General features: G+C 47.0%; 1 protein-coding gene across 1 annotated transcript; it reads left to right on the plus strand.

Moving 5' to 3' along the window:
- The first annotated feature begins 3,932 nt into the window (after window positions 1-3,932).
- Window positions 3,933-36,162, plus strand: LOC140386661 (schlafen family member 13-like). The gene is made up of 5 exons (XM_072469192.1): window positions 3,933-4,336; window positions 14,166-15,250; window positions 15,969-16,097; window positions 28,450-29,224; window positions 30,872-36,162. The coding sequence occupies exons 1-5, from the start codon at window positions 4,167-4,169 to the stop codon at window positions 31,665-31,667; spliced, it is 2,955 nt and encodes a 984-aa protein (XP_072325293.1). The 5' UTR covers window positions 3,933-4,166; the 3' UTR covers window positions 31,668-36,162.
- The last annotated feature ends 35,927 nt before the right edge of the window (window positions 36,163-72,089 follow it).

The following is a 72,089-nucleotide window of genomic DNA, read 5'->3' on the forward strand; positions in this document are numbered from 1 at the left end:
TTGGCACATATTTCCGGTAAATTCCACCCATGCCAAGAAATCGCATTATTTCCCTTTGTGTCGAGGGTATTGGAAACTCCCCAATAACTTTTGTTTTCACATCCCGTGGGACCATTCGGCCCTGTCCAATTGTATGGCCAAGGAAAGTGACTTGGGCTTTTCCAAATTCACTTTTGGCTAGGTTTACCACCAAACCCGTCTCCTGAAGTCGATCGAATAATTCCATCAGATGCTTCAAATGTTCTTTCCATATCTGACTAAAAATTACCAGATCATCGATGTAGACCGCACAATTCAGTAATCCTGAAACAACTTTGTTAGTTAACTGTTGAAATGTGGCTGGAGCGTTTTTCATGCCAAATGGCATAACTTCGAATTGGTATAGATGCAGGAATTTCTAGATAGGTTGGAGTACCCGAGGTTAGGGGAGGGGGCAGGGCTACATTAGAAGGAGCAATAGTGGAGCAGGAGATAAAGGATTGGGAAGATGCAGTCGGGGAAGGTGGCAGGGCCGGATGGGTTTCCGGTGGAATATTATAAAAACTTCAAGGATAGGTTGGCACCCCTGATGGTGGGGATGTTTGAAGAGGCGATAGGGAAGGGGGTGTTGCCACAAACATTGGGGCAGGCATCGATCTCCCTGTTGCTAAAAAAAGATAAGGATCCGACAGAGTGTGGGTCGTATAGGCTCATATCACTTCTGAATGTGGACGCAAAAGTACTGGCGGGTAGGTTGGAGGAGTGCCTCTCAAAAGTGATAGGTGAAGATCAGACGGGGTTCGTGAGAGGGAGGCAGCTCTTTTCAAACATTAGATGGGTATTGAACGTCTTTATGGCACTGGCAGAGGGGAAGGAAACAGGTGGTTGTGGCATTGGATGCTGAGAAGGCGTTTGACCGGGTAGAATGTGGGTACTTGTTGGCATTTCTGGAGCGGTTTGGGATTGGACCAAGATTTGTGAACTGGGTAAAGCTACTATATAAGGAGCCGAGGGTGAGTGTCTGCACAAACAACATCAGCTCGAGATACTTTTCTCTCCACCGTGGGACTAGGCAGGGATGTCCTATGTCCCCTCTGCTGTTTGCACTCGCGATCGAGCCGTTGGCCATCGCATTAAGAAGTTCGGGGGTATGGAAAGGAATAGTGCGGGTGGGGGGGAGGGATAGAGCATAGGCTGTCCTTATATGCCGATGACTTGCTGTTATACGTGTCGGAACCGAGTGTGTCGAGAGGGGGAATATTGGAGCTGCTTGGGTTTTTCTCGGGGTACAAACTAAATTTAGACAAGAGTGAGTATGTTGTGGTATCTTGGCCGGGGGTGGGGGCAGGGGTGGGGGGGACTGCCATTCCATAGGGCAGGGACTCACTTTAGGTACCTGAGGGTGCAGGTTGCCTGGGAGTGGGGGGGGGGGGGGGGGGGGGCTCCGTAGGTACAACATTTCTAGTTTGGTGGGGAGAGTGAAAGCTGATCTGGCAAGGTGGGATGGTCTCCCTCTGTCACTGGCGGGTCGGGTACAGGCGGTTAAAATGAAAGTGTTGCCGCGATTTCTGATTATTTTTCAATGCCTGCCGATTTTCCTGCCAAAGGCTTTTTTCAGAGAGATTGAGGGAAGGATTACTTTGTTCATATGGGGAGGGAAGGTGGCCTGAGTTAGAAAGGTGCTGCTACAGAGGGGAAGGCAGGCAGGGGGTTTGGGTCTTCCGAACCTGATGTATTACTACTGGGCGGTGAATGTGGAGAAGGGTAAGAGAGGTTGATTCCCAGTGGGTCAGAATGGAGGAGAGTTTGTGCAGGGGGTCAGGATTGAAAGCACTAGCAACAGCACCGCTCCCGATAGCCCCAGGGAAATACTCAGGGAGTCCGGTAATAATAGCTTCATTGAGAATCTGGAGGCAGTTTCGCCAACACTTCGGGTTGGGGGCAGGGTCAAGGGAAATGCCGATTCGGGGGAACCACAGATTTGAGCCAGGGATGTGGGATGGAAATTTTCGGAAATGGGAGGAGAAGGGGATTAAGACACTAAAAGATTTGTTTCTTAGGGGTCGGTTTGCAGGATTTAAGCAGCTGGAAGCGAAGTAGGGGCTGGAGCAGGGGGAAATGTTTAGATACATGCAGGTTCGAGATTTTGCCAGAAAGGAGACACAGGGCTTCCCGTTGGAGTCGGCCTCCACATTGCTGGAGGAGGTGCTGATGACAGGGAGACTGGAGAAGGGTGTAGTGTCAGCGGTTTATGGGGTTATTTTGGAAGAGAAGGCACCACTGGAAGGGATGAAAGCAAAGTGGGAGGAAGAGTTGGGAGAGGATATGGAGGAGGGGTTCTGGTGTGAGGTGCTCCAGAGAGTGAATGCCTCCACCTCATGTGCGAGGTTCGGGCTGATACAGCTGAAGGTGGTATACAGAGCACACCTCACGAGGGCGAGGATGAGCCGATTCTTTGAAGGAGTAGAAGATGTGTGTGAACGTTGTGAGGGGGGGGGGGGGGGGGGGGGGGGGGGGGGGGCGCTAATCACGTTCATATGTTTTGGTCCTGTGCAAAGCTAGAGGATTACTGGAAGGAGGTTTTTAGGGTAATTTCTAAAGTGGTGCACGTGAAACTGGACCCGGGCCTCCGGGACGCCATATTCGGGGTGTCGGACCAGCCTGGGTTGGAAATGGGTGCGGAGGCAAATGTTGTAGCCTTCGCCTCGTTGATCGCCCGAAGGCGGATCCTGATGGGATGGAGAGCAACCTCTCCACACTGTGCCCTGGCGTGGTACCTGTTGGAATTCTTGACTCTTGAGAAGGTTAAGTTTGAACTGAGGGGAAGGATGGAGGGGTTCTACAATTCATGGGCATTATTCATTATGCACTTGGAGAACATCGAACATTAGTAGGGGCGAGGGGGGCTGTGTGTGTTAATGGCGACTATGGGTGATTCCTGATTCCTTTTTGTCATTTGTTTATGTGAACATGCGGGCTAATGTTTGGGGTTTGGTGGGAGGATGGGATCGTTGTTATTGATATGGGGATTGACATATTTGTTACTGAATATTGTTTATTGTTGGTGGGTGTAAATTTGGGAGAAAATGTGAACGAGGAGAATAAAAAATATTTTTTAAAAAACAGCTTTTAATCAGTCAATATAAAATAAAGGCTGCAACACGGCTTTCAGCTCAAAAGTCCCAGTCGGGATTACCGAAGTGCCAGACCCAGTCCAGGCCGGCGTTTAAGGGGCGGATTTACGAGCCCCAGCTGGGTGGGCTTCCGCCCACTAGGTGGGGGGGGGAGTGGGGGCGGCTTGTATTGCATGAGTCCCACAGGGAGATCAATTGAGGTGTCTCCATGGGTCTCGTGGGGCTTATTATACATTATCACCACTGAATCTCCCACATCTACATTCTGGAGGTTACCACTGACTAGAAACTGAAATGAACTGGACATGCTATATAAATACTGTGACGACAAGAGCAGGGTAGAGGCAGGAAATATTTCACTGCTTAACTCACTTCCTGACTCTCCAAAGCCTATAAGGCACAAGTCAGGTGCATGGTGGAATACTATCCAATTATCTGGATATGTCTGACCCAACAAAACTCACAAAGGTTTACACCATCGAAGACAAAGCAGCCTGCTTGATCGGCACCCGATCCACCACCGTGAACATTCACTCTACCACCAGCACATGGTGACTGCAGTGTGTAACTTCTAAAAGATGCACTGCAGCAACTTGCCAAGCCTCCTTTGAATGCTCCTTCCAAACCCCCTTCCTACCATCTAGGACAAGGGCAGCTTGGAACCAGCACCACCAGCAAGTTCCCCTCCAAGCTACACACTATCCTGACTTGCAAATATACCTCTGTTTCCTGACTTTAACTGGGTCAAAATCCTGAAATGCCCTCCTGAACTTGCTGCACTGTGAATGTACAGTACCTACACCGTATGAATTTCCATGGTTTAAAAAGGCAGTTCATCACCACCTTGGATGGACAAGAAATATTAGCCTTTCCAGAGACACTCACATTGCAAGGATGAATTAAAATAGAAACTGGGTATAACACACCCCATACTAAAGCTGTGTTCACATTTGGGCCAGCACATTCCATTTTTGCTGTGGTTGGAAAATCTGATCCTAATTTAACTTTAATTGTTTTTAACCTTGTGAATGTTGCATTTGGAATAAAAAAAACATGGCATGTCGCCTGATCCAACTGGAAAACTCGAGTGTAATCCTGAAGCCACGCCCACTAACATTTTCTTTTCGGAAGACTCTTTCTCACAGTCTTGGACAATTGGAATCAGTGCAATCACACACCATGGAGGAGATAGGAAATCAGACTGAAAGAAGTCAACAAGCACAGTAAGTCACTCTTTTATAATAGTTTTCTCAGTGATTAGTGTAAACTTATTTTTAAATCCACATCATCTCTCCTATCTAAATATTTTTTAAATATTTGCTCCTTCCAGATCAGTTTTAGTACAATGATTTTTGAATTATTTATGTATCTTTGCATATTCGGACAACATTCTGGCAAAGCCCATGGAACAGAAACTTCCACCCTTTCCAATACAGATTTCTGATTTTTCCCTATCACTTATGATCAGGTGGTTGTATCATTCTTCTTTTAAACTTTACTAAAGTGTTGTTATAAACATTACACAGGGGAAAGATAGATCAGATCAAACTGGGACAGAACAGAGAGGTTTTCTTAAACAAAAACCTGTGACTGTCGTTGCCAGCTAATTAAATATATAAAACTATGCGCACAACGTTATAATATGGGTTTGTATTCTGAAGCATTTTTAATCTGTTTGTCATTTATTAAAAACCCAGTCATTTAGATTTACTGATCTTATGAGTCATTTCCTCATTTTTAAGTTGGCGCCTTTTTATTTTCTTGGCAGAGGCAGCAAAACAGGAAGCAGGAATTAACTAAATGACATTGCCGATCAATCTGTTTAGACTGAATTTCAGCAACAGTATATCATAAATCAATTTCCCAATCCTTGTAACCTTTTTCAAGTAAAGAGAACTGGAGCTACCTTTTAGCTCATTCAGATTGTACAGAAGGAACACGGCCTAAAATCAGAGACAGTCCAGCTGAGATTTAAACCACAAATCACAGTACTAGAAATATTATTCTAATATGTAAAACATATTGCATTCCTTTTAATTTAATGTTTAAAACTCTGACAGAAACCAGTAATATTAAAGAAATTATAACTTGTTAATTTTTCAATAAATATCTCTTGGCCAGGTTTCAGGTCTTGACGACCCGAAATGAAAAGGGGACAATGGTCAGGCTGTGTTCAAGCGGAGAAGAGAATGTAACAAATGCCTTCTACACAATCTGTAGCTTGTAAATCAGAAGAGATTAGGTGCAGACTGGTGGGGTGGGGGGGGGGGGGGGGTGCAGACTGGTTAGGGGGGTGCAGACTGGTTAGGGGGGGTGCAGACTGGTTAGGGGGGTGCAGAGTGGTGGGAGGGGGGTGCAGACCGGTGGGGGGGGGGGGGGTGCAGACTGGTGGGGGGGCGGGTGTAGACTGGTGGGGGGGGGGGGGGGTGCAGACTGGTGGGGATCCCCTTTCAGGAAAATGTGCTGCCCCCCCCCCCACCAGCTTCTTGCCCAAAGCCAAAGATTTATTCATATTAGTACGGTTTATTAGCAGTAGTAAAGTTTCTTAGCAGTAGCAAGGTTATTAACAAATAGAGGAATGGCAGTGCTGCTCCACCCTCCCGAATGCACATCTTGTGCCATGTAGAATGCCATGACTCTCCTTGTGGATAACCATTTCTGCAGGGAGTATTCAGTTGCAGCAACTTGAGCTCCCTGTTTCAGAACTCTAGCAACAGCTGGGGTCATAGTGAAATATCCATGACGTTGAGAGCTTCATGAATATAGATGTGGTCGCCTTGCAGTTTAAGGGTACGCAGGGAGAGTGAATGGGTGACCACCAGATAATCAAAAAGAAACAGACAAATAGTGCATAAGTCCCCTTAATGCATCCTACTCTCCAACCAGTATTCCATTCTGGATACTGATAAAAACAATAGCCCATCTGAGCAGTTCAGCCAGAGTCCAATCCTTGGCAGTATGGCTTTGATAGGGGAATAGACAGGCATTTCTGTGGCCGCAGACATGAATCTAGGATGATGTGTTGCTTCCCTGGTGCCAGAGTCGAGGATGTCACTGGATGGCTACAAAGCTCCCTGAGAGGGAGTTGGGATGGGGTGAAGGGGTTGGTGTACAGTCAACAGTCATGGTGCACACTTGTATGAATGACATAGGCAAAATGAAGAACTTTGTCCTGCAGTCATAATTTAGGGAGTTAGATACGAAATTAACAACAGGACCTCAATTACCATTATAAGTACCACGCGCGAGTATAAAAATAGGAGGATAATGCATGGCTGGAAAGATGGTACAGAAGGGAGGCCCTTAGATTCCTGAACATTGGGACAGGCTCTGGGTGAGATGGAACTTGTACACGCTGGGCATGTTGCACCTAAATAGAGCCGGACTTAGTTCCTTGAGTTTAGGGTGGGTTTAAACAAGGATGTGGGAACCAGAATTTAAAAAATCAGAGAGGAATAAATACCAAGGTGACATAATATGGGAGAGGCAGATAGCACTCAACTAGGGGATAGTAAATAGTAGGTGGGGTCAGAGTAAGGGAGAAGAATAAAGTCTACATCGAGGTTATTTTATATGTATGTGAATGCACAGAGTGCTGTTGCTAAGAATGGTGAATTACAGGCACAGATTACCATACGGAAGTATGTTGTTGTGGCCGTAACAGATGCCTGACTCAAAAAAGGGCAGGACTGGATGTTAAATATTCCTGGATGCAAGGTGTTCAGTCAAGATAGGAAAGGAAGAAAAGGGGGAGCGGAGGTGTGGTAAACCACTGTAATGTATAATACGTGTATTGTGGTAAATGGCCACTGTGTTGTGTGTAATGTGGTAGGCCACTGCCGATTGCTCCACCTCCCCTCGGGCCGGTATAAACGCGGCTGGTCTCTGCCTCTGATCCAGTTCGGGATCAGAGGCCAGGAGGCTTTCTGTTTAGTGTATTAAAGCCTCAGTTACGTTCACCACTCGTTGTGTGTTCATTGATGGCATATCAGGAGGCAGTATTGATAAAGGAGAGCATTGTAGTGGTGGAGAGGGAGAACAAGTCCCAGAGGAGTCAAGGGCAAATCAATTTGGCCAGAGCTAAGGAACAAAAAAGCTGCAATTACATTGCTCGATGTAGTCTATAGGCCACCAACTAGCGGAAAGGATGTGGAGGAATACGTTTACAAGGAAATTATGGAGCGGTGCATAACATTATAAAGCAGTTATAATTGGTAACTTTTATTATGCAGATATAGACAGGGATAGTGGTAGTGTATAGAGCAGAGAGGAGCAAGACTCAGTGTGTGTTCAGGACAATTTCCTACAGCAGTATGTTTCCAGTCCAGTGAGAGTCGCGCACTGCTAAATCTGGTTTTGGAAATGAGGTGGGCCAAGTAGTACATTTGAGGGGCAATGATCATTGTATCACAAGGTTTAGGTTGGCTATGGAAAAGGACAAAGAGTTATCCAGAGTAAGAATAATTGACGAGGGGAAAGCCAACTCCAGTGGGGTAAGAACAGACCTGGGTGGAATAAATTGGAATTAACATTTGGCATGGAAAATGAAAGCCAAACAATGGGTACCTTCAAGGAAGAGATAGTTTGGGTACAGTCAAAGTATATTCCCACAAAGAGGTAAGATAGGGTGCACAAATCTAGAGCTCGATGGTTGACAACAGAGACAAACATGAAGAAGAAAGGTGCTATGACAATGCCAGATGGATAATACAATGGAGAACCAGACTAAATATGAAAGGTTCAGAGGGGAAGTGAAAAAGCAAATGCAGAAGCAAAGAAGAATATGAAAAGAGACCAGCAGCTAACATAAAAGGAATCTCAAAGTCATATATCAGGGAGGCAGTAGCGTAGTGGTATTGTCGCTGGACTAGTAATCCAGCGACCCAGAGTCATGCTCTGGGGACCCGGCTTTGAATCCCACCATGGCAGATGGTGAAATTGGAATTTAATTTAAAAATCTGGAATTAAATTCTAAAGGTGACCATGAACCCATTGACCATTGTCCCATCTGGTTCACTAATATCCTTTGAGCAAGGAAATCTGTCATCCTTACCTGGTCTGGCCTACATGTGACTCCAAAGCTAGAGCAATTGATTGACTGAAAGCTAAACTCTGCCTGTAACCTCGGCCGTTCCCTCAGGAGCCCTGCCTCTGGGGTATCCGCATACCTCCTATTGATCTGTAGTATCTCTTTTACCAGTCGGTCCATCTCCGCCCTGTCAACCTTCTCCCTATGAGCCCGGATTGCGATCAGCTCCCCCCTTACCACCACCTTCAATGCTTCCCAAACCACTGCTGCCGAAGTTTCCCCTGTGTCATTGACCTGCAGGTAGTTCTGAATGCATTTCCTCAGCCGCTCGCACTCCCCTTCATCTGCCAAAAGTCCCACATCTAACCTCCAATGCGGGCGCTGATTATTATCTTTACTAACCTGCAGGTCAACTCAGTGCGGTGCATGGTCTGAGATTGTGATCGCCGAGTACCCTGTGTCCACTACCCCAGCCAGAAAGACCCTGCTCAAAATAAAGAAATCAATCTGGGAGTACACTTTATGCACGTGTGAGTAGAAGGAAAACTCCTTCACCCTCGGCTGCCCAAACCTCCATGGATCTCCCCCCGCCCCCCCCATCAGCTCCATGAACCCTCTTAGTTCCTTCGCCATTGCTGTCACCCTGTCCCTTTTTGAGCTTGACCAGTCTAAGCCCGGGTCCATAACTGTATTGAAGTCCTCTCCCATGACCAACCTGTGTGAGCCCAGGTCCGGTATCTTCCCCAGCATCCTCTTTATAAACTCCACATATACATTCACTAATACCACCTGCACCCCCTCCAGTTTCCCACTGACCATAATATACCGACCTCCCACGTCTGAGACTATTCTACCCGCCTCAAACACCACCCGCTTATTGATCAGGATCACGACCCTCTAGTCTTCGAATCTAGTCCTGAATGAAACACCTGGCTTACCCAGCCTTTCCTCAGTCTAACCTGGTCCGTTACCTTAAGGGTGCGTCTCCTGCAACATCACCACGTCCGCCTTCAATCCCCTAAGATGCGCGAACACACGTGCCCTTTTGACCGGCCCATTTGACCCTTGAACATTCCAGGTGATCAGCTAGTTGGGGGGCTCATTGACCCCCCCCCCCGCCAATCAGTTATCCCCTTTTTTAGGCTGCCACCAGCCCGTGGTCTGCCGCCTCCACCAGTCCATCCCCAGGCAGCCCCCAACCTCCTCTCTGTCCCTCAGCCCAAGTCCCTCCCTTGCCAGCAGAACATTCATCCCCCCCCCCTCCCCCCCCCCCCCCCCCCCCGCCCCAGCAAAAACACCCTGTAAGCCAATCCCCTTTCCTAAACCAAACATATGCACCCCCCCCCCCACTGCGCTTCGGAGAGCTAGCTCACCCAGCTAGCTTGATGGCCCCCATCCCCCGGCGCCAGATAGTCTCCCACCTATTGTTTCCTCCCCCCCCCCCACCCCCCCGCTCATGCAAACAAACTCCAACATCAAACAATCCCCACACAATTGCCCAACAGAAAAACACCAAGATCAAAACTAGCACACCACCCTCCCCCAACAGTACAAATGAAAACCTAAACTAACCCAGCTCTCCAGCTGGTTCCAAGCAAAACGAGAAATGTTTTACAAAAACAGAAAAACAAAAACAGAGAAAACATAAACACGAACGTTGCAGCCAAGTTCAAAAGTTCTCAGTCCTTCGTCAGCCCCTTTCTTTTTCGCAAAGTCCAACGCGTCCTCAGGTGACTCAAAGTAAAAGTGCTGATCCTCATGCATGACCCAGAGACGGGCTGGGTATAACAGTCCTAACTTCACCTTTTTCTTGAAAAGGATCGTCCTGATCTGATTGAAGCTTGCTCTCCTCTTGGCCACCTCCACGCTCAGGTCTTGGTAAACCCGCAGGATACTATTGTCCCACTTACAGCTCCGTGTCTGCTTGGCCCCACTGCAGAATACGCTCCTTATCCGAGAACCTGTGGAATCTCACCACCATTGCCCTCGGGTGATCTCCCATTCTCAGCTTCCTCGCAAGTGCTCTGTAAGCCCTATCCACCTCCAAAGGCCGGGAGAATGCCCCATCCCCCAGCAGCTTCTCAAACATGCCTGCGACATATGACCCAGCATCCGATCCTTCGGACCCCTCCAGGAGCCCGACAATTCTTAGATTCTACCAGCGGGACCTATTCTCTAGGTCCTCCACCTTCTCCAGAAGTTTCTTCTGCTGGTCCCTCAGCATTCCCACCTCCAGCTCCACCGCAGTGTGATGCTCCTCCTGCTCAGCCACCGCCTTCTCCACCTTCTGGATCGCCCGATCCTGGGCGTCCAACCTGAGCTCCAGTTGCTCAACCAACGCTTTTATCGGGTCCAAGCAGTCCCGTTTCTGCAGAGCAAAGCCCTCCTGGATGACTTGTATCAGCTGCTCCATAGACTGCTGGGTCGACAAACCAGAGGTTCGCCCCTCCGCCATGCTGTCCCCTGTTGCAACTACAGCCCAAGTCTTCTCTGTCTTCTTATTTCTGCCTTTACGAACACTTCTAGTCCTTTTCTCCATGCATTGAAGTGGGAATTTAGTAGAGAATTGCCACTGACATCCGTTCTACAATTCAAGTCCGTTAAAAGATCGGAGGAAAAGGTCCAAAAGTCCGACCAGAGCGGGAGCCACCAAATGTGCGACTTACTCCTTCATAGCCGCCACCGGAAGTCTCCCGGAGGGAATCTTTAAGACAGCAGGAGGCCTCGCTATAGAATTGCTGCGCAAATGGCATAAAGAGCCCTTATTCGCAGCTCCTGAATTTTCCCTGCCTTCTATCTCCAGGAACCCGCAGCAGGCCATTCGACCCCTTCAACCTGCTTATGCCTCCGTTCTAGATTCCTTCATGAAGGGAAACATCCTCTTCGCATCCCCCTGTCAATCTACTTCAGAATCTTATGTTTTTCAATAGGGTTCCCTCTCATTCTTCTAAAACTCCAATGAGTATAAACATAACATGCTCAACTTTTCCTTTTATACAAACCGTAAAAATGACGGTCCTCCCGAGGTTTCTGTTTGTTTTCCAATGCCTCCCTATTTTCATACCAAAGGCCTTTTTTAAGTGGGTGAATAGGGTGATCTCTGGTTTTGTGTGGGTGGGTAAAACCCTGCGAGTAAAGAAAGTGCTGCTGGCGTGAAGCCGAGGGGTGCGTGGGCTGGCGCTGCCGAACATTAGTAATTACTACTGGGCGGCAAATATAGCCATGATCAGGAAATGGGTGTTGGGGGGGGGGGGGGGTGTTCGGTGTGGGAGCAAGTAGAGGCGGCATCATGTAAGGGCACAAGTTTGGGGGCATTGGTAACGGCTCCTCTCGCCGGCCCGGTACTCCACAAGCCCGGTGGTGGTGGCGGCCCTGAGAGTCTGGGGGAAGTGGCAGAAACATGGGAGTGGAGGGAGCGTCGGTATGGGCTCCAATTTGTGGTAATCACCGGTTTGTCCCGGGGAGGCAGGATGGGGGATTTCGGAGATGACAGGGAGCAGGGATTGAGAGGCTGGGGGATATGTTTATTGATGGGAGCTTTCCATGTTTAGAAGATTTGGAGGAGGAGATTGAATTGCCGGTAGAGAATGGGTTTCGATATCTGCAGTTAAGGGATTTTGTGCGAAGGCAGGTTACGACCTTTCCACTTCTACCACCACAGGGGAGACAGGACAAGGTTGTTTCTAAAATGGGGTGGGGGAGGTGAAGGATTTGGATATCTATAAAGAACTCATGGATTGGGAGGAAACTCAGATAGGTGAGCTAAAGCGTAAATGGGAAGATGAGCTGGGAGGGGAGGTAGAGGCGGGTCTGTGGGTGGATGCTCTGAGCAGAGTCAACGCATCCTCATCATGTGCCAGGCTCAGCCTGATACAATTCAAGGTGGTTCACCGGGCATACATGACGGTTGCTTCGGATCAGCAAGTTTTTTTGGATAGAGAACAAGTGTGTGAGGTGTGCGGGAGGGCAGCAAACCATGTCCATATGTTTAGGGCATGTCCAAAGCTTAGGGGATACTGGCAGGGAATTGCGGATTTCATGTCCACAGTACTAAAAATAAGGTGGCACCAAGTCCAGAGGTGGCGATATTCGGAGTGTCGGAAGATCTGGGAGTCCAGGGGGCGAGAGAGGCTGACGTTTTGGCCTTTGCTTCCTTGGTAGCCCTGGAGACGGATCTTATTAGCGTGGAGGGACTCGGAGCCCCCGAAATCAGTTGTTTGGGTTAGTGACGTGGCTGGGTTACTCAGACTTGAGAAAATTAAGTTCGCCTGAGAGGATCAACGTTAGTGTTCATCCGGAGATGGGAGCCGTTTATCGACTTCTTCGGAGAAAACTAAACTGTGAGCAGATTCGATAAGAGTGGGGGGGGTTATGCTATTTTGTGTTTAGAGTAGGTGGGAACAAGGGGAGATGGGGGATGTGTTACGCACTGAACTATATGTACATTTGTATTTCTATTGTTAATTGTTATAAAATCATAAATGCCTCAGAACATACAGTGCAGAAGGAGGCCATTCGGCCCATCGAGTCTGCACCGACCCACTTAAGCCCTCACTTCCACCCTATCCCCGTAACCCAATAACCCCTCCTAACCTTTTTGGTCACTAAGGGCAATTTATCATGGCCAACCCACCTAACTGCACGTCGTTGGACTGTGGGAGGAAACCGGAGCACCCGGAGGAAACCCACGCAGACACGGGGAGAACGTGCAGACTCCGCACAGACAGTGACCCAACGGGGAATTGAACCTGGGACCCTGGCGCTGTGAAGCCACAGTGCTAACCACTTGTGCTACCGTGCTGCCTTAATAAAATGTTTTTTTTTTTTAATTCCTCTCATGACAAACCAGTGTTGGTAATGAAAGGTTATAGAGATTTGAATCTCAGCTCATCGCAAAAAGGAGAAGCAGGACAGGGACATAGATGGACATATTTGGTAGATAGGAACCTATATGCTTGGTGGAGGGATCAGTGACCGGGGGCATAGACTTAAGGTAAGAGGCAGGATATTTAGAGGGGATTTGAGGAAAATCTTTTTCACCCAGAGGGTGGTGGGAATCTGGAACTCACTGCCTGAAAGCAAGGTAGAGGCCAGAGACCTTTGCCATTTAGATAAGCAGTTCAAACTTCACAGGATACAAGTGCTGGAAAATGGGATTAGAATAGAAAGGTACTTGATGGCCGGCACAGAAATGATGGGCCGAAGGACCTCTTTCTGTGCTGTAAAGCTCTATGTGGTCACCTGATCTGCCACATTAAAGACCATGGAATGATTCTGGTGGATAAGCAGGGATAATGCACCACAGTTAATGTCATGGTTGCTTGCAGCCCCCAGTTATCATTGATGCCTATTCTGAATGAAAGAAAAGAAAACTTGCATATCTTTCAGGATGTCCTAGTGTTACAAGAGCAAAGGGGTACTTTTGAAGTGTTTTAACTGTTATAATTTAGGTTAGCCAATTTGTACACAACTCTCAATGAAATAAAAGACCAATTAAAGTGTTTTAGTGATGTTTATTAAAGGATAAATATTGGCTATGATCTTATTGATTAGGCTTGAGTGACCTACTCCTGGTTCCTATGTGAGGCTTGAGCCCATAGCCTACTGAGCCACGGTTGGTGCCTAACATTTTGCATCTCTGAGCTTGTGTAGATCTTGTTAAGCTGTCCAGTCACTATGTCATCATAGCTAAGTTCACATTGGTCTTCACCAAATCCCTCATAACATTTCCAACAATAAATCTTGTAAAGAATTTTTTGCACTTTTCTCTATTCCTCAACTGGAATATTCTGAACTCAGACACTAACATGTTGTATTGAAGCTCTTGCTAGCTATGTAACTAGTAATATATCAGGTTACTTACTATTGAGCTATCAGAGAGTATATACTTCAATCTAATATTTGTCTCTCAATAATTCCATGCTTAGGTAGTACAAGACAAATGACATCAGGGTTGAACCTCATCTATGAGCAGCATGTGCGTTGTTCAGTTCTGGCTAATACATTGCCCATGTTTTTTCCAGGATGGAACGAGAGTGCGTCCGAGTAATAGAGACTGAATACCCTGATTTGGTGTTGGATGCAGGCACATCCAATTTTGGAGAGCAATATAGAAATTCTATGAAGAACGAACAATTAAAAGAAAAGCAGTTAAATATTATACTTCGATCCGCATGTGCTCTATTGAACTCTGGGGGTGGGATTATCTCTCTGGAACTGCTGAATGAAGATTATGACTATCGTATTGATGGAATTGGATCAGATATAGAAACTGGGTTGGGTGAGTTGGTAAGGGGGGCAGCAAATAAATCTTTCTTCGAATTTATTCAACAAGGCAAAACTTTGCTTATTTTTGTGCAGACGTGGTGTAGTGGAATTAGTAATGGTCATGAAAAGTTGCCACAACTCACTGCTATAAAAAGCAATGCCTACAAGCGATCATACAGCCGTACTATTCAAATGACTCCACTTGAATTGGAGAATTTTTTAAAAAGAGGAACCAAGCCCGTAGGAAACAGTGACAGCTCTGAAGAAGATTCCGATTCCAACACAGAACCAGTGCAGAGAAATCACAGTTTATCTCCTGAATATGAGACTATTAAATCACTTCAATGTATGCTAGATAGAACACAATTTCAGTATGGTGAAATATTGGGTTTCACTGAATCTAGGTGTGTCGAATTTAAAGAATTTTCAGGGGACAGGTTCTTAGAAAGGATAAACGAGGTACTGCCAAAGTGCATCTCAGCCTTTGCAAACACAAAGGGGGGATTTTTAATCATTGGTGTCGAAGACACTGAAAGAAAAGTTGTTGGATGTGGGCAGTTTATTGAAGATCCTGGGTGTTTTGAGAAATTGGTATCCAGTACTGTACAAAAACTAAACACTGTGCACACTTGCACCACTGGAAAGGACATTAAATACCGGCTTCATGTTGCCAGAGTTATGGAGGATTCAAAACAACGCAGCTTTTTATTAATTTTGCACGTGAAATCATTTTGCTGCGGAGTGTTTACCGACAGCCCTGACTGCTGGAAGGTAGAAAATGGCCAGATTAAAAGAATTGAACCTGATGAATGGACTAAAACGTTGTTGACTACCGATCCTGGTAAGTGTCTTGAATTGTATAAAATCTGATAAAGGACACCTTACACTTCGTAAACCTTGTTAAGGGAGGAATGATTTTACAGGAAAGCAGCTTCTAGATTTTCTGATCCAAAACAGTAACTAAAATAGAGGAATAGTTTAGGTGATAATATTTAAATCTTTACCCGTCAGTCTGGCCTCAATAAAACCCGAGATGGATTTGTACGCATAGCATTAGTTATTTTTATTCGACTTGCAAGTCTGACTCGTTTCACAGAAACCCAGGACACAACTAGTCTCCTAGCTATCCAGAATCGAGTGATTCTGTAGAACAAAGAAATCTCTACCAACACATTCAAATGGCATCAAGTTTCACATACACGATTCCCATAGGTCATCCTATACCCCTCCTGACCTGGCCATACATCCTGATTGGCTCACTTCTCATCCCTTCCTCTGGCCTCCTATTACCCAGCATCCTTTTCTCCTCATTCTCTAACACCCTCCCCTTCCTTTGCCATGCTCTCTGAAAGCCTTTGTCTGTGAACTAATATGAATTAGACCGGCCTATATCTACATTACAGTAACTAATATCTTTAAAGTAACTATTTTATCTGACATTCGTCATATGTACTACACTTAGCGATCAAGGAAATGAATACAATTGGCTGTAGAAGTCATTTATGTTATAAGCTGGGGATTGCTAACTCCATTTGAAAGGTATTTTTCTTTCCCTGCAGAGATGGAAGAACTCTGTATGAATTTTCAGAAGGAATTGAGTGTGAGTGAAGCACCACCAGGCTGTAAATCAGTGTTTTCAATCAAAGATGCTGGATGTTTGGACAAGTTACAACAGCAGCTGTTTAAAGGTTTGAAACCTTGGTGAAAATTTCACTTCCCTTCAACAAAGTGCCAATAAATATTGTAGCATTCCACTGCTGATTCTTCCCAATTTGTCAATCTGTTTTATGCATTAAGATTATATATAAGTATCTCATTCTGATTATTAAAAAATGCTTTTCTATTTATTTTTCCATTGTAACAAAGGGTGTATATCTGTTCTAACAGATGCTGATTAACCTGCTGAGAGTCTGCAGCTTTTTCTGAACTTGATTTTGTGTGTTCAAATGATAATTATAATTTTCATAGTTTTACCATTCTTTTTGTGAAAATGATATTTTCCAGGGCCACATTTGGAGTACTGTGTACAGTTCTGGTCGCCTCATTTTAGGAAGGATGTGGACGCTTTGGAAAAGGTGCAAAGAAGATTTACCAGGATGTTGCCTGGAATGGAGAGTAGGTCTTACGAGGAAAGGTTGAAGGTGCTAGGCCTTTTCTCATTAGAACTGAGACGGATGAGGGGCGACTTGATAGAGGTTTATAAGATGATCAGGGGAATAGATAGAGTAGACAGTCAGAGACTTTTTCCCCGGGTGGAACAAACCATTACAAGGGGACATAAATTTAAGGTGAAAGGTGGAAGATATAGGAGGGATATCAGAGGTAGGTTCTCTACCCAGAGAGTAGTGGGGGCATGGAATGCACTGCCTGTGGAAGTAGTTGAGTTGGAAACATTAGGGACCTTCAAGCAGCTATTGGATATTTGATGTGTTTTTTAAATAAATTTGGAGTAATCAATTCTTTTTTTTCAATTAAGGGCAAATCCACCTGCCCTGCACATCTTTGAGATGTGGGGATGAGATCCATGCAGACACGGGGAGAATGTACAAACTCCACGCGGACAGTGACCCAGGGCCGGGATTGAACCCAGGTTCTCTGTGCCGTGGTCTTGTGTTTAATGCATATTTGTGTGACTTAATTGAGCCTAGGGCCAATGTTGAGTTTTCCAATGGTCATGCACTCCTCGACTCTATCCGACTGTGATCTCATTTCTGGTAGGTCTATTCTGAATAGCAGATTCTCTGCTCCCGCGCCGGTTGGGAGAATCGCCTGGGTCGCCAAATTTTCCTGTGAAGCCGGTCCGACGCCCTCCCGCGATTCACCCAAACGACGAGAACGGCCCCGTCGAGTTCCGCGCGGCGCAGTCCGGAGAATCGCCCGAGACACCCAAAATGGCGATTCTCCAGCACCCCGGTTATTCTCAGGCCCGGATGGGCCGAGCGGCCTGCCAAAAATGGTGGGTTCCCACCGGCGGTGTCCACATCTGGTCGCTGCCGGCGGGAACAGTGCGGGAACGCTGGGGGTGGGGGGGGGGGGGGGGGGGTGGCCTGCGGGGGGGCGAGGGGGGATCCTGCACCGGGGGGGGCCTCAAATGGGGTCTGGCCCGCGATCGGTGCCCACCAATCGTCGGGCCGTCCTCTCTGAAGGAGGACCTCCTTTCCTCCGCAGCCCCGCAAGATCCGTCAGACATCTTCTTGTGAAGCCGGTCCGACGCCCTCCTTGAATCGAACCTGGGACCCTGGAGCTGTGAAGCAATTGTGCTATCCACAATGCTACCGTGCTGCCCTTAAGAACAAATAAATCTACACTATATCATTTTACCGTAATCCATGTACCTATCCAATAGCTGCTTGAAGGTCCCTAATGTTTCCAACTCAACTACTTCCACAGGCAGTGCATTCCATGCCCCCACTACTCTCTGGGTAAAGAACCTACCTCTGATATCCCTCCTATATCTTCCACCTTTCACCTTAAATTTATGTCCCCTTGTAATGGTTTGTTCCACCCGGGGAAAAAGTCTCTGACTGTCTACTCTATCTATTCCCCTGATCATCTTATAAACCTCTATCAAGTCGCCCCTCATCCTTCTCAGTTCTAATGAGAAAAGGCCTAGCACCTTCAACCTTTCCTCGTAAGACCTACTCTCCATTCCAGGCAACATCCTGGTAAATCTTCTTTGCACCTTTTCCAAAGCTTCCACGTCCTTCCTAAAATGAGGCGACCAGAACTGTACACAGTACTCCAAATGTGGCCTTACCAAAGTTTTGTACAGCTGCATCATCACCTCACGGCTCTTAAATTCAATCCCTCTGTTAATGAACGCGAGCACACCGTAGGCCTTCTTCACAGCTCTATCCACTTGAGTGGCAACTTTCAAAGATGTATGAACATCGACCCCAAGATCTCTCTGCTCCTCCACATTGCCAAGAACTCTACCGTTAACCCTGTATTCCGCATTAATATTTGTCCTTCCAAAATGGACAACCTCACACTTTTCAGGGTTAAACTCCATCTGCCACTTCTCAGCCCAGCTCTGCATCCTATCTATGTCTCTTTGCAGCCGACAACAGCCCTCCTCACTATCCACAACTCCACCAATCTTCGTATCGTCTGCAAATTTACTGACCCACCCTTCAACTCCCTCATCCAAGTCATTAATGAAAATCACAAACAGCAGAGGACCCAGAACTGATCCCTGAGGTACGCCACTGGTAACTGGGGTCCAGGCTGAATATTTGCCATCCACCACCACTCTCTGACTTCTATCGGTTAGCCAGTTCGTTATCCAACTGGCCAAATTTCCCACTATCCCATGCCTCCTTACTTTCTGCATAAGCCTACCATGGGGAACCTTATCAAATGCCTTACTAAAATCCATGTACACTACATCCACTGCTTTACCTTCATCCACATGCTTGGTCACCTCCTCAAAGAATTCAATAAGACTTGTAAGGCAAGACCTACCCCTCACAAATCCGTGCTGACTATCCCTAATCAAGCAGTGTCTTTCCAGATGCTCAGAAATCCTATCCTTCAGTACCCTTTCCATTACTTTGCCTACCACCGAAGTAAGACTAACTGGCCTGTAATTCCCAGGGTTATCCCTAGTCCCTTTTTTGAACAGGGGCACGACATTCGCCACTCTCCAATCCCCTGGTACCACCCCTGTTGACAGTGAGGACGGAAAGATAATTGCCAACGGCTCTGCAATTTCATCTCTTGCTTCTCATAGAATCCTTGGATATATCCCGTCAGGCCCGGGGGAATTGTCTATCCTCAAGTTTTTCAAAATGCCCAACACATCTTCCTTCCTAACAAGTATTTCCTCGAGCTTATCAATCTGTTTCACACTGTCCTCTCCAACAATATCGCCCCTCTCATTTGTAAATACAGAAGAAAAGTACTCGTTCAAGACCTCTCCTATCTCTTCAGACTCAATACACAATCTCCCGCTACTGTCCTTGATCGGACCTACCCTCGCTCTAGTCATTCTCATATTTCTCACATATGTGTAAAAGGCCTTGGGGTTTTCCTTGATCCTACCCGCCAAAGATTGTTCATGCCCTCTCTTAGCTCTCCGAATCCCTTTCTTCAGTTCCCTCCTGGCTATCTTGTATCCCTCCAATGCCCTGTCTGAACCTTGTTTCCTCAGCCTTACATAAGTCTCCTTTTTCCTCTTAACAAGACATTCAACCTCTCTTGTCAACCATGGTTCCCTCACTCGACCATCTTTTCCCTGCCTGACAGGGACATACATATCAAGGACACGTAGCACCTGTTCCTTGAACAAGTTCCACATTTCACTTGTGTCCTTCCCTGACAGCCTATGTTCCCAACTTATGCACTTCAATTCTTGTCTGACAACATCGTATTTACCCTTCCCCCAATTGTAAACCTTGCCCTGTTGCACGTACCTATCCCTCTCCATTACTAAAGTGAAAGTCACAGAATTGTGGTCACTATCTCCAAAATGCTCCCCCACTAACAAATCCATCACTTGCCCTGGTTCATTACCCAGTACTAAATCCAATATTGCCCCTCCTCTGGTCGGACAATCTACATACTGTGTTAGAAAAGCTTCCTGGACACACTGCACAAACACCACCCCATCCAAACTATTTGATCTAAAGAGTTTCCACTCAATATTTGGGAAGTTAAAGTCGCCCATGACTACTACCCTATGACTTCTGCACCTTTCCAAAATCTGTTTCCCAATCTGTTCCTCCACATCTCTGCTACTATTGGGGGGCCTATAGAAAACTCCTAACAAGGTGACTGCTCCTTTCCTATTTCTGACTTCAACCCATACTACCTCAATAGGGTGATACTCCTCGAACTGTCTTTCTGCAGCTGTTATACTATCTCTAATTAATAATGCCACCCCCCCCACCTCTTTTACCACCCTCCCTAATCTTATTGAAGCATCTATAACCAGGGACCTCCAACAACCATTTCTGCCCCTCTTCTATCCAAGTTTCCGTGATGGCCACCACATCGTAGTCCCAAGTACCGATCCATGCCTTAAGTTCACCCACCTTATTCCTGATGCTTCTTGCGTTGAAGTATACACACTTCAACCCATCTCCGTGCCTGCAAGTACTCTCCTTTGTCAGTGTTCCCTTCCCCACTGCCTCATTACACGCTTTGGCGTCCTGAATATCAGCTACCTTAGTTGCTGGACTACAAATCCGGTTCCCATTCCCCTGCCAAATTAGTTTAAACCCTCCCGAAGAGTACTAGAAAACCTCCCTCCCAGGATATTGGTGCCCCTCTGGTTCAGATGCAACCCGTCCTGCTTGTACAAGTCCCACCTTCCCCAGAATGCGCTCCAATTATCCAAATACCTGAAGCCCTCCCTCCTACACCATTCCTGCAGCCACGTGTTCAACTGCACTCTCTCCCTATTCCTAGCCTCGCTATCACGTGGCACCGGCAACAAACCAGAGATGACAACTCTGTCTGTCCTGGCTTTTAACTTCCAGCCTAACTCCCTAAACTTGTTTATTACCTCCACACCCCTTTTCCTACCTATGTCGTTGGTACCAATGTGCACCACGACTTCTGGCTGCTCCCCCTCCCCCTTAAGGATCCTGAAGACACGATCCGAGACATCCCTGGCCCTGGCACCCGGGAGGCAACATACCTTCCGGGAGTCTCGCTCGCGACCACAGAATCTTCTATCTATTCCCCTAACCATTGAATCTCCTACAACTATTGCTTTTCTATTCTCCCCCCTTCCCTTCTGAGCCCCAGAGCCAGACTCAGTGCCAGAAACCTGGCCGCTAGGGCCTTCCCCCGGTAGGTCATCTCCCCCAACAGCATCCAAAACGGTATACTTGTTTTGAAGGGGAACGGCCACGAGGGATCCCTGCACTGTCTGCCTGTTTGTTTTTTTCCCCCTGGCTGTAACCCAGCTATTCTTGTCCTGTACCTTGGGTGTGGTTACCTCCTTGTAACTCTTCTCAATCACCCCCTCTGCCTCCCGGATGATCCGAAGTTCATCCAGCTTCAGCTCCAGTTCCCTAACACGGTCTTTGAGGAGCTGAAGTTGGGTGCACTTCCCGCAGGTATAGTCAGCGGGGACACCGGTGGTATCCCTCACCACCCACATCCTACAGGAGGAGCATGCAACTGGCCTAGCCTCCATCCCTTCTTACCTGACAGAATATAGATGCACTGTGGACTAACTAGATCTCCGCCCTCCGACTCTGCTCCCAGTCAGCTGCACTTTCTGTAAACTCCTGGCTCTCTTCGCACTCTTTGCGGAAATGTCGGAAACAAAATGAAAGGAGCACCTTACTCCATCCTCACCTAACTCCCTCGGTCACCAAACTCTTTCTATAGCACTCAAAAAGCACCAATTTCAGCACTCAGTGCCAACAAAGTCTGCACTGTAGGGGATCACTTTTATACTGTGAATCTAGCCTCTGAAAAACTGGCCTAATCCAATTAACTAATTAACAAGCTCCAGCTGCAAGTGCCTACAAGTAGAAGCCTGGTTAAAGCTTATTGAAAATTCACCTTCTTCTAAACCAAACAGCAACTTTTAAGTTAATTAACTAAATAAAAGAAAGACTAAACTTTAGATAAAAATGAAGCCTTATACTCCCTCGGTCACCAAACTCTTACTATAGCACTCAAAAAGCACCAAATTCAGCACTCAGTGCAAACAAAGTCTGCACTGTAGGGGATCACTTTTATACTGTGAATCTAGCCTCTGAAAAACTGGCCTAATCCAATTAACTAATTAACAAGCTCCAGCTGCAAGTGCCTACAAGTAGAAGCCTGTTTAAAGCTTATTGAAAATTCACCTTCTTCTAAACCAAACAGCAACTTTTAAGTTAATTAACTAAATAAAAGAAAGACTAAACTTTAGCTAAAAATGAAGCCTTATACTCCCTCGGTCACCAAACTCTTACTATAGCACTCAAAAAGCACCAAATTCAGCACTCAGTGCAAATAGAGGCGGAGGTTACTAAATTCTACGCCCTGGACAGTGAGGGTGACTGTACAGAAGCCTCGGATCGGGACGGAGTGGGATCCGGAGGCTAGGGAGATCCTTTGATTGGCAGGATGGACCGCGGCGCGAAGGAGCAGCGCCTTACCGTATCTGGGAGTACGAAGATTTTGGTGCTCCGTCCAGCAGGCACGAGGTCACGTGGCCGTTGATTTTCACCGTCGTCAACGCGGTGGCCAGGTTGTGCGGGCGAGATTGGTCCGCACATCGAAGCAAGCTGCGGGTAGGCGTTGGATGATTTGGATGGCAAGCGTGTGCGGTTCCGATGTCGGGATGTCCAGAGACCCTGTGGGGAACAAAATGGCGGCGCCCATGGTGCGCACATTGCGGGATCAGGACAAGATGGCGGCGCCCATGGGGCGCACGTGGCTGAGGGGGGACAAGATGGCGGCGCCCATTGGTCGCACATGGCCCCGGGAGGGGAAGATGGCAGCTCCCATTGTGCGTTTGGCATGGGGGAGGGGGCGATAGCGGGCACGATCGCAGTGACTGCGCGGGCCTGGCACACAGCCGCGAAGTGGCCCTTCTTACTGCAGGATTTACAAACGGCAGTGCGGGCCGGGCAGTGTTGGCGGGGTGCTTCTGCTGACCGCAGAAGTAGCAGCGGGGACCCCCGGGGTGCGTGGATCGGCGTGCGCGCAGGCGTATTGGGAAGGCAGGGCCCCAGCTGAGGAGGTCGTCGGTGGGGTCCAGGAGGGGTAGGAAGAGGTAGAAGGGTGGGCAGCGTGGCGGGAGAGGTACGATTGTACATTACGGGATGCGACCGTCATGGAGAGCGCCAAGGTTTTCGTCTCCACTAGTTCGAGCGTGGCCCCTTCCAGTAATTGTTCTCGGATGCGGTCCGACGCAATCCCCGTCACGAAAGCATCGCTCATGAGGAGATTAGCGTGTTCAGCGGCCGTAATGGCCTGACAGTCACAGTCCCGGACGAGTGGAATTAGGGCGCGCCAGAAGTCTTCAATGGACTCACCAGGTAGTTGCGAGCGGGTGGTGAGTATATGCCTGGCGAAGAGCGTGTACGTCTTCTGAGCATAGTGTTCTTTAAGGAGTGCCATTGCTTTCGCGTAATTCGAGGCGTCTTGCATCAACGGGAACACGCTGGAGCTCAGTCTGGAGTACAGGACGTTTATCTTCTGAGCCTCTGTTGGCGCGGGGTTCGCAGTGTTGATGTAGGCCTCAAAACAGGCTAGCCAGTGATTAAAGTCTTATCAGGCGAGTGCGGATCCAGCTGCAGGCGATCTGGTTTGATTCTGATATCCATTCTGTGGAAAAATCTGACTGCAATAAATTGATGCGCAATCAATTGCACAAAGACGCAGATTGGGTACAACTGTGGCTTTACTGCAGTCAGATGCGTGGCCTCCTGCTGCAGCTGGCGAAATGGCAGGGCACTGGAGGTCACGCATATTTATACAGTTCTCCGTGGGTGGAGCCAGCCGGCAGGGGCTACTGGCGAACCTGTAGTCCAGGTCCTACTTTACATCCCATAATACAGTGGTTCCCCACACTAACTTAGCTAGTCTTAAATCTTCCACCTTTTGCTGGAGCCCTGAAAAGCAAACATAAGAATAAAGAGCAGGAATAGACTATTCAGCCCCTCGAGTTTGCTCTCATTTCATAAGATCATGGTCGATCTGATTGTAACCGCAAGTCTGCATCCCGTCTATCCCCGACAACCTATCAGCACCTTGCTTATCAAGAATTTATCTATTTCTTAAAAATATTCAAAGACTCTGCTTTCACTGCCTTATCAGGGAGAAAGTTCCAAAGATTCACGACCCTCTGACTGAAAACATTTAGCCTTATCTATGTTTTAATGCGTGACCCCTTATTTTATTTTTAAACAATGACCCCTAGTTCTAGATTGTTCCACAAGAAGAAACACCCTTTCCATGTCTACTCTGTTGTTACAAACTAGGCTGATGTTAAATGTGATGTTGTCCCAAAACCCAGAAGGGTAACTTGGAACATTGGTTTGTAGTGGTGTAACTGTTTTTTTGGTATAATGTGAGGAACAAGAACAACCCAGTGAGGAACAGTCCAGTTGATTTCTAACAATTAATAAAGAATATTTACTAACTTAAAAGAAAGACAATAACACACATGACAAGAAGGACCATAATACACCAGGATACTCAAGTACACTATGATAACTATACACTCATCATTTTACAAGAAAATGTCCCTTGGTCCCCAACTACCTTCATTACCTGAACTGTCAGACACCCCTTTTCCCAAACAACATCCAACATTAAGTAATTCCAGGAGCTAAATCCTGCAAGTAATTACCAGGCTCATGTTAACGTGGCCACATCTGGGAAATGATCTTCAGGTTCAGCAAGGCGAAAAATGGCTACTTCTTTAGGAAGACTATGGCCGCTATTCTCCCAAACAAATTCAAAGTTAATTTCTGGCGGGTTTTTCAGGGAGTTTCCCGCCAGCTCTGCCGGTGAGTTCCCCACCGCTTTTCAATGACACTTAGTCACATTTCAGGGCCTGGGGAGTTTCTCACCGGTTTAGCCCACACTTAGAATCATTTTCAGCACTGGGGAGCTGAACTCGGAGATCGGGCCGTCATTTTGAAACCTCTAAGTGAGCTTTTGGGCCCTCCTCCCCCCATCCACCCATGGGAAATGTCACCCTCCACACACATGGGTTCTACCCCACAAGTGAGAACACCCTGCTATGGGGTCGTTGGGGGTCCCCCCTCTTCAGGCCCCCCAAATCTCCTTATAGCACCTCCTCCCTTCCAGGACCACCACCATCACCCCTCCAACCTCCCAGAGACACCTACTTACCTGCCCTGCACTCCCCTACCCTAATTTCATGGGCATGGCCGCTCTCGGGCCCTGACCCTTGGCAGTGCCACCCTTACACCCGGGAACCCAGTGGCGCCCAGGCAGTACTCAGCCACTTTGGCAGTGCCACACAGGTACCGTGGCAGTGCCAGGGTGGCAGTGGTAAGGTGTCAGCTGGGCAGTGCCAAAGTGCCCATGTTCCAGGGGAGGGTCAGGGAGCTCCCTCCTCTGTGCCATTCCACCTGGTCCACGTTTGTGTGGACCAGCACTGATCGGTGCCCGGCTGCAGCCTCCGTGGGAGGCAAGAGAATCGCCGGAGGATATGACCTACTTCCTTGAGGGTCATTTGGTCCCGTAGTTCCAACTCTCGAGGGACTTTGGTTGATCCTGCGAGGTGTGGTGGCTGTTGGAGGGTTCTCCCGGGATTCTCCGGCCGTGCTGTGCTCTCGCTTGAGCACAACGCAGCAAGAGAATCGTGTCCTAATTCTGCAACTGCTGTAGTTCTGATGTTTGCAGTCTCTCCTTTTTTTCCCTTAGTTAGTGTTCTACAGTTATACTATTTCTTTCCCTTTGATGTTATCCACCCTGTGGAGTCAACTTTTGGCAGGTACGTATCAATTCCCTTATAGATACAGAGATACATAGACGATAGCAGGAGGAGGCCTTCTGGCCCTTCGAGCCTGCTCCGCCATTCATCACGATCATGGCTGATCATCCAACTCAATAGCCTAATCCTGCTTTCTCCCCAAAGCCTTTGATCCCATTCTCAACAAGTGCTATATCCAGCCACCTCTTGAATATATTCAAAGTTTAGCATCAACAACTTCCTGTGGTAATGAATTCCACAGGCTCACCATTCTTTGTGTGAAGAAATGTCTCCTTATCTCTGTCTAAAATGGTTTATCCTGAATCCTCAGACTATGACCCTTGGTTCTGGACATACCCATCATTGGTAACATAATAATAATAATAATAATCGCTTATTGTCACAAGTAGGCTTCAATGAAGTTACTGGGAAAAACCCCTAGTCACCACAGTCCACCGCCTGTTCTGGGGACTAGGTGGAAGGCTACTGTTGCTGCATGAATTCCAATATCCATTGTCTGCAGGGGTTGAAAGGCCGACAAGTTAGCATGGTGCGTATCCCCATGCCCAACCAGGTTCAACGGCTACATGGTGGCCCCAGTTGGCATCATGGGTTCTGCCCCCACATGTCTCCTCCCCACCCCAACCCCGCACCCTTGGCCCCATCCGTGGCTGACTCCGTGGGGGCCTCTGGCCCTGGCGTCCATCCCTGATGCCAGGGATACCGTCGGCTGGCACTGTTGTTGCTAACTTTAGCCTTAGTTTAATTGCTCTGTTCTATCACCTTTGCTCTTGAGTCGCCAGATATCTTTCTGATACCGCCACGTGGTTCAAGTCCGAGTAATGATCAATAATCCAATACACCGCTTAGTAAGAGTTAAATCAAAGCACATTTATTATATACAGTAATCAATACTCATGCATAAATTCTACGTCTAAGCTACTTCCTACAACTAACAGGCCAATACTTAACTTGGAAATGGCTCACCAGGTCAGGGAAACGAATGGCCTTTCGTTCGGGTTCTGAGCCTGCGGGATTCGAAGCTGGTACAGATTGATAGCTAGGAGCGCCTATCTCGTTGCGAGCGTTGAAGTAAGACTTACGGGATGTTTCACAATGGCTGGACCGGTCACTGTCAAGGGTTGGTCTGCGTTGCTGAGTGACCCGGTCAGAAGAAGAAGCAGAAGGGTGCAGGAGGATGCTGAAGGTGTGCAGAAGGGTCGATTTGAACTTGGACTCTATTCTTATAGTCCCCAGGGGCTTCCCGCCTTTCGGGGCGGACCCTGTACCTGGTTCCAAGTGATTGGACTTTGTCCCAATCACTTGGTTCGATATTCTCCAATGCTGGAGCGATTCCTTGATCGATGGGTGGTCTTGAGGTGATCGTTCACCTTTGTGTAGGCTCCTGTTGGCGCCATAAAGTCTGGGTTGGCTTTGTGTGTCTAAATTGTTGCACATTGTTCCCGGAGATTGCTCATTAGTATGCAGATGGCTGGTGTTTTGTTGTGCTGATGGTTCCTGGTATCGATCTTGTCTGGCCTTCCCAGAGGTGAATACACAGTCTACCTGTAGCTGCTTGTTTTAGTCCTGTTGGCTGATTGTCCCAACAGCCTTTGCCGTTCGCCATTTTAAATCGGGGTTAGCCATTCTAAATCGGGAGTCAGCCATTTTAACTGGCTACAGCACTGCCCCTGCCAGGTGCATGCACTGCAGCCCCAGTAGGAGCTACTGTGGGTGTTGCCCTGTGGGGGCCATCGGTGGGTGGCGGTCAGGTTGGGGCAGAGGGAGAGGGCGTCCATATGGCTAGTGTCACTGCAGAGCCAGAGGCCAAGGTGGGTGGTCAGTGGGTGCGCAGCAAGATGGCCACTGTAATGGCTGTCCCTGCCTGGGCACCACCCCAGTACCGTGTGGGGGTCACCCCACTCACTCAGCCTGTTAACACCCATCCCCCGGCTCTGACAGGGCACACCCCCAAACCAACCAGTGTCCAGCCCAGCAGCCCACAGTCGCTCCCTTCTGTGTCCTACCTCCTCTCTCTCTCTCCTTCATCAGCCTTTCACAATTTTTAAAAGCACAAGTGAGCCATGCCGTCGGGAACTTGGCTCATTGGAGGAGGAGAATCGCAGAGGCATCAGAGAATTCCGGGTCGGGCCCACTAATGATATGCAAATGGTGCATTCCGGTACGCATTGTCGCCTCTGTCGAGGTGACGGAGAATCGCGATTTGATTTCAAATCGGCACGCGCCGCGATTTTGCTGTCAGAACCTATTCTCCGCCTAACCGCGTTTCGCAATTTCACTGTCAGCAAACATCCTCGGCATCCTGGCTGGCACTTCAGTTGATTGGGGGCGGTGGTTTGGGGGATTTTGTTCCCCTTCTGGTACACTTTTGATGGGATTAATAGGCCTAAACCAAAGACGAGAGCCACTTTTATGCGACTGCTCAGCTCATGGCCACCACCGGAAGTGGCTATCCAACAACTTGAGGTGAGTCACAATTCTGAAGATACTTCCTTGTTACACATTGCTGGATGTTTGAACAATAAAAGTAGCATGTGTTGTTCAGATGTCATTCAACCTTTTCATCAGTGGCTTTTATTCGGTATTATATATTTGATATTTTGTTTTCTTCCTTACAGTGGAATTTACATCCTCCAGTGGAATCAGTATAGAACCAGTCAACTTGTCTAAGGAATTGTTTAAAGATTATCCAGCTCTGAAGAATCTGCTCCCACAAATGAAACCTGCAGGAGGTCAGGGAGTTCTGATTTTCTCCCGAAGTTGGGCTGTTGACATTGGCCTGCCAAAGAACTGGGATGTAATCTGTGATGTACTGCTTGTCAGCACAAAGAGCGCTCCACTATTGTACACCATTGTCACACAGGCAAGTGATGAAGTTTTCAAGTATTCAAAAGACACGGCGTTTTCGATCAAAGACAAACTGGTGAATCCAGGTGGTTATGCAGGAAAACTGTGCGTAATTCCCCAAATCCTTTTGTGTCCTGATCGTGAATCAGTTCAAGGCGGTAATGCACCTACTGTGCGATTGGACAATCTCCAGGAGGCTAAAAGGAAGTTAGAAGCTCAGTACCCGAGGGCTTATAGCTCTTTAAAAAGGAATGATATCAAAGCATTGTTGAGAGCACTGACTATTGTTCTATTGAGTTTCAGATCCATCCTAAGTGACCAGCTTGGCTGTGAATTTCTCAATCTGCTAACATTAGAGCAATTTCAGATTCTTCATTTTAAACACAATATTGAGAAATGCAAAAAGCTCTTTGTGCACGGCCTTCCTGGGACTGGCAAAACAATTATAGCCGGGCAGCTCATTGAAAGAATTATCAACACATTCCACTGTAAACAAGACGAGGTGCTTTACATTTGTGAAAATAAACCACTGACGACATTTATGAGGTAAAATCTATTTTTTATAACTTTAATACCAGAGATAAATGTACTGGTGTATTTTTATAGTCCGGGTCACGGTTGATGTCGAAGAATGATGAATTCCTCTAATTTCTGTTTTCAGCAAGTCCAAATATCAGTCAACAGAGCCTTTACCCTTCAGCGAAAGGCATCAACAGTTATAAAGTTAGTTAGCATCAGCTTTAGTTGTGCCTCGTTCCAGTCATTGGCCGCAGCTGCAAACTGAAGTGAATTACGACCAAAGACTGTGTCCACTCTTGGAGTGACCAATTTGATCAAGTCGCAGATTGTAAGGAAAGACAGTAAAATGTAACCAGCTTCTCAAGTAGGCAGGGGTTTTCCTGAGCAAGTTTCGATAAATTAACAGAAGCCAGTGGAGTTGGCGCCTTGTGTGCAATGAGTGCCGGTTAATCAGGGAGCACAGGTCACAGTGATTGGGGGGGGGGGGGGGGGGGGGGGGGGTTACCAGTCACAAACCTAATTACAGACTGAAAGAGGACGTCTAACTTGCCAGGAGAGATTTTGGTAGTCATTTTATAAACGCGGTCACCACAATCAAAACCGGCAGATAGACATCTGAACTAGGATGTATCTGCTATGGTGAGTAAGCAGGGCATATTGTGGTACAGAAAACCAAGTCTAGACTTAATCTTAGCTTGTAAAATCTCAATGTGGGAATTAAACGTCAAAGCATGGCCCGGCCGGATTCCAAGATACTTGTAAATGGAAACGTGCTCCGTTTCGGAGTCATCAAGCTTTAGAATTTTGTGATCCCATGAAGTTAGGACCTACCAACGACAATGTCATAATTACCTGTTTTAGATCCTGGTGAGGAAGAAGCATTGACACCAGGGAGAACTCCCCTCCACTTCTTCAAAATGGGGGAATTTAAATTCATCTGACAAGACAAATAGGATATTAATTTAACATCACTTCCAAAAGACAGCGGCCTTGATTCGCTGCTGCCCGCCACCGGGAGCAAGGTCCCCGATGCGGCAGAAAATCGAAAAATCTGGATCAGCACCATGCTGAAAGTCATTCATTCATTTTAAGTAGTGGGCTGTGATTGATAGCTTCCACAAAATAATGGCAGTCTTGATTCATTCATCTCCCTTCATGGATGGGTGATTCTAAGTGCTGAAACCCCAATGTTTCCGTAGATTAACCACATCAAAGAGCGGTAATTGATTTGCAATCACGCGCTTGAATGACTGGATGGCTCGAGGTGACGCCTGATAGCATGTCAAAGGATACAGAATTGCTTCCCAACCTGCGCTCCCATAGGAACTTAAATCGGTAACAAATCTCCTCCTTGGAGAGAACATTGCCTCCGACACAGAGCATCTCGCCCAGTAGCTCTGACAATGCACCACTCCTTCAGTACTGCATCGGAGTGTTTGCCTGGATTTTGTGCTAATGTTTCTGGAGTGAGACCTGAGCCTCCACATCTTTCTGGCTGAGGTTAGAGTGTTGCAACAGAACACAGCTGAAAACCCATCCCAGAAACAACTGGAGACGTGTTTGACTGTACACCTAGATGTGGAAGATTTATCATTTATTGCTTTTGAAATATCTTTTTGTCACTCTAAGCTGTTTTTCACCGAAAGTCAAAGTAAAATGGAATTTATTTTTTAGGCAAAAAACAAATTGCACCTGTGTTACAAGGAAGTCATTTGTGAAAAACCATTACCCAAGAGTGAAACACATTGTCGTTGATGAAGCTCAAAACTTCCGCACTGAGAATGGTGAGTGGTACTCTAAAGCTGAAAGACTCAGAACAGCTTTAGACACACATCTTAATGGACCAGGAGTCTTCTGGATTTTCATAGATTACTTCCAGATGTCCCATATTTTTTCAAATGGATTGCCCAGGGTTGAAGATCAGGATCCAAGAGAGGAATTGACGAGAGGAGTCCGGAATGCCAGGAAAATACATGAACTTGTGCATTTGAACATGAGGAAGATTATTGAGTTACCAAATAACAAAATGAGACATGGATTTCTCACCAAATTAGCTGATGCAGCTAATTGTGGACATTCTTTACCTGGGGAGGTTACGATATTTCAAAAGACAAGAAAGGAGATTGCAGAATACATAGGGGACAAAATAAAACATTACCTTGAGGCAGGCTATACAACAAAACAGATGGCTATTCTGTGCAGTACCCAGAAAAAATGCAGCAGTTACAGTACTCTACTGCAGCAGGAACTCAAAGCATTGAAACTAGATTTTGCAAAAGCAGATGACTTTGATCATCCCTTGGACACCGTGATCTTGGACAGTGTACGGCGATTTTCAGGTTTAGAAAAGCCCATTATATTTGGTATTGATCCTGTACCTCACCACACACAGAGGGAATTGACCGCTGCTATTTTAATCTGCTTGGCCTCGCGTGCTATGACACAGCTTCACGTGTTATATGAAAAGTAAAGTAAGTCGAGTAGCCTCGATTTTCCTCCATTGTGAAATCTGTACCTGAATGCTATTGGTACCTCTCATTTTCATCAAACACTCATTGGTCAACCTCATAAATGGAGCATCTGATTTACATTTGGCTGAATCTAAGGGGCATATGAACAGCTGGAGAAAAAAAAGGTGAATAAGTGAATTGAAAGGTATGGGATTAATTAAATCGTTCGTTGGTGTAAGCTTTCTGCTTTGGTAACATGCTGGGATATGAATTAATGCCTGCTTATGTTTTGCTTTGGCAGTGTATGGTGGGATACTTGGCTATGTGAATTAATGCTAGCTTTTAAGTTGCTACAAGGTTTTTTTCTGCTGAGACAGTGAACTTTGGACTAAGAGTGACTCGAACAGACGTATCCTCCAAAGACAATGGGTCAGTGAAGAACAGTGCTCCGCGGACTGCAGGAGCAGTTATTCTAAGCTGTCAAAACAGCTGCGAGAGGAAGGGAGGCCTCTAAATCAACATCCAGGACTGGCAACTCGTGACCTTATGACAGACAACTCATAACCTTATGGCCTTATGTAATCATGCGCACAACATATTGATTGGACGAATGTAACAGTGTAAAGAATTGATAACTATATATGGAATGAACTGTGATACCAAGAGAATTGATTGGCTGTATGTAAATGAGAATGCGAACTAATTCTGCTTTTGAAAGTGTATATTAAGCCAGTTTAAGCCACAGCTCAGTGAGAAAGTGTGCCGGCAAGACCGAGAGGGTCTAGGACCTTTCTCCAAGAGCTCTGCAACAATAAATTGCTTCTTTTGCTCACGTTCGGGTCTATTTGTGAATATTTTCATGCAACAAATGGTGCCACAAACAGGATGCCGCAGAGCTGGCTGTCGCTCGAGTCGGTGAACCAGGCAAGTAGTCAAACTTTTGACCGCCAAAAATTAGAGTCACGCGGCGAGACGGACGAACGGCGAAGCGGTATCCAATGAACCAGGTATTGAGACCACGTGAGTAAGGGACTCAGTTTAATTCTTTGTGTTTTACGTTATTAAATGTATTATGATAATCGGCTGCGCGAGGACCCACGCTGAGCCTGAATAAAGAGGGTAATTGTGCCCCACGTAAAGGCCAGAGTTAGTTGGGAATCCGAGATGCACAGATGGTCGAATGTTAACGGTCACGGGATTTATTCAGAGACCGAGACAGAGTGACAAGCCCGGACCATCACTCCAAGTGAGTGGACGATTGGTAAAGCCTCTGAACACAGTCGCCTAGGGGAACCAGAGACACGGTTGATAGACAACACTGATAACAAATCATGGAAAAGCGAGGTAAAAAGTCGCTCTTTTGGGATCCCTGAGTCTGGAGTTCGGACAAGAACGAAAGGACCTAGTACAGAAAATGATCAAAGATGGGTGGGATCCCGACACAGCCCCGAAAAACAGAAGCGAGACATGACCAAAAAGGCGGGGGTCATCTTAGATCACCAGTTAGTAACAAGTATAAATTATGCTCGGGCAACAATACTAAGTACTGACCATTTAAATGCCTCCCACTGAGAAAATCCACCCCCATATGTCTCCGCCGCCCGACATATTTGAGGACGAAGGACAAATGATAGAAATTAAATGCGCCCCCGTCCAACGTTATGCTAATGTCGCACATGATACATACAAATCCTTCATACCACTAGAAAAACGAAGGCTATTCATTGAAAGATTTAGGCACCCTTAACCCTCGTTTTAAAAACACAGATTTTTGGAGGAATGTAGAAGACATGTGGGAGGTTCATGATTTACACCCACGAGATATACACCAATTAGTAAAGGCCAAATGTCTAGCGGATAAGTGGAGAACCCTAGCAGTCAATTTCCAAGATGGGGATTGGGCAAGCGCAGTCACAGCGAACACAACACAGGCCGCCCAACAGGCAGCCTATAACCCGATTAAAGTGACCGTGTGTACCGGCTTTGCCTCACAAATTGGGGAAGGATCCAGGCTCCAAGACAAAGAAAGGGGAACCAAGCAGCGATTATGGGGAACGATTATTTGACGCTTATTGCGAATCATCTGGACAAGTGAATCCCCAATGGGATGATGCCCCCTTTATTCAGATTTTTAAAGATGGACTCTCGCCCACACACCAAGGCATTCTAAGAATGGGTGTGATATGCCCCACCCACTTATGATGCCGCGGCCCAATGGGCAAGTCAGGTGGATGCCAGACACCTGGATGGACAAGAGGCAGGCAAATTGGGACTCCAAGTAAAACGAGAAAAGATAGCGGCAGCATGAGTTGACCAATCAAGCAAGAGAATCACAGGAAACTGTTATAATTGCGGAAAGGCGGGACATATGGCAAAGGAATGTAGGGGAAAGAAGGGGACGTGCGGTCACTGTGGGAAATCAGGACACCAGAGCCAAAGGATAGAAAATGGGGGGGATTGATTCGATCAATACGAAGGATAAGGCAGCCTTCGTAGAAAGGCTCAAAGAAAAGGGTAAGGAACAGGCCTGCTGAAGTAGGGCAGCCCCCGCTGTAACAGGGTTAGACAATCGTGTTTACGTACCTGCCCTGTTGGGGGTGGGGGTGCCAATTGTTAATTGATACGGGAGCGGCCGTCTCTTTTTCCGATATACCCTTGCCACTTACTAAGGAATATATACATAATTGGAGTGGGAGGCTCGCGAATCCGGGCCTATAAAAGTAAAGCGGTTATATTAGACATAGTCGACCAACTCATACCGGTTCAACTTTTCGTATGGCCTAATAACAAAGATTGTGTCCTGGGAATGGATCTACCAAAATAACTAAATATTTTGATAGATGCAGCAAATCATAAAATCCGTTGGCCATGAAATGACGGGACCAAAGCCCGGCTTAACCACCACTACCACCACGTGGCCAAAGTGGCATCCTCAGGCGGGATTGGAAACTGGAAATGGGGCTTTTCAGCACTATATGCAGACTGATGAACGGGGTATGAGCCAAGACAAAGCAAGAGATGGGAGAAGTCCCTATGGTACCCAACACCATCCTGGGACTGAAGCACAAGCCCCATAAACAGCATCTCATTAAGCCAGAGAGATGACAAGCAGTACAAGAAATTGTTCGGGACCTAGAGAAAGGGGGAATAGGCGGATCGAGAGTATTACAAATTCACCAGTTTTGCCGGTAATCAAACCGGATAAAACCTTCCGCCTAACTATTGATTACACAGAATTGAACAAAGTGACCCCTAAACTACACCCCATAGTAGCAAGCCCGGCTACCATTCTCAACGACTTAAACCCTGAACATAAAATATTCATAGTTTTGGACATAGCTAATGGATTCTGGTCCATATCATTGGATCCAGGGTCCCAGAATAAATTCGCCTTCACGGTGGGGGAAAAACAGTATACATGGATGAGACTACCCCAGGGGTTTCACAACAGCCCAGTCATATTCCACTGAGTTATGAACTCATTGCTGGAAAAGGTGGATTTAAGCCGGTATTGCAGTGAGTCCTGCAGTATGTAGATGAACTACCGATTGCCTCAGAGGATGAACCCGGTCACGCCGCAACATTGACTGTGGTCCTTCAGGCCTTAGAAGAGGGAGGACTTAAGGTAAACCCTTAAAAGGCCCAGATAGGACGTAAGACCGTCATTTATCTCGGGCAACAAATATCCCGGGGAACCCAAACTATGCCACAGGACCGATGCGTAGCGATACAGGAGATGCCTTGCCCGACCTCGGTTCGTGGAATTTGCAAGATCTTGGGACTGTTTAATTACAGTTGGAATTTCATACCTCACTTTGCAGCCATGGCTGAGCCAATCCAAAGACTGGTATGGTGGGGGGGAATCCTGGCACCCAGCTGATATAATCTACCTTTTTAGTATATAACAAGTGCAAAGGAATAAATGGCCCAAGATTTAAAATGACTTCTTGAAATGATTTGTTAAAAAAAACACATTTCAAACAAGACAATAAAAATGCTGAACCTCATGAGAAACATCAAGATAATGAAGCCAGACAAACCAAGGACATTTTGCTAACTTAAAGTTTCTGGGCAGTGTTCCCAGAAACTGTTTTCATGACAACGGATAAGGCTCATAAGAAAGACGTATTTCAATCACCACATATTAAAATTTGATGGACAGACATCTTAATCAAATTGAATTAACTGTGTAATTACTTTAATCCAATCACAGCCAGAAAGGGGAAAGACATTAGTGATAGCATTAACCTTAAAAAGTACTGCCGGTTTGAACAATTCATTCTGGAATCATCTGATTTAATTTAATCTTTGAACAGCCATTTTGTTTATTTTCAACTTTTCTGTATCGTGTATTCAATTAGAAGAAATATCAAGAGCTGTAATTTGTATTGAATTCAACTCCATACTCTGTATTTGCTTGGACAAAACGAACTTTAAAACACTCTGTATCTGCAAGAAAACTGACTTGATAAGAGACATCCGCAAAACTAACTGAATAAAAGACAATTTACTTCATGCATGAAGCTCAGTTTCAATGTCTGTCGAGTAGTATATTAAGTGCGGTGAAACATAAGATATATTAACCAAAGTACAGACCTATCACAAGCACATAGAATGGGACCCGAACAGGAAGAAGCATACGGAAAGTTAAAACAAGCATTAACCTCAGACCTGGGCCTGGGTCTATCAGTCTGATGCACTAAGCGTCAAGAACCACAAAGACATGTGAGACTTTAACCAAGGCTTTAATACACTACATAGGAAGCTTACCCGACACAGACGACCCCAGACAAAATGGGTCAGGTCTCAGAAGCTGGGTCTTATACCTAACTCCCGGGGGAGTGGCCAAGGCGGAGCTCTCCGTGGCCAGGTCAGGTTACATACAGGTGACCGAACCTCTACAGAGCTACAGTACAATACACAGGATTACAGGGCCACGTTACACACAACTATTATATAACTATGTACAATGCTAGGGAAGTGCAGTGGTGTATCACCACACAGTCCCAAGGAAGCCGTTCCACATACATTGCGGAAACAAAGGCGAGCTTTATGCAGCGGTGGTAACGCAAGCCCACGGGGACAGGCGAAGGCCAGTAACATACTGTTTGACAAAACAGTCACCCATAGCAGCTGAGTTATCCCATTGCATAGCAGCCTTAGATTGCTCAACCTGGGCCGTCAGGGTTAGCGAACCGACAGTAATGATCGGGGATGTCATTTTACACACCAAACATATGATCGTAGAAATGTTAAACAAAAGCAAGCTCACGTCAGTCTCAAACCTACGCCGACCCCGCTGGGAAACAGTTTTAATCCCTAAAGACATTAGTGGTGATCATAAGAAACACCGGGGAAAACCCCGCAGAAGGGATCATAAATGCAGGAGAACCCCATATATGCTCTGAAGTAGATGAGGAAGTGGGCGACACGCTGGTAGAAGAAGACCATCTAGAGACCCCGCATCTCACCTTATATGTAGATGGATTGAGAAAGTATATTAACGGGGCGCCACGTACTGGGTGGGCGATCGTAGATGAAGAATTGAGGACCGCACTCTCGGGAAGGTTGGACGGCTCACTGTCAGCACAGGTGGCTGAGTTGGTAGCTTTAACCAAGGCTCTAACCTGAGCCGTAGACAAAACGGTGAATGTATCTACGGATAGTAGGTACGCCTTCGGGATCGTGCATGATTACATGACGGCATGGGACAGGAGGGGATTTGTTACCTCTGGGGGGAATAGGATAAAATATCAACAGTGTATAGAAGCCTTATTGGAAGCTGCGATGTTACTAAGACGGGTTGCAGTAATAAAGATTAAAGCCCACCAGAAGGTAGAAACACCCCAACAAAGAGGTAATGAGGCAGCAGACAGGGCTGCTCAAGCCACCTTGGACCACGACATTCCCGTTATGAGCGTCCAAGTAGAGGAAATCAATTATGAACGCCTACACATTGACACATCAAGGGAAGAAAACATGGAATGGGATAGAAAAGGGGGAAAGCCAGATGCGAAAGGGATTTAGAGGAAAGATGGGAAGGTAATTGCCCCTGCTTGCATCAAGCAGACCCTTCTTGAAGTACATCATGGTTTGGACCATGTAGGAAGGGAGGCTATGACACATTTAATTGGTAAAGTATGGTGGTGGCCAGGCCTGGGACGTGATATAGCCAAACACTGCCAGAGATGCATCATATGCGCACAACATAATCCTGGACACCCTGTCAAAATCCGAATGGCACACCAGCCCAGACCTAGGGGCCCTTGGGAAAACCGTCAAATTGACTTTACCAGACCACTGCTCAAAGTAGGGGGAAGCAATATTGTCCAGTCCTTATCGACCAATTTACCCGATGGGTAGAGGTGTTCTCAACGTGCGACTGTACAACAAACACTGTAGCACGCATATTGCAGAAGAAATCATCCCTCACTGGGGGGTGCCCTGACAGATAGACTCAGATCAAGGGACACACTTTACAGGAACAATAACAAAGAGAATATGTGAATGCACAGGAATAAAACAAAAATTCCACATACCATATCACCCACAAAGCTCAGGAATGGTTGAACGAATGAATAGTACCCTCAAAACTGCCCTACTAAAGGGCCTGGGAGAGAAACATCTGCAGTGTGTAGACGTTCTACCCACTCTCCTGCTGAAGTTACGAGAAAGCCCAAACCGGACGGCCGGGCTGTCCCCTTATGAACTCGTGCCCCTGGCCGCGCCATGCAATTACCAGCGGGGATAATAACGGGGGGGGGGGGGCGAAGACATAGGCCCAATGAAATATTGAATGATGTTTTAAATGTTCTTTCCATGTCTGGCTGAAAATTACCAGATCGACGATGTATACCGCACAATTGGGTAATCCTGAAACGACTGTGTTAGTTAACCGTTGAAATGTGGCTGGGGTGTTTTTCATGCCAAATGACATAACTTTGAATTGGTATATACCATCTGGAGTCACAAAAGCTGAAATCTCCTTTGCCCTTTCGGATAAAGGTACCTGCCAGTAACCTTTCAGTAAATCCAGTTTGGACATAACATCTGATTGTTCCACTTTCTCAATGCAATCTTCTAAACGTGGGATAGGATAAGAGTCCATTCTTGTAACTGCATTAACCTTTCTATAGTCCACACACAACCATTGGGTATCACCTGGTTCAGGTACCATCATTATGGGTGAGCTCCATTGGCTGCAACCCACTTCAATTATGCCATTTTAAGCATACTCTCAATCTCTTTGTTAACCTGTGCCAATTTTAAAGGGTTAAATCTATATGGATGTTGTTTGATTGGAACAGCATTTCCCACATCTACAGCATGTATAGCCATTTTAGCACTTCCCAATTTTTCTCTACAAACTTGCCCATGTGATATCAATAACTCTTTCAGGTCAGTCCACTTTTCCCAATTTTTAAGAACATCCTCATTTTACAATTTAATTTGAGGTATGTCAAATTCAAAGTCAGCTGGATTTGGTTCGTCACTTTGAGTTAGAATCATAAAACTTCCTCCTTTTTGTCTCCTTCCCTTTCAAAGTACCTTTTAAGTATATTCATATGACACACTCGGTGAGACTTCCTTCTATCTGGCGTTTTTACCACATAATTCACCTCAATTAATTTCCTTTCTATCTGATAAGGTCCGCAAAACCTTGCTTTTAAAGGTTCACCTACCACTGGTAACAATACTAAAATTTTATCTCCACTGGCAAAACTACGAACTTTGGATTTCTTCTCCACTACCTGTTTCATCACATTTTGTGCAACTTTTAAATGCTGTCTAGCCAATTCACCTGCTCCATGTAATCATTCCCTAAAATTTGACACGTAATCCAATAATGTAATTTCCGATTTCTCACTCATCAATTTTTCCTTAATCAATTGAAGTGGTCCTCTTACCTCATGACCAAAAATTAGTTCAAAAGGACTAAATTTGGTTGACTCATTAGGTGCATCCCTAATTGCAAACAGTACGAAAGGAATTCCTTTATCCCAATCCTTTGGATAATCGTGACAATAAGCCCTCAACATTGCCTTTAATGTCTGATGCCACATCAATGTGATTCTAGATGGTACGCAGTTGATTTAAATTGTTTTATTCCTAAGCTATCCATAACTTCTTTGAATAACCCTTGAGGTAAAATTTGATCCTTGATCCGATTGTATTTCTGTGGGTAGTCCATATCTAGTAAAGAATTTAAGTAACTCCTCCACAATCATTTTAGCTGTAATATTACGTACTGGAATGGCCTCTGGAAACCTAGTAGACTCATCCATTATCATCAAAAGATATTGATTCCTACTTTTCGTTTTAGGAAGTGGAATCAAGTAGGACCCTTGTAAAAGGTTCCTCAAATGCTGGAATGGGTATTAAGGACGCTGGTTTTATCACTGCTTGAGGTTTCCCTATCACTTGACATCTGTGACACGATTGACAAAATTTAACTGCATTTTTATGTAGTCCAGGCCAATAAAAATGTTTTTGGATTTTAGCTTGAGTTTTCCTTACTCCTAAATGACCTCCCACTGGTACCTCATGTGCAACTCACAACACCTCCTTTCTATACCCTACCGACAATACTACTTGATGAACTTCTGCCCACTTTTCATCCGCCTGCATATGTAAAGGTCTCCATTTTTTCATCAATACATTGTTTTTACGGCAGTAACCCTCTGGTATACACTCAGATTCCTCTTCCGTGTATGCTTTCTGATACATCCATTTTATTTCTAGATCCTTTTGTTGTAACTCCGCCAATTTTCCTGAACTAAAAATACCCGCCTCATCCTCCACCTGTTCTTGTTCTTTTTCAACCATCTGATCAAAAATCGTTTCTGATAATGGCACTTCAACTTCATCTTCACACTTTGATTTCTCCTCTTGTTTTAACCTGTGACTTTGCGACCTTGTTACTACACAATTCGGAAAAATCCCAGGATATTCGTCCTTCAACACTTCAGTTGTCTGATTTTCCACTGCCTGCTCCTCCTGATACACATGAGTAAACTTTACCCACAAGTAAATTCTTTAAAGACATCGGCACCTTCTTATCAATCACCTCTTGATCAGGCTGTACAATCTTTTGCACCTCCTTCGCTTCATTTGGGCTTTCCTTTACCACTTTAACAAACCCACTTATCCTGTTTTACCATATCAGCCTTCCCAGTGCTTTTCTTCAACCACTGTACAATCTTTTGCACATCCTTCGCTTCACTTGGGCTTTCCTTTACCACTTTAACAAACCCTAGTAGGAGTAGGGTAGGTAGGTAGTAGGTAGGTAACCTAGTAGGTAGTAGGAGTAATAGAGAATCTATCTTGTCCAGGAATACAGTTTATCTTGGGTAATGATATAGCTGGATCGCAGGAGGGAGTGATGCCTATGGTGGTTGATAAGGCAGTGGAAAATCAGACAACTGAAGTGTTGAAGGACGAATATCCTGGGATTTTTCCGAATTGTGTAGTAACAAGGTCGCAAAGTCACAGGTTAAAACAAGAGTCTTATCCTGTTTTACCATATCAGCATTCCCAGTGCTCTTCTTCAACCACCAACACTGTGACTTTACATGGCCTAGTTTATTACAGTGAAAACATTTGAAAATTTTCATTTCTTTTCCACCCTCCTGGATTGCTTTTTAAATCTGAGGTACACTGTCCTTATTATCTCCCATCAGATCACCTTTGCCTCTACCACTTGAGTATTTCGCATGTCCCCAGTTTCTATCCCTGTTATAAGGCTGAAACTGATGTCGGAAACCAAGCTTTGATTTATGAACTAATTCATAATCATCTCCATTTCTGCTGCTAACCTCACAGTTTTAACCCTCTGCTCTTCCACATGAGTTCTCACTACATCAGGAATTGCATTTTCAAACTCCTCCAAAAGTATAATTTCTCTGAGAGCTTCATACGTTTGGTTTATTTTCAAAGCCCTTATCCATCTATCAAAATTACTCTGATCCTTTCAAACTCCATGTACGTTTGACCAAATTCTTTCCATAAATTTCTAAACCTTTGTCTGTAGGCTTCAGGTACTATTTCATATGCACCTAAGATGGATTTTTTTTCACTTCCTCATACGTCCCAGATACCTCCTCCGGTAGTGATGCAAACACTTCACAAGCCCTACCTACCAGCTTTGTTTGAATCCGGAATACCCACATGTCCTGTGGCCATTTCATTTGTTTAGCCACCTTCTCAAATGAAATGAAAAAGGCTTCCACCTCCTTCTCGTCAAACCTTGGCAATGCTTGGACATATTTAAATGGATCCCCACCAAGCCTTCGACTTTGACGCTCTTTCTCTTTCTCCTCATCACTATCCTCCAGCTGTACATTTCCCTTTAAATCCGCCAATTTTAACTGACTGTCATGTTTCATGGCCATTTTTCAAAGTTCAAACTCTCTCTTTCGTTTTCCTCTCTATCTCTTTTGTATTCAAGCTGCTTTAATTCTTTCTCATGTTCCATTTGTTTAATTTGTAAATTTTGCCATTTCCAATGAGTCAGATTGTATCTCAGGCAATTCTAAATGCTTAGCCACTGCCATAATTCCCTCACCATTTCCCATTTTGTCAAGTAATGTTAATTGCAATGTTTTTGCCAAATCTAACAGTCTGCTTTTAGTCTCTGTCCGTAAGGTACTGCGTGTGACCGTCTCCATCCCCCAAAACTCTGAAAGCCATTGTCCACAACACACTCCCTACTTAAACTGAAATACCACACCTGAAAAGCATCCACAATATGCTCACCTCTCACTGTCTTTAAGTTCACTAAGCCAATCCAATAGATAGACTTTTATCCCCCTCAAGCCCCCATTTTGTTATGGGCCAGGGTTTAGAGAACCCCAAAGTGTATCATGGAGTTCACCTGACCCACAACTTTTAATAGATTGTGGTATGGGGCTCACACGGCCCACTCTACAGGTGTGGTACAGCAGAAATTGAAAAGTATTTTTTAAAGCAAAAGAATGTTTATTCTATGAACTCAAGTTACCCTTTTTAAAACATACAGTGAACATCTTAGCAACCATTAATTCAAATACAACCCCCAAAGAATGCAACACTAAGTAATCTTTACTTTCATTTTAACATCCATAAGACTTAAAACAAAACCTTTTAACAGAAGCACATCAGGTTTAAATTCACTACTGAGAACAGTTATCACTCTGAATTCACCAAATGATCAAGAGATAGACTTTACACGGCAGAGGGAACAGCATTACACCTTCTGTGGCTGACTGCAGCTCCAACACTGAAACGAAACCAAAAAGACAGAGACACACCCAAGCTTTTCTCAAAATGAAACTAAAAAGCAGAGCCAGAGCTCAGCTCCACCCACACTCTGACATCACTGCAGTAACTTTAGCAGACTACTATTTCTTAAAGTGACATTCTCATGACACAACTCATAACCTTATGTAATCACGCGCGCAACATATTGATTGAAGGAATGTAACATACTGTGTAAAGAATTGATAACTATATATGGATTGAACTGCAATACTAAGAGAATTGATTGGCGGAGAAGGCCTTTGATCGGGTAGAGTGGGAGTATCTCTGGGAAGTGTTGAGGAGGTTTGGGTTCGGGGGAGGGTTTATTATTTGGGTTAAGCTCCTGTATAAAGTCCCGGTGGCGAGTGTGGTCACAAACCGGCGGAGGTCGGAGTATTTCTGGCTGTATCGAGGAACGAGGCAGGGGTGCCCCTTGTCCCCTCTGCTGTTCGCATTAGCAATTGAACCTTTGGCCATGGCGTTAAGGGAGTCGGAGAATTGGAAGGGGGTGGTTCGAGGGGGAGAGGAACATCGAGTGTCGCTGTACGCAGACGACCTGTTGCTGTATGTGACGGATCCAGTGGAGGGGATGGTTGAGGTAATGCAGATCCTACGGGAGTTTGGAGACTTTTCGGGCTATAAGCTCAGTGTGGGAAAGAGTGAGCTCTTTGTGATCCAGCCGGGGGACCAGGGAAGAGGGATAGCCGACCTACCGTTGAGGAGGGCGGAAAGGAGCTTTCGATACTTGGGGATTCAGGTAGCTAGGAGCTGGGGGGCACTGCACAAACTTAATTTGACGCGGCTGGTGGAACAGATGGAGGAGGATTTTAAAAGGTGGGACATGTTGCCACTCTCGCTGGCGGGTAGGATACAGTCAGTTAAAATGGTGGTCCTCCCGAGGTTTCTTTTTGTATTCCAATGCCTCCCAATTGTGATTACTAAGGCCTTCTTTAAGAGGGTAAGCAGGAGCATTACGGGATTTGTGTGGGCGAGCAAGACGTCGCGGGTAAGGAGGGGGTTCTTGGAGCGTAGCAGAGATAGAGGAGGGTTGGCGCTGCCGAATTTGGGTGGTTACTATTGGGCAGCCAACGTGGCAATGATTCGTAAGTGGGAGATAGAGGGAGAGGGGGCGGCGTGGAAGAGGTTGGAGATGGCGTCCTGCAAAGGAACGAGCCTGGGGGCGCTGGTGACGGCACCGCTGCCGCTCTCGCCGACAAGGTACACCACGAGCCCGGTGGTGGCGGCAATGCTAAAGATCTGGGGGTAGTGGAGACGACACAGGGATGCGACGGGAGCCTCGGTGTGGTCCCCGATCAGAGATAACCATCGGTTTGTCCCAGGAAGGATGGACGGGGTGTTTCAGAGCTGGCATCGGGCAGGGATTAGAAGAATGGGGGACCTGTTCATTGACGAGACGTTTGCGAGCTTAGGGGCGCTGGAGGAGAAGTTTGGGCTACCCCCGGGAAACGCTTTCAGGTACATGCAAGTGAGGGCGTTTGCGAGGCGGCAGGTGAGGGAATTTTCGCTACTCCCGGCACAGGGGATTCAAGATAGGGTGATTTCGGGCTTGTGGGTCGGAGAGGGCAAGGTGTCAGCGATATATCAGGAGATGAAAGAAGAGGGGGAGGCATTGGTAGAGGAGCTGAAGGGTAAATGGGAGGAGGAGTTGGGGGAGGAGATTGAAGAGGGGCTGTGGGCTGATGCCCTAAGTAGGGTTAATTCCTCTTCCTCGTGTGCCAGGCTTAGCCTGATACAATTTAAGGTGGTTCATAGAGCGCATATGACGGGGGCGAGGCTGAGCAGGTTCTTTGGGGTGGAGGACAGATGTGGGAGGTGCTTAGGAAGTCCGGCGAACCATGTCCATATGTTTTGGTCATGCCCGGCAGTGGAGGGGTTCTGGAGGGGAGTTGCGGGAACAGTATCTAAGGTGGTGAAAGTCCGGATCAAGCCAAGCTGGGGGCTAGCACTATTTGGAGTAGTGGACGAGCCGGGAGTGCAGGAGGCGAAAGAGGCCGGCATTCTAGCCTTTGCGTCCCTAGTAGCCCGGCGAAAGATCTTGCTAATGTGGAAGGAGGTGAAGCCGCCCTGTGTGGAGGCCTGGATAAATGATATGGCTGGGTTTATCAAGTTGGAAAGGATAAAGTTTGCCTTGAGAGGGTCTGCGCAGGGGTTCTACAGGCGGTGGCAACTGTTCCTAGACCATCTCGCGGAGCGGTAGATGAAGGTCGGACAGCAGCAGCAACCCGGAGGGGGGGGGGGGGGGTGCAGGGACATCGTTCGTGGGGGGGGTGGGGGGGGTTTCTTTGGGGGGCATCTGAACAAGAAAACACATGAATGATCCGGAAACTGACATGTACGGGATGAATCCAATGTACAAAGCTCTGTATCGTATTGACTTGCCATGTTCATGTCTTGCCACGCGAGTTCTCTTTCTTTTCTTTGTACCGGGGGAGGGGGGGGGGTTGTTTGTAAGGTGGAAAATATTGTTGAAAAATTCTTAATAAAAACATATTTAAAAAAAAAAGAGAATTGATTGGCTGTATGTAAATGGAATGCGAACTAATTCTGCTTTTGAAAGTGTATATTAAGCCAGTTTAAGCCACAGCTCAGTGAGAAAGTGTGCCGGCAAGACCGAGAGGGTCTAGGACCTTTCTCCAAGAGCTCTGCAACAATAAATTGCTTCTTTTGCTCATGTTAAGGTCCACTTGTGAATCTTTTCACACCACAGGATGCACAAAGGATAACTTTTAAACATTTAATAGCAGTCACATTTATTGAAATAAATGTTCTTTTTTTGGGAGGGGGGAATTGGGGCAACAGGAGCGGGAGGGGGAGTGGCAGGATTGAGCCTATTGGGGGGTTTGGGGCAATGGGGATGGGAGGGGAGTGGCAGCATTGAGCCTATTGGGGGCAATGGGGGTTGGAGGGGGTTGATGGCTTTGAGCTATTTGGTGGGGTTTGGGGCAATGAGGGTGATCTATTCAGCCAATTGGGGGGTGGGAGAAATGGGGGCGGGAGGGGGGTGGTGGTATTGAGCCTATTGGGAGGGAGTGGGGGCAATGGGGATGGGGGGGGTGGCGGGACTGAACCTATTGGGGGCAATTGGGGCGGGACTGAGCCTAATGAGGGTAGGCGGGGGATGTGGTAAACCACTGTTGCACCTATATTAAGTGATGTATGGTAGGACCTGTACTACAGGTACGTCAGTAGTCCCTGCCTGCTGGTTCCACCCAGTAGGCGGAGTATAATGTGTGTGTACTCCATGCTGCAGCCATTTCGCCAGCTGCTGTGGGAGGCCACACATCTTAGAGTAAGAAAGCCTCAGTTGTATTCAACTCTCATCTTTATGCAATTGATCGTGCATCAGGGGAGTAGCGGGATTGAGCCTATTGTGGGGGATTGGGGGCAATGGGGATGGGGGGTGGTGGGATTGAGCCTATTGGGGGCAATTGGGGTGGGACTGAGCCTATTGGGGAGGATTGGGGCAATGAGGGCAGGCTGGGTGGGTGGCAGGATTGAGCTTATTGGGGGGATTGGGGCAATGGTGGCCAGAGGGGGAGTGGCAGGATTGAGCCTATTGGGGGCAGATTGGGGGCAATGGGGATGGGGGGGTGGCGGCATTGAGCCTATTGGGGGGGATTGGGGCAATGGGGGCGGGAGGGGGATGGGCGGTATTGAATCCAATGTGGGGGATTAGGGGCAATGGGGGTGGGAGGGTAGTGGCGGTATTGAACCTATTGGAGGGGAATTGGGGCAATGGGGGCAGGAGGGGGGTGGCGGTATTGAACCAATTGGGGGATTGGGGGCAATGGGGGTTGGGAGGGATGGTGGTGGCATTGAGCCTATTGGGGGGATTGTGGGCAATGGGGGCGGGAGGGGGGGTGGCGGCATTGAGCCTATTGAATGGTTTGGAGGGGAACCGCCATGTAGTGAGGTTCCCAGGTATCTGCTGCTCTTGGCCTTCTGGATGGTAGTGGTTGTGGGTTTGCTAGGTGCTGTCTAAGGAACCTTGGTGAGTTACTACAATGCATCTTGCAGATGGTACACACGGCTGCAACTGTTCGTCGGTGGTGGAGGGATTGAATGTTTGTGGAAGGGGGAGCAATCAAGCAGGCTGCTTTGTCGTGAATGGTGTCGATCTTTTTGAATGTTGTTGGAGCCGCATGCATCCAGGCAAGTGGAGAACATTATACTCCTGACTTGTGCCTTGTGGACAGGCTTTGGGGGATCAGGAGGTGAGTTACTCGCTAGCCTTTGACCTGCCCTGGTAGTCACAGCATTAATGTAGCTAATCCAGTTCAGTTTCTGACCAATGGTAACCCCCAGGATGCTGATTGTGGGAGATTCAGCAATGTCGGGGTGATTGTTAGATCCTCTCTTGTAGGAGATGGTCATTGCCTGGCACTTGTGTGGCGCGAACGTTACTTGCCACTTGCGACATATTCATAAGCAGAGACCTGCCTTCTTCATGCAAAAGAAACATGTCCAGGCACTGGTACTTTGAATGAAATGGAAGAATGGGGGACAATAGTTCTCTGTTGCATTCTCCATGGTAATGACTCAACCAATCATAGTCAACTTGTCACTAATCAGCACCCTTTCCTCATGCAACGTAATTTGTTGTCCCTCTGAAATTTGGCAAATAAAAAGGCAAATATTCTACCTTGATTGTTTTTTGTACCTGGCCACATTTTACTGACTAGTGTACTGCCACAATTTGGATGCAGGTACAGTAAGTGAATCGGAAGGCAAATAGAATGTTGCTATTTATTCTAATGGGAATGGAATATGTAATTAGGGAAGTTTTACTGCAGCTGTCCAGGGCCTTAGTGAGACCACATCTGGGTTACCGTGAATAGTTTTGGTCTCCTTTTTAGAAAAAGGAGACCAAATGTGTGAGAAGCAGGTCAGGTAATGTTCGCTCGATTCATTCCTGCAATGAGGCGCTTATGAGGGAAGAGAGATGAGGTTGGGCTGATACCCACTGGAGTTTAGATGAATCAAAGATGGCCAAATTGAAACATATAAAGAAACTGAGGGGATTTGATAGGGTGGATACGGGAGGAGATCTGCTCTTGGGAGGGAAGAGTAGAACTAGGAGACAGTTTAATAATAAGTCTCCCATTTAACACAGGTGAGGAAAATTCTTGGGCGGGATTCTCCACTCTCGCGCTGAAGTGGCCGCGCCGTCGTGAACGCCGTCGAGGTTCACGTCAGCGCGATACGGCCCCGAACCCCACCGATTCAGGCTCTGACAATGGGCTAGGATCGGGGCCACATCATCTACACGCGCCAGGCCTTGTCGCCTGCGTAAAGGCGGCGCCGCATAGATGATGCGGCCTGCGCCGCATAACTGGTGTCATCCGCGCATGCGCGGGTTGGCCGGCGCCAACCCACGCATGCGTGGTTGCCGTCCTCTCTAAGTCCGCCCCACAAGAAGATGGCGGACGGATCTTGCGGGGCCGCGGAAGGAAGGAGGTCCTCCTTCAGAGAGGACGGCCCGACGATCGGTGGGCACCGATCGTGGGCCACCCCACATTTGAGGTACCCCCCGGTGCAGGATCCCCCCTCGCCCCTCCTCAGCCCGCCCCCCCAACGTTCGCGCGCTGTTCCCGACGGCAGCGACCAGGTGTGGACGGCGTCGGGGGAACCCACCGTTTTGGCCTGGCCACTCGGCCCATCCGGGCCTGAGAATAGCGGGGGTGCCGGAGAATCGCCATTTTGGGTGTCTCCGGCGATTCTCCGGCCTGCGGCCGCGGAACTCGACCGGGCCGTTCCCGTCGCATGGGAGAATCGCGGGAGGGCGTCGGACCGGCGTCCCGGGAAATTTTGGCGGCCAAGGCGATTCTCCCAACCGGCCCAGGAGTGGAGAATCTCGCCCCTTTTCTCTGAACATTATTAGTCTGTAGAATTCACTTCCTCAGAAAGCAGCGGAGATCATTAAACCTTATTCAGCGCTGAGTTAGACAGATTTTTGATAGACAAGTGAGTCAAGGGTTATGGGGGACAGACACAAAAGTAGAGTTGAGACCACAATCAGACCAGCCATGAACTTATCAAATCGTAGAGCAGGCCTAAAGGCCCGAATACCTTACTCTGCTCCTAAAGTCTGTGTTCCTTTGGGCTGTTATGAACCACACTAATGTTATCTGCAAGGGTATCCTAACATGGAACACCGGTTCGTTGAGATGTGTTGTTTTGTATTTGGAATGGTATGAGGAGTCAAGTGAAACCCTAGTGAGCATGAGGAGTCCAATCACCGTGTGACATTTATTAACTACTATTTATTAAATTAAAAGAAAAGACACACACACGAACAGAACTATATGTAGGAATCTATAATTGATGGGATCTTAACCTGTCGAACTACGCCAAGTTTGGGGGAAGCTTAGTTGATGAATCAAAGTCCTGGCGCAATACGACAAGTTGTGTGATTTGTAATATTTCTGGACTATGCCAAGTTGTTTGATTCCTTGTATTATTCGACTGTGTAAAGTTGAAGGAATTTATATTATCTCTGCTATTCGGTTACCAGTAGCACTTTGCGAATACTGGGACTCAGCAGAAACTTCAGTTCAAACTTCTCAGGTGCCAAAAAGAATTGTTTTATTTGTAGTCGCTTGATTACAATTTGAAAGTCATTTCAAAGGCAATTCGTAGATAATTCGAAGCTTTCAGAGAATTACAGACATTATCTTTTTTGCTTAGGCAGACAGCTCGAAAGTAACTTTTAAACGGTCAAAGTCTGGCAATGAAACATGAAGAGAAAGAGAGAGCTAATCTTCAGCTAAACTCAAACTCAAAGTCAAAAGTGCATTACATCACTGACACAGACTAACAGACTGACAGAACTGACAGAAATTAAGGACAGACAACACAAAAGACAACACAACACAAAGACACTACAGAAAGACCCACTGACAGAATCAAAGACAGAAATTAGACAGACAATACACAAGACAACACCCACAACACAGAAATGGCGGGCAGAACCTTTTCAGTTATACACTTTCATATCTGTCTTAAGTCATCTAATCACACCCCAATATAATCCTAATTGGTTTGGGTTAGACTCAAACACATTTGATTTGATGGCAAGCCGTCCATCTTCAATGTGCAACATCAGCTTTTTAATTGTTTCATGTCTACATGTTATGGAATGTGATATTCTGCTAATCTTTACCAGTAATAGACTGGTTGTAAGATGGCTTGGCTAATGTAACAATTGAGACTTCATAACGAGAAAGATTGAGTAAAATATATATGATTCAATGCTCTTACAAACTGCATTGGACTCCTGCCACCTCGTTGCCATAGAACTCAGTCCTTGTCCTTGACAATTAGCACAAGCAGTGTCAAATTGTCTTGCAACTGTGCTGTTATAATCTATAATGGAATTTTATGCATGTATCATATTGAAGTCCTGAATTTATGTGTGCTGAAATGCTCATTTTTAAAATGAGTACTTAAACAGCTATCTTTTACCTATACTAGTTGTATTCGAAATACCTGGCTTCTACACTATACTACGCTAAGACAATAAAGTATACAAATTACTAAATACACGCAGTTTATGTAGAACGTACCACTTGTTCCAAAATATATATATATATATTTAAAAACATTTTATTGAAGGCATTTTTTATATATACAAAAACACAAAATACTAAAAGCCATCCGCGGCAACAGGTAACCAACAACCCCCCCTCCATGCGTCGCCCTCATCCTCCAACCCTACTCACCCCCCTTCCACCCTTGAGCCTGCCTCCTTTTTTCAGTCTATCTCCCCCCCAAAAAATAAATAAACACTCACCGCCACCCCCACTGATGGCCCAAGGCTACTTAAAGAAGTCAATAAACAGCTTCCACTTCAAGGCGAACCTTCCTCCATCCCCGCATACTCTGCCCCCTCCACCCCAACCAAAATCTCCCGACTCACTACAAAGTAATCAATCCTCGAATACACCTTATAGATGTGTGAAAAGAAGGAATACTCCCTTCCCCCTGGGTTCTGAAAGCACCATGGATCCACTATACCCATCCTTTCCATAAAACCCCCCCAGCTCCCTTGCCATTCGTACCCTACCCATCGACCTGGGGCTCGATCTATCCACCCTCGGCTCCAGGACACAGTTAAAATCTCCTCCCATGATCAACTGGTACGTGGCCAAATCTGGGATTGCTGCCAGCAACCCCCTCTTAAAATCCAGATCATCCCAATTTGGGACATACACATTTACCAACACTACCGGTGCCCCTTCCAATACCCCACTCACAATCACATATCACCCACCTGGATTCCTCACCTCCTTCGCACTCACGAATCCCATTTTTTTGCTCATTAAAATTGCCACACCCCTCGATTTCGAATCAAGCCCCGTGTGAAAAATCTGCCCAATCCACTCCTTCCTTAACCTAACTTGGTCCTTCACACGGAGGTGTGTCTCCTGCAAAAAGACCATCCCGCTTTCAAGCTCCTGAGGTGCGCGAACACCCGCAACCTTTTAACCGGCCCATTCAGTCCCCAGACTTTCCACGTTACCACCCTTACGGCTCCAATCCCCTCTACAGTCCGTCATCTTCCCCACTTAACTCCTGCCCCTTTTAATTCCACTCTGTACCCAGCCCATTCTAGATGGCCCCTTTCTTTGCCCTTGACCATGTCATCTCTCACCCTCTGCCGTGTCGCAATCCCCCCCCCCCCACCCCCGCATTTAATAATTGTATTTTTATTATAAAATACTCTCCATTGATACATACAGAATTGCAGAGTTCAAAGTATAAATTGGTTAACAGTCCTTTGTTATCTGCTAACAAGCTAACTTCTAGAAGGTAAGGATATATCTAATGAATGTCAGGAGTCTAAGATGTATGGTTGGGCAGGGAGTTGTTTGAGACATTTCTATTTCTGTCTATTTTCAATGTGTCAAGTTTCTTAGATATATAGATGTTCAGATAGACAGTATTCCGAATGGTGTTATCTTAAGTGTCAAAATTATATAGCTAGGAAGAAATTTGTTAATTTATTTTAGTTGCTATCTTAGAATGTCCTTCCCATGGTCTGTCTTTTGGTTATAATTGCAGGAAGGTAATTTAAAGAATTTACGGGCTGTCAATTCAAGGATCTTCCTCATCCCACATTTGTCTGGAATAGCTTAATGATCCTTGGGGTCAGCTAAAGTTTGTTGCAGCAAATGATGATTTTTGAAAGACCTTTTATTCCACTTTGAATAAAAATACTTGATGTATTAATTTCTGCTGCTTATACTTGTCCTTATTGTAAACCAAATTCTGTGGCGCGCATGATCTTTTTCATAGAATTCACAGAGCAGAAGGAGGCCATTCGGCCCAACGAGTCTGCACCGGCTCTTGGAAAGAGCACCCTACCCAAGCCCACATCTCCACCCTATCCCCGTAACCCAGTAACCCCACCCAACACTAAGGGCAATTTTGGACATTAAGGGCAATTTAACAGGGCCAATCCACCTAACCTGCACATCTTTGGGCTGTGGGAGGAAACCGGAGCACCCAGAGGAAACCCACGCAAACACGGGGAGAATGCGCAGACTCCGCACAGACAGTGACCCAAGCCGCGAATCGAACCTGGGACCCTAGAGCTGTGAAGCAGTTGTGCTAACCACTATTCTACCGTGCTGCCCAATCACAATAGCAAGTGGCTGCAAGAAGGGCTGTATTTTTTGGTGATGCTCACCTTGGCCCGACCCACAGTAGCATTGGAATGAAGAGCAGCTAAACATTGAAGAGTGAACACCTGGCCAATTTCACCTGGGGAAGATGTCGTGCTTACTGAGGGTGTGGTGTACATCTCCATGTTCTCACATTCTCATTTATTGGTACATGAAATTTCAGTTTATTGGTTTTAATTAGGGTAAGAGCTAAAGAACATCAAAATGACAAAAATGATACAGGTGCAAAAAAAAAAAAACACATTCCATTCTTAGTTACAGCCTAGCAGTATCCTGGTCATTACCTAATCTAATATCAGTTTCTGTAAAATCTATGTAAATTATTTCTCGTATATCACATGAAGATGTAGAATAGCAGAAACCGAGACAGACAAAAATATTAGCAGTTAGTTCATTCTATCTGAACGGGGTCAATGCCAAGTACAATTCTCTTTTATAAACCTGAAAATTGGTGTACATTAGCCAAGATTATATTTAAGGAATTGTAATAATTCATTTCATCTGCATTTGTTAAATTAGCATACATGATCTGTGTTTTGAACGTACTCTGCAGTGGAGAACCATAATCGTTGCATTCATCCTGTGTGCTGCACAGAATACCTATTTCTGTTGCTCTATAGCTTGTGTTAAGATAATCTTTTATTTTAGCCTCTGTATATTTGGCAATCTCATTTTGACGGTGGGAGGAAACCGGAGTACCCGTGTTAAGTCCCAAATTTCTTTACCCGTCAGTCTGGCCTCAATAAAAGTCGAGATGGATTTGCAGGTACAGCATTAGTTATTTTATTTAGCTTGCAAGCTTTACTCAGTTCACAGTAGCACAAAGCACATCCTGCTTCGTACACTTCTGGAATCAAGTGAGTCTGTAGAACAAAGGAGTCTCTACTGATACATTCAAATGGCATCAGGTTTCACATACACGATTCCCATAGGTCATCCTATACCCCTCCTGACCTGGTGATACATTCTGATTGGCTCACTTCCAATCCCTTCCTCTGGCCCCTATTACCCAGCATCCTTTTCTCCTGCTTTGGTGGACACACCTCTTCCTTGCTTTGCCATGCGGTCTGAAATCCTTTGTCTGTGAACTCACCAGAATTAGACTGGCCTACCTCTACATTACATTAACTAATATCTCTAAAGTAACTATTTTATATCACATTCGTCATTCCCTCCTATTATCATTCCATGATAACCGAACTATCCAATCCATAGCTACGGTTCCTCATCTAAAAAGATCCGTCGCTGCATTTCCAATTCCTGGCTTAGCACCCCCCCTCATCTGCTGCACCCTCATGGATTTTAACAGCTAAGATTTTAGGGGCGTTGATCTGTTCCAGTGCACCCCGCATTCTACCCATCACACATTTAAGGATGGCTAGGCCCACAAAGATGCAGCCGATAGCCACCACTAAATACATGGCCATATTTATCAACCAGTCCTTCCAACCTCCAAATCCCCAGTTACCCCAAGAGCCAGGATCCTGCATTCCGTCCAGGTGATCCCGTATGTGATCCATAAATTTAGTGATATTAGCGGTCAAGTCCTGAACTCCCATGATACACTTGCCCTGCACTATGGCGCATACCCCACCCTCACGGGACAGAAGATAGTCAAGAGCATACCGGTTCTGCATTGCAGACAACCGTAGCTGAGACAATTCCTTAGTTATTGCCCCGAGGGCTCCCAAGGTTTCATTTCCCAAGATGGTAAGGCCACAAATAAAATAATTCCTATTGCTGACAGCCAAGGAACCCCCCACACCTCCCAGTGTCAATACGCTCAGAATCCCCCATCCGGCTGAGTGACCCCGGTTGGGTGCGAGAACTTGAGGTTTTTTCTAGCTCTCGCAAAATTCAGCCGAGACCGCCCGGCGTGCTAACTGATTATGCAGCTTCCACGCCGAAGGGCAGGGGATTGATTAGGGACTAGAGTCCCAATAGCAATTTGTCGGGGAAATGGGGGTGGCAAAACATTGGTCGCTGTGCCATTAAATAAAAAGTAGTATCCTTGCTCCGTGTGCAGGCTAGCATCACAATCAGTATATCGGTTGCATAAGGATCCCCCAGTAGCCCAGTTTATCCAGCTTCGAAACGCCCATTCGGGCCGCCTAGCAATGCGGAAAGCCCTAGTCCCAACAGTGATATGAGAGACATTCCCCCAGCCACAAAGGAGCTGGAGGCCGGCGTTCAATGGAACGCAAGTGGTGTTGTAACAAACGCATTGGCCAGATGCCTGGGTGATATGGCACCTCCTGTCCGTACAGGTGGGGAACAGACATGTTATATTCGTTTCCACCTCTACCAGCAAACAGTCGTATCCTTCACTGCTGAAACAATTCTCGTACGACCGGGAATCCCTATTGGGAGTGAAGTGGCTAGGTATATACGCCCTCCACCGTTGCAGCCTATCATACTGTGAATGGGAATTATCCCGAGGAAGGGGAAGGCAAATAGCCGGTGGTGCTGAACCCGGATCGTAAGGAAGAGTGACTTGCTCGGGCAGTGGCTCGGAATGCTGACAATGAACCACCGTTTGGGGAGTGCCCCAAAGCGGTGAAACAGAAAATAACCTAGACACCGCTGCGGGGTTTGGGTAGCAGACAACCCGTCCGTGGCCATACAAGCGGTGGTAAATCTGGTAGAGGAGATTCATACTACCCAGGTTTTCCTCAGTTTGGCCTTTAACTAACTTAAGTGTATCTCCCGGTAACCTACGTCCTAGCTGTACTTCCCTTCTCACACGCCCCGTCCTCTCTCTAGTCCCTCTCTCTCTCTCATAGCCTCTTCCTACGCTCTCCTGACGGCCTGATGTTACCTTTATTGCACCAATCTTAACACATCCAAAATCAAATTTACATGTATTCCAAAAACAAGGCAATGTCCATATAATGTTCCCTTCCCATCGCCGGGACCGGTGCAATTGCTTCATGAGTCCTGCATTCTCCTTAACTTTGACGACCTTCCATGAGTCGATACCATGTCCTCGTATATGGAGGCAGCGAAGAACATCACCTTTGCATAGGTGATGTATCCTTGTAGATTGGTTGGGGTTACAAATGTAGATAATATTCCCCTTTTCCATGTCCGTCGCCAATAACACTCCAAGCGAAGTGAGGCCAAATATCACACAGACGGTGCGTAGCCACCCCATCATGCTCCACACCTGTAAAATAGCACTGGAGAAGGGAGGCAGGTTAGTATCCAACCTTTTACAGTAGTGGAGATGGACCCAATTTACAGTGATGAAGGTGGACCCAAGCACTTCGCCCCTCTACTTTAACTGCTGTGGGGGTGGTAAGGAGAACTTGGAAGGGCCCGTCCCATCGCGGCTCCGACCCCTACCTAGTCCAATTTTTGACCATGACATAACTGCCGGGCTGGACTGAAAGTGAGCTAGGTACTGGGGGCGATGGCTGGTGAGCCGCGCGGACCTGGCCATGGAGTTCCTTGAGCACCTGCGTGAGGGCTAGAACATAGGTGGTCATCTCTTCAGTCATCTGGTGAAACTGAACCAGTCTGGGAACCTGCAGGCTCCAGGGAGTTCTAAGAGGCCTGCCATAAAGAATCGCGGCCGGAGAGAGCCGGGCCGGTCCCGCAGGTGTAACCCACAGCTGGAAGAGGGCAACGGGGAGCAACTTAAGCCATGTCAGTCCCGTGTCTGCTCTTAATTTAGCCAATTTAGTTTTGAGGGTCTGATTGTGTCTCTCAACCAACCCAGCTGCCTGCGGTCTGTAAGCACAGTGTAACTGCTGGCGTATGCCCAACTGGGAGCAAAACTCCTTGTTAATTTGTCCAATAAAATGAGGCCCATTATCAGAACTTAACTGAGCTGGTATACCGTACCGGGGAATGATTTCCCGCATCAAAACTTTAACCACAGTAGCAGCTTTATTAACGATAGTTGGATACGCCTCGACCCATCTGCTGAACACATCCACAATGACCAAAACATATTTATAACATTGACACCTTTCCAACTCAATGTAATCCATTTGGAGCGTCTCAAAGGGACCACTGGGCAACGGGGTTTGCCCCATCCCACAAGGGATACCTTTTCCGGTGTTATATTGCTGACAAATCAAACACCGATTACTGATACCCTGGGCCAACCCCTGCATTTTAGGGTGCCACCAAGTGTCCAGCAACTAGTCCCCCGAGCCCCACAATGAGTTGCAAAGTGTACACATTCGATGACCCATAAAGCCAGTACATCAGACATACAAGTCTGATGTGCTGGCGTGGTCCATAAAGAGGAAACAGAATCATATGTACAACCTAACCGTTTCCACATTTGTTTATCACTCTCAGGAGCGTCCTCCTGTAACCTTATGACGTCTTGGATGGTTGGCATTGACTTGTCAGAAGCAGACATAGTAGATCGTTTAGTCTGACTTAACATTTTAGGCACCATCACTTGCTGAATTTGCACGGCTGTTCGCGCTGCACAATCTGCTCGTTCATTACCAACGTCAACTGGGGTCTTACCATTTGTGTGGGCAGCGCATTTTATAACGGAAATCTGCGTGGGCATAAGAAGGGCCTGCAGTAGGTCATTAACTAAACCCCGGTGGGATATTTCCGTGCCTGCCGAGGTAAGGAATCCCCTATTCTTCCAGAGTTGTCCGAAGTCATGAACTACCCCGAAAGCATATCGGGAGTCAGTGTAAATATTTACCCGACGATCTACCCCAAGTATACATGCACGGGTGAGGGCAAAATGTTTGGCTTGTTGAGCTGAATAAGGGGTCTGGAAAGCTGCCGCTTCTAGAATCAGACCATCTTGTTCGACAATTGCATAACCGGACAATCTCCGGCCAGTGGGGCTTACTAATGCACTGCCATCAACATACATAATCATGTCAGGTTGTTCTAATGGAATATCACTCAAATCGTCCCTTATTGTGGTAGTTTCCTGAATCAAGGCTAAACAGTCGTGACCAGGTGCGTCCTCATGGACAGGGGGACCGCTAAGAAAACAGGCTGGATTGATAGTGGTACAATATTTAAATGTCAGACGTGGATTGTTCAAAAGGTATATCTCATACCTATTCTGACGAGCTGTGGTAAGATGCTGAGTCTGCAGTTGCCCCAATAGTGCGATTACCGAGTGGGAGCTATACACCGTAATATCCTGTTGGAGAGTGATATTGGCAGCAGCCTGCAAACTATTGTATATCGCTGCCAAGATCTGGGTGCAAACAGGGTGGCCCAACGCCACTGGGTCGAGTTTGGAAGAGTAATATGCTACGGGCCGGTGCTTGTCCCCATGTTGCTGGGTGAGTACCGCTGTTGAACATCCTCCCAGAACAGTACAGTATATCTGGAATGGTCGGTCGTACAAGGGCCTCCCGAGGGCTGGTGCTTGTAACAAGGCCTGCTTCAGGCAACGGAAGGCCTTGAGTGCCTCGGTGGTGAGAGTAAAGTTCCCCTCTTCACTAGTGTAAGGCGTCAGCAGCTTTGTATAGACAGCGATGTTTGGTATCCACTGCCGACAATAATTCACCATACCCAGCCAATGACGAACCTCCTTGGCTATTGTAGGGGCGGGGAATTGGCATATTGGTTCAATCCTACTGGGTTCGAGACTTCTTTCTGTGGCTGTAAGTAAAACTCCTAAGAACTTAACCTTTCTCTGAGCCACCAAGACCTTTGCATGTGAGACAACATAACCCAATGAGGATAGGTGGTTCAATAATTGGATCACATCATCCCTATTACTGGGCTCGTCAGGACTTGCCACCAATATGTCATCTACATACTGCACTAGAGTGCAACCATGCTCCAATGTCAAGGCCTGGAGTTGGGTCTGCAGACATCTGGAGAAGAGTGTAGGTGAATTGACGAACCCCTGTGGCAGTCGGGTCCAGGTATACTGCTGTCCATTGTAAGTGAAGGCAAACAAATATTGGCTTTCAGTTGCAAGTGGGAGGGCAAAGAAGGCATGCTGAAGGTCAATTATGGCGAAGACCCGGGCTTGAGCTGGAATTTGAGCCAGTATGTGGGCAGGGTTAGGGACGAGAGCATGTAACGGCTGTACAATGGCATTGATTGAACGTAAATCCTGTACTAATCGGTATTGGTCTGGTTTGGCTGGTTTAGGCACAGCAAGTATGGGGGTGTTACATTCTGATTGGCAAGGGACCAAAATACCCTGTTGCAACAGCTCTTGAATTAATTTGTCTATAGACGGTGCAGCTTGGGATTTCAGGGGGTATTGCCGAATGGAAGGTAGCTTTACATGTTCCTTAATCGTTACCTTAATAGGTGTAACATTTGTCTTTCCCACTTGTGATGGGTATTCCGCCCAGACCTGTGGATTGACATATTCCAAAACATCATTTCCCCAGTGATGCTGCAGTCGAGTGTTAATTGTTTCAGGGACCTCAAAATATTTTATGGCAGGGCCGTCCGGCATGACTTGAAGTGCGTACTCTGTTGGATCCGAATGATCCACTGCCCTCCTTACCATTTGCCCCAGATCCCTGGCATGGTACTGGTCGTGGACCTGACGTGTAATATGAGGGCTTACCGAAGCTGACTGTGGCCATAAATGTGGTGGTATTGTAACAAAATCGGCTGTACCTTCTTTTCCCGTGACTGTGGCTGTAACCTTGACTGGCCATTCGGTCCCAATTAATGGCCGGTATTTGTCCTCCAACTCCCTGTTTTGTCCGGTTCTGTCATAGGCCAGGGTAACGGGATGTAGTGAATGTTCAATGTCTAACGTCCACCACTGGGGGGTGATAGAAATATAGCACTGTTGTCTCATCCTCCATGATTTAACCGTTACCCCCTCGTCTCCGCACTCTAGCTGTAGCTGGAAGATACACAGTAAATCTCGAGCCAACAAGTTACAGTCCAATCCAGTAGTGACTACAAACTGATGCTCTGCAGACTTATTCTCGTAAATGACTGTCACAGGTTCAGAAATAGGATACTCACACACCTGTCCTTGGAACCCCGACAATTGCTGCGTGTGGTCGGATAGTGGTAGTCGAAGTTCTGATTGCACAGAAGACATGGCTGCTCCAGTTTCGATTACAAATGAGTGATGTTGATCTCCTATCTGCAGAGAGATAATAGGTTCCCTGTCCGATTGGAGAGTCCTTATGACTGAATTAGCTAGTCAATCCTGTGTTGGGAAAGGGTTTGCCTGGGAGAAGTCAGTGTATCTCGTCTGTCCTCCCCTTGGTGGGTACCCCCTCCTTTGGGTCGGATAATCTCCTTCTGCTGCCTGTCTTTTAAAGGGGCATTCCTGTTGCCAGTGATCTGCAAGGCCGCAATTAAAACATGCATTGCTCCCTCTATATCTGCCCCGTCCTCTTCTCCCAGTAGACCAATGGCCCCTCAGAGGGGGCGGCGGTTGTAAAGCTGTTGATGCATACAGTGGGCCATAAAAAGGAGCTGAGGGTCCCTTTGGGTGGGTTTGGTATCCTCCCCCTCGCTGATCCACCCACCCAAAGTCACAATATTGGGGCTCCTGCTGGTAAACTACCATTTCTGCCGCTTGTTGGGGTCGCAGATCATCCTTTTTCATTACATACTCAGTCTTAATCTTTGTAACTGAGCCTCCTTCCTGGCCTACACCCTCCTTCCAATAAAATCTGACTGCCCTTGCCATCTGGGAAGGGGCGTTCTCTGTCCAATTCACGTTATTACATTTCACAGCAGTAGCCACAGAAGGTGGTAGGCAATGCATTAACATAGCACAATATTGAGGGGAATTCTGACCATTTTGATATAGCAAGTCGCCTGACTGCCCACGGTAGATTACATTAAAACGCTCCAGAAATTCCTCTGGCTCTTCAATCTTCTTAGGTTTTAGGTCTAAGATAACAGAAAGATTTATGGGCTTTTGAAATGTGCTATTCAACGCATTCAGGATCTGTGTCCGTCTATCGTCGTCTAACGCATGGGCTTGCTGAAGTGCGGCGTGGCTAGCATAATTCAAGTGATTAAGATAATTGCGGTACTCTGCTGGGGTTAAAACCTGCTGGACTAGGGCCCAGAGGCCCCTAGAATCAGCTTGATAAATTGAGATGGTAGTTCTCAAGGAATCCACGAAAGCAGCAGGAGATTTTTTTCTCTCTGGGATTGTAGCCATAATAGCATCATCTCACTGGGTGTCCATGGGAAGTAAACGTCTATTGTGGGTTGGGCCCCTGCAGTCACCGCGTCCGGGTTTGGTATCTTCCTAATCGGCAACTGTCTCCGAATCTCACCAGGGGGCACTCTAGCTATTTCCTCTGGTTCTTCCAAGACTTCGACGTCTCTCCCTGTCACTAGAGGGAGTTCTTTCTCTTCAAAATCATCTGTTGCATCTCCCTTTGTTCTCGAAATTTGCGGTTTCCCCTTGGTCTGGAGGGATTTAGGTGGTATGCTTAATTGTTTCTGGTTAGGATCAAGCCCTTCTCTCGCAGTCCGAGATCTGGTCCTAGAGCTAACTGGGCTTGCGGAACAGAGCTCCTCTTTCTCTACTGATCGTGAAGATGGTATATCAGGACCCACACTATCAATCAAAAGGGCTGGAGTTACTGGCATGATTGGAATCTGGGGAGCATTGACTGGATATAAATTATTATACTCTGGTGGTTCTGGAATTAGTGCAGACAATGCTACAGGTGCAGTCGGAACTTTTAGTGACATTTCTAAATTATTGAATTTATCATTTTCTGTCAATTCAAGGCCAGCCATTGAACTACGTAGCTCATCTTTTGTTTGACCCGAGCCTTTCCTATCTCTACTTGCGCATTTTTTTTAATGCACATTCCTTTTTCAAGACCTGTAATGTTTTTTGGTTACCCTGTTCACTAATTAGAATTCCCATTTTAAGGGCATTGTCCTGCCAACTAGATAACATGATCTTATCTCTTTCCTCTTGACAATATTGTCTCCATAATCCAATTAATTCTTTTGCTTTCATACTTTGACTCTTTTCCCAGATGTGTCCCTGGATTTTCTTAATAACCTCTAGGTCTTTGGTGCCCACTAGTGGCCATTCATTCCCCATTTTACTTCTTAGCATTGCTGACATTTTTCTGAAATCTTTTGCTTTATCCGGATACATATCGCATAATATTTGCAGTGGCATGCCTGGATCATTTGTGCTGTCCAAGGAATTCCCCATAATCTCAACTAGTCCTTAGAACTGCGTTTTTCGCCACTACAGTCCAAGGGTACAATTTTAGCTTAATCAACTATAGATTTAAAACACTCACACATGGAATTGAATCATCTTCGGATTTAAAATCACTTATTGAACTGAACCTTCATCTACTGAAGTCCCATCAGCCCTAAAAACACTTACTTAACTGAACCTCCATCTACTGAAGTCCCATCAGCCATAAAAACACTTATACTTGGAATTGAATTATCTTTTAGATGTCCCATCAACCCAAAACCTAACCCAAGCCGAATCAACAATATGAAATCCCATCAATTAAATTTCTAATCCCCAGACTGACCTTTGATTTCGTTGAGACGATCTTTCCGTACCAACCGCGAGTGACCAGACTAATCAGACGATAAGAAGAGGGGAAAAATCCCCCCCCCCAACCAAGCCAGGCTGTTGACATTGTAATAATAATGTAAATGAATGAGACTTATATTGTAAATGAATGAGACATTAGTCATGAAACAAACTAGTGAGAGTTTTAGTTAACTCTGAGCTGCATCGACTTTGTAGATCCAAAATCCAAGTGATTAGCACCAGTCCTACCAAATTGGCATAGCAGAGGGCAAGGTCAAACAAAACCGTCTACCCTATTCCTAGACCAGCTGCTCCCATGGCACAGTGGAGAACGATCGAGGAAGACACCCAAATGCCAGTTGAACTCCCAAGCCAGCAGGAAGAACCACAACTGACAGAGCTTACCGCTCTCCCAACAGATGGCAAACAAGATGTGAAAGGTGACAAAGCCTCCATACTTCCCTAACCTCCAACTTCAAGGAGTTGAAGAAGGGAGATGGGGTAGTGAAGATGTAATAATTCTAAGGCAGTCAAAGCAACAATGTTAATTAGCAATAACATGGTAACAACAATGAAAATGCAGGGTACTGGGAATAGTGTAAGTCATGACACAAACTAGTGAGTCCACATCCATGGGAAAAAGTCTTGGGGAGGGGGTCACATAAGGATTTGGCAATGCATGGTTAATGTGGGCCTGAGTGTCAGACTGATCTCACAATGATACAAGAAGGCACATAACCCAGGGTCAGTGTGGTGTTGAACTGAGATGTCTTGAGACCTAGAGCTGGAGATAGCTCCTTCCCTGTACCCTTCATTGAATCCCTACAGTGCAGAAGGAGGCCATTCGACCCGTTGTGTCTGCACCGACTCTTGGAAAGAGCAACTACCCCCATCCTATCCCAGTAACCACACCTAATCTTTTGGACACTAAGGGGCAATTTTAGCATGGCCAATCTACCTAATCTCCACATCTTTGGCCTGTGGGAGGAAACCAATTCTGATCATGGAAGAAGCAATCACGGGCCGCTACTGGCATTCTTATTAAGAATGGCGGCTACTGCTGCCTTTTAAATGTTGTGTTCAGTCTTCTGGTCAGAAATGGCAGTGGTGAGCAGGTCACGCACTCTGCACGTACACTTGACGTCAAGCGTCCTCTGTGTTTTTGGCGACAAATCACAGAAGAGAGCTCCCATTTTCTCGCTGCTGGCAAGCAAGGCAACAGGACTGTGAAGATGAAATATTTTCTTAAACTAAGAGATGGCCAGAGACCAAATCGGCAGTGTACGTACTGGACAGGATCTCACATCTGAATCTGCTGGAGAGAGCTGCTCAAAAGAGTTCAGGGCAGGACAGAGCAATGCTCATGTTAGCCCTGTTCAGTGCATCAAGCGCCTCTGGTTGACAGCCGACAACGAAGAAATGCTGGGCTTGGGTCACAAAGGTCGGCAGGTTGGCAAAAACGTGTCCCAGGAAACAAATTTGAAAAATACTGCTCTATCTCAATGCCATTCCCCCGCACTCTCTCCATACTCCTTGACGGCTTTATGGTCGAGAGATCTATTGAGTTCTTTCTTAAATGTATTCGGTGACTTGGCCTCCACAGCCTTGTGTGGTGGAGGATTCCACAGGTTCACCACCCTCAGTGATAAAGGTTCTTCTCATCTCAGTCCTAAATGCCTTCTCCAGGCATTTTCAAAGTGGGGGCCGCGGGCGGTTGTCGGGAGGGTCATGGAGCCAGCCATCGCCGTATTTCCGATCATGGAAATTTGCATGCAACAGCCGGCTTTTAACAATGCCGGCTGCGAGCGACGAAAAAAAATGCGGGCACACTACACATGCGTGCCGACTCATCAGTGCGCATGCGGCCCGGGAGTGTTGGAACCTGAACCCGGGGTCAAAGTGCGATAGCGGCATGGCAGTGGCTGATTGCATGGTGATCACCGATGATGAACAAAACCTTGATCTGTTTTGCATCCCTAAACATTACTCAAATGATCTGGAGAGAGTATATATTCCTCATGGTTTAATCATGGACAGAACTGAATATTTGGCAAGGGATATAATGGAAGCCATGGGAAATCATAACAACGTTGCACTCTGTGTACTGAAGGGTGGCTAAAAGCTTTTGCTGACCTTTTAGACTACGTTAAAGCATTGAATTAAAACGGTGACCAGTCAATCCCAATGACGGTGGACTTCATCCGCTTGAAGAGTTACTGTAATGATCAGTCAACGTGGGAGCTACTCAGAGTTCACAAACAGGTACAAAATCCACGCTTAAATTGTCCTCTCTGGCTGATTCGTTTGCTGATGAAATATGGATGCTAACTATGTCTTACCTCTCCTCGACCCGATCTCTTCTAATATGACAAACTGGCATCCCAGGGTTCAGTCTGGTGAACCTTCATTGCATTCCCTCATTGGCAAGTATGTCCTTTCTTAGGTAAGGAGACCAACAATGCACACAATGTGGTATCGCCAAGGTCCTGTAGACAAAAACAGGGCCCCGAGACAGTGACCACCACCTAGAAGAGTGAGAGAGGAGCGGCGGAGCTATTCATAATGAGAGGATCACAATTAGCGAGGAGCCGGGCCATTCACAGCAAGAGATCAGTGAGGAGCCATCTTTGCACTTTTTAAATCCCAAGGAGAGAGATCCTGTGGGAAGGAGAAAGGAGGACAGTAAGAGTATGTGTGCTCATATGTCCTAGGCTCATACAGCAGAGTATGATCTCCAGTTTAGCTGGTTTAGCACAGGGCTAAATCGCTGGCTTTGAAAGCGGACTAAGGCAGGCCAGCAGCACGTCTCAATTCCCGTACCAGCCTCCCTGAACAGGCGCCGGAATGTGGCAACTAGGGGCTTTTCACAGTAACTTCGTTTGAAGCCTACTTGTGACAATAACGATTTTCATTTAATTTCATTTTCATTTCAGTTGCCTTGTACCTCGTTGCCACTGGACCAAGGCTTTGCTCCATCGAGCCAATGTGGTAGTTGGTGTGCAACAGCCACCCCACATTAAAAGAACACGCACACAGTCACCTTACACACATTAAAATGAACTCTGATAAGTCCCACCAGCATTGCCTCAATAAGATCCTGCAAATTCATTGGCAGGATAGGCACACCAACGTCGGTGTTCTCGCTCAGGTCAACATTCCCAACATCGAAGCTCAGACTATGGTCGCTCAGCTGCGTTGGACGGGCCACATAATCAACATGCCTGACACGAGGCTCCCGAAACAAGCTCTCTGCTCAGAGTTTCGACACAGCAAGCAAGCCCCAGGAGGGCAGAGGAAATACTTCAAGGACACCCTCAAAACCTCCTTGAAAAGTTCAACACTTGGGAATTCCTGGCTCAAGACCGCCCAAAGTGGAGGAAAAGCATCTGGGAAGGAGCTGAACACCAAGTTTCACCGCTGAGAACAAGCTGAAGACAAGCATCAAGGTGAAGGGAATGTGTTGCAACCTGGAAACCCCACCCACTCACTCCTCCAACCACCACCTGCCCTACCTATGATGGAGACTTTAGGCCGCGTACTGGACTCCTCAGTCAACTGAGAACTCTTATTTTGTGTGTAATCAAGTCATACTCCACCCAAAGTGACTGCCTAGGAAGTAGAAAAGAAGTACAGCTGCAATAAGAAATCCTAATTCCTGGCATAAAATCCTCTTACAACGAAGGCCTTCTTTTTTTAAAAAATATTTTATTGAAAATTTTTGGTCAACCATCACAGTACATTGTGTATCCTTTACACAATAATATAACAGTATAAATAACAATGACCTGTTTTATAAACAAAGCATAAATAATGTATAACAAAAACGAAAACTAAAACTAAATGGCAACTGCCTTGTCTCAGATAAACACTCTCCAAAAATATGATTTAACAGTCCAATAAACAATTATTTATAGCAACGACCTATACATATTATACATATATATTAACAACCCTGAGAGTCCTTCTGGTTCCTCCCCCCCCCTCCCCCCCCCATCCCCCCACCCCCCCCCCACCCCCCCCTGGGCTGCTGCTGCTACCTTCTTCTTTTCCATTCCCTCTATCTTTCTGTGAGGTATTCGACAAACGGTTGCCACCGCCTGGTGAACCCTTGAGCCGATCCCCTTAGGACGAACTTAATCCGTTCCAGCTTTATAAACCCTGCCATGTCATTTATCCAGGTCTCCACCCCCGGGGGCTTGGCTTCCTTCCACGTCAACAGTATCCTGCGCCGGGCTACTAGGGACGCAAAGGCCAAAACATCGGCCTCTCTCGCCTCCTGTACTCCCGGCTCTTGTACAACCCCAAATATAGCCAACCCCCAGCTTGGTTCGACCTGGACCCCCACTACTTTCAAAAGCACCTTTGTCACCCCCACCCAAAACCCCTGTAGTGCCGGACATGACCAGAACATGTGGGTGTGATTCGCTGGGCTTCTCGAGCATCTCGCACACCTATCCTCTACCCCAAAAAATTTACTGAGCCGTGCTCCAGTCATATGCGCCCTGTGTAACACCTTAAATTGAATCAGGCTTAACCTGGCACACGAGGACGATGAGTTTACCCTACTTAGGGCATCCGCCCACAGCCCCTCCTCAATCTCCTCCCCCAGCTCTTCTTCCCATTTCCCTTTCAGCTCATCTACCATAATCTCCCCCTCGTCCCTCATTTCCCTATATATATCTGACACCTTACCGTCCCCCACCCATGTCTTTGAGATCACTCTGTCCTGCACCTCATGTGTCGTGAGCTGCGGGAATTCCCTCACCTGTTGCCTCACAAAAGCCCTAAGTTGCATATACCGGAATGCATTCCCTTGGGGCAACCCATATTTCTCGGTCAGCGCTCCCAGACTTGCGAACTTCCCATCCACAAACAGATCTTTCAGTTGCGTTACTCCTGCTCTTTGCCATATTCCAAATCCCCCATCCATTCTCCCCGGGGCAAACCTATGGTTATTTCTTAGCGGGGACCCCACCAAGGCTCCCGTCTTTCCCCTATGCCGTCTCCACTGTCCCCAAATTTTCAAAGTCGCCACCACCACCAGGCTTGTGGTGTATTTCTTCGGTGAGAACGGCAATGGGGCCGTCACCATAGCTTGTAGGCTAGTCCCCCTACAGGACGCCCTCTCCAATCTCTTCCACGCCGCTCCCTCCTCTTCTCCCATCCACTTATACACCATTGAGATATTGGCGGCCCAGTAGTACTCACTTAGGCTCGGTAGTGCCAGCCCCCCCCTATCCCTACTACGCTGTAAGAATCCCTTCCTCACTCTCGGGGTCTTCCCGGCCCACACAAAACTCATGATACTCTTTTCGATCCTTTTGAAAAAAGCCTTCGTGATCACCACCGGGAGGCACTGAAACACAAAGAGGAATCTCGGGAGGACTACCATTTTAACCGCCTGCACCCTCCCTGCCAGTGACAGGGATACCATGTCCCATCTCTTGAAGTCCTCCTCCATTTGTTCCACCAATCACGTTAAATTTAGCCATTTGCCTTCTTAATTGCTTGCTGTACCTGCAAGCTTGTTTTCAGTGACTGGTGTACAAGGACACCTCGGTCCATTTGTACGCCAACATTTCCCAATCTATCATCATTTCAATATACTCTGCCATTCAGTTTTTCCTTCCGAAGTGGTTAACTTCAAATTTATACTGCATCTGCCATGTATTTTCACACTTATTCAACTTGTCTTAATCACCTTGAAGCCTCTTGACATTCCTCCTCACCACTCACAGTCCCACCAAGTTTCGTGCCAACTTGATATTATTACATTTGGTTCCCTCATTCAAATCATTGATACATATTGTGAATATTTGGGGCCCAAGCAACAATCCTTGAACGATCCCACGAGTTACTGCCTGACACTCCAAAAAAGACCCATTTATTTCTACTCAGTTTCCTATCTGAAAACCAATTCTCAATCCATGCTAATATATTACTCCCAATCCTGTGTGCTTTACTTTTGCACACTAACCTCTTAAATGAGACTTTTATCAAAAACTTTCTGAAAATCTGAATACACCATATCCACTGGTTCTCTCTTATCTATTCTGCAAGTTACATCCTCAAAAAACTACTGGTTTGTCAAAACATGATTTCCTTTTCATAAATCCATGTTAATTTTGTCTAACCCTGTTGATATTTTCTTTTTAATTTTTAAAGTATCCAATTCTTTTGTGTTCCAAAAAAAGGGGCACTTTAGCGTGGCCAATTCACCTACCCTGCACATCTTTTTGGGTTGTGGGGGTGAGATCCATGCAGACACGGGGAGAATGTGCAAACTCCACATAGACAGTGACCCAGGGCCGGGATGGAACCCCGGTCCTCTGCACCGTTAGACAGCAGTGATAACCACTGCGCCACCATGCCGCCCTGTTAATATTGTCGAAGTGTTCTTTTATCACAACCTTTATAGTAAACTCCAATACTTTTTCTCCCTCCTTTTTTAATTGCTGGGATTAGATTTGCCACCCTCCAGCCTACAGAATTTTGGAAGGCTCTTTCGGAGAGCCAATGCAGACTTGATGGGCCGAGTGGCCTCCTCCTGCCCCGAAGGGATTCTATGATTCTACACACAGATGTATATTAATGCATAAAACAGACTATTGAATAAATGGAGAGGAAGTTCTAATCCAACACTTGTTGACCTCTTATTGAATGGAAATGAAATTTTCACCAATGTTTCAGACCTTTAGACGGCTGCTTTTGCAACTTGTTTTAATATCCAGCACCTCTGAATGACGAGATCCTGGGCCTGGCGGTAAAGATGGAGGCGCACGAGGCGGTGCACAGGAGGTGGGCCGAGAGAATTGAGGTCCTGGAGAACAGGTCGAGAAGGAATAACCTCCGGATTCTGGGTCTTCCCGAAGGAGTGGAAGGAGCTGATGCTGGGGCGTACGTGAGTACGATGCTCCATGCGCTGATGGGAGCGGAGGCCTCTCCGACCCCCCTGGAGCTGGAAGGAGCTCATCGGGTCCTGGCGAGGAGACCCAAGGCTGATGAGCCGCCAAGGGCGATAGTGGCAAGGTTCCATCGTTTCGTGGACAAAGAAAGTGTGCTGAGATGGGCCAAGAAGGTGCGGAGCAGCAGATGGGAGAACGCGGTGATCCGAGTATACCAGGATTGCAGCACGGAGGTGGCGAAGAGGAGAGCTGGCTTCAACCGGGCCAAGGCGGTGCTGCATAAAAAAAGTCATGTTCGGCATGCTGCAGCCTGCGCGACTGTGGGTCACTTATCAGGACAGGCACCATTATTTTGAAACGCCAGAAGAGGCTTGGACCTTTATTCAGATGGAAAAACTGGACTCGAACTGAGGAGATGTGGTTGTACAGGGGGTTGTAAATATGGGTAAAGAATACTGCATGGGTGGGATGATGGATGGGGATGTGGGTAGAGTCCTGGTTAAAATTCCTAAAATTTCCTTTTTTCTTTTCTGTAGACGAGATGATGATGGGGAATGTCGGCGTCGGTGCTGGAGGGAGGTGAGACTCGGGGATGAGAGAACTGGGATAATGGGTGCAACAGGAGCTGTGCCATAAGGGGCGGGGCTGGCTCAGGAAAGCGCGGGCTTTTTCCCACGCCAAAAGGGGGGGGGGGATGGAGGAAGGTAAGGAGGAGGAGAGACTCCCACACGGGGAGATCAACGGGAAGGCGGGGGAAGCCGGGGTCAGCAGAAGTCAGCTGACTCACGGAAGTAATATCGGGGGAGCAAAAGAGCTAGATGTGGATCTAGCGGGGGGGGGGGGGGGGGGTGGGGGGGTGGGGGGGGGGGCGGGGGGAGAGTTTCGGAGACACATCTGAAGGTGACAGATCAGGCCAGGTTAAGGAAGGGATGGGTGGGACAGGTGTTCCATTCGGGGCTGGATGCGAAGAATAGAGGGGTGGCAATGCTGGTGGGAAAGGGGGTGTCGTTTGTGGCCAAGAACATAGTAGCGGACAAGGGAGGTCGATACGTGATGGTGAGTGGTAGGTTGCAGGGGACGGAGGTGGTACTGGTGAATGTATATGCCCCAAACTGGGACGATACTGGATTCATGAAACGGATGTTGGGGCGTATTCCGGACCTGGAGGTAGGGAGTTTGATAATGGGTGGGGATTTTAACACGGTGCTGGACCCAGCATTAGATCGTTCCAGATCTAGGACGGGGAAGAGGCCGGCTGCGGCCAAGGTGCTTAGGGGGTTTATGGATCAGATGGGGGGAGTAGATCCGTGGAGATTTGCCAGGCCCTTGGCCAGAGAATTTTCTTTTTTCTCCCACGTTCATAAGGCCTACTCCCGGATAGATTATTTTGCTCTGGGCAGGGCATTGATCCCGAAAGTGGAGGGAATGGAGTATTCGGCCATAGCCATTTCAGACCATGTCCCGCACTGGGTGGAACTGGAGTTGGGGAAGGAGAGGGACCAACGCCCGTTGTGGAGGTTGGTTGTGGGACTGCTGGCAGACAAGGAAGTGTGCGGGAGGGTGCGGGGGTGTATTGAAAGGTATCTGGAGGCTAACGACAACGGGGAGGTGCCGGTGGGAGTAGTATGGGAGGCGCTGAAGGCGGTGGTCAGGGGAGAGTTTTTCTCCATCAGGCCTCACAGGGTGAAGAGAGAGGGCAGGGAAAGGGAGAGGTTAGTGGGGGAGATTTTAAGGGTGGTCAGGAGCTATGCAGAGGCTCCGGATGAGGGACTACTCAGGGAGAGATGAAGTCTCCAGACGGAGTTCGACCTGTTGACCACAGGGAAGGCAGAGGCACAGTGGAGGAAGGCACAGGGGGCGATATACGAATATGGGGAGAAGGCGAGCCGGATGCTGGCACACCAGCTCCGTAAGAGGAAGGCAGCGAGGGAAATAGGTGCGGTCCAAGATGGCAGGGGAACTATGGTGCGGAGGGCAGGGAAAGTGAATGAGGCTTTTAAGGCCTTTTATGAGGAACTGTATAGGTCCCAGCCCCCAGGGGGAAAAGAGGGGATGCGGCGATTCTTGGATCAGTTGAGGTTCCCAAGGGTGGAGGTGCAGGAGGTGGCTGGTTTGGGGGTGCCAATTGGGGTGGAGGAGCTGGTTAAAGGACTGGGGAGCATGCAGGCAGGGAAGGCCCTGGGGCCGGATGGTTTCCCGGTGGAGTTCTACAGGAAATATGTAGACCTGTTAGCCCCGTTGCTGGTAAGGACCTTCAATGAATCAAGGGAGGGGGGGGTACCCTGCCCCCGGCAATGTCGGAGGCGACGATCTCTTTGATCTTGAAGCAGGATAAGGACCCACTACAATGTGGGTCGTATAGACCGAACTCGCTCCTTAACGTAGACGCTAAGTTGCTTGCAAAAATGTTGGCCATGAGGATTGAGGACTGTGTCCCGGGGGTGATTCATGAGGACCAGATGGGATTCGTAAAGGCAGTTGAATACTAATGTGCGAAGGCTCCTAAATGTGATAATGATGCCATCGGTGGAGGGAGAAGCGGAGATAGTGACAGCCATGGACGCGGAGAAGGCCTTTGATCGGGTAGAGTGGGAGTATCTCTGCGAAGTGTTGAGGAGGTTTGGGTTCGGGGGAGGGTTTATCAGTTGGGTTAAGCTCCTGTATAAAGCCCCGGTGGCGAGTGTGGTCACAAACCGGCGGAGGTCGGAGTATTTCCGGTTTTATCGAGGGACGAGGCAGGGTGCCCCCTGTCCCCTCTGCTGTTCGCATTAGTAATTGAACCTTTGGCCATGGCGTTAACGGAGTCGGGGAAATGGAAGGGGGTGGTCCAAGGGGGAGAAGAACATCGAGTGTCGCTGTACACAGACGACCTGTTGCTGTATGTGACGGATCCAGTGGAGGGGATGGTTGAGGTTATGCAGATCCTACGGGAGTTTGGAGACTTTTCGGGGTGGAACAGATGGAGGAGGATTTTAAAAGGTGGGACATGTTGCCACTCTCGCTGGCGGGTAGGGTACAGTCGGTTCAAATAGTGGTCCTCCCGAGATTTCCTTTTGTATTCCAATGCCTCCCAATTGTGAT

The sequence above is a fragment of the Scyliorhinus torazame genome, chromosome 12, assembly GCF_047496885.1.
Source record: "Scyliorhinus torazame isolate Kashiwa2021f chromosome 12, sScyTor2.1, whole genome shotgun sequence".
In the NCBI taxonomy this organism is placed as follows: domain Eukaryota; kingdom Metazoa; phylum Chordata; class Chondrichthyes; order Carcharhiniformes; family Scyliorhinidae; genus Scyliorhinus; species Scyliorhinus torazame.

Excerpts from the sequence above, each read along its gene's own strand:
- LOC140386661 (XM_072469192.1), top strand. The coding sequence starts at position 4,167 with ATGGCATGTCGCCTGATCCAACTGGAAAACTCGAGTGTAATCCTGAAG. Across the intron at positions 4,337-14,165 it reads GAAAGAAGTCAACAAGCACA|GATGGAACGAGAGTGCGTCC; the intron begins GTAAGTCACTCT and ends TGTTTTTTCCAG. Across the intron at positions 15,251-15,968 it reads GTTGTTGACTACCGATCCTG|AGATGGAAGAACTCTGTATG; the intron begins GTAAGTGTCTTG and ends CTTTCCCTGCAG.